This window comes from Gallinula chloropus (assembly GCF_964237585.1).
Source record: "Gallinula chloropus genome assembly, chromosome: 3".
NCBI lineage: Eukaryota > Metazoa > Chordata > Aves > Gruiformes > Rallidae > Gallinula > Gallinula chloropus.
This window is the reverse complement of record NC_140087.1, coordinates 51,506,883-51,577,938: the sequence shown is the minus strand read 5'-3', so window position 1 is coordinate 51,577,938 and position 71,056 is coordinate 51,506,883. Positions and strand designations below refer to the sequence as shown.

At 50.0% G+C, this 71,056-nt stretch overlaps 1 protein-coding gene across 4 annotated transcripts; it reads right to left on the bottom strand.

The window, feature by feature from the left end:
* Positions 1 to 23,557: 23,557 nt before the first annotated feature.
* VEGFA (vascular endothelial growth factor A) lies at positions 23,558 to 47,154 on the bottom strand. Of its 4 annotated transcripts, XM_084262616.1 has the most exons (8): positions 46,114 to 47,149; positions 40,086 to 40,137; positions 34,712 to 34,908; positions 32,862 to 32,938; positions 32,415 to 32,447; positions 29,642 to 29,713; positions 28,388 to 28,519; positions 23,558 to 26,118 (listed from the first exon to the last, which is right to left on the bottom strand). In XM_084262616.1, the coding sequence occupies exons 1-8, from the start codon at positions 46,177 to 46,179 to the stop codon at positions 26,097 to 26,099; spliced, it is 651 nt and encodes a 216-aa protein (XP_084118742.1). In that variant the 5' UTR covers positions 46,180 to 47,149; the 3' UTR covers positions 23,558 to 26,096. The 4 variants fall into 4 exon arrangements, with proteins under 4 accessions (XP_084118742.1, XP_084118744.1, XP_084118743.1 ...); XM_084262618.1 differs by lacking the exon at positions 28,388 to 28,519 and having other exon boundaries at positions 46,114 to 47,154; XM_084262617.1 differs by lacking the exon at positions 29,642 to 29,713 and having other exon boundaries at positions 46,114 to 47,154.
* Between the last annotated feature and the right edge of the window lie 23,902 nt (positions 47,155 to 71,056).

Here is a 71,056-nt window from a genome sequence, read left to right as displayed (position 1 = left end):
TTGGCCCCGGTCGTATTTTCAAACAGTGAACACCACAGGTTACATACTGCGTAACACAATGTGTTCCTTTATTAGTATTTCAGGTGCAGTATTTTAAGTCATGAGCTTTTTCTTTCTCATTCTGGTATTTTAACAAAGGATAAATAGCAGGGTCTCATGTGCCTTCTCCCTGTCATTGTTCTTTTCATTCCCACGGCACATCCCTCTCACTAAATTAACAGTCCTAATCTTTTCTTTGTGAAATCCTTCTAGGCCTTCCAATAATTTGCATCAGCTATCTTTAGATCCCTTCTATTTCTGATATGTCTTTCAGAAAAGTGACAAAATCTGAGCACATCCTTTCAAATGTAGACATAATTTCAATTCATGGGAAAGTATTATAATACAACCCTTTTCAGTGCTAGCTAGCTATTGTCATCACTATTGCTCAAGGAGCCTGAAAAGGACCTTGATGTTTTCCTGAGTAAGAAATAATTGATTTAGGGCCTGTCGTGTTACATAAGTAGTTTAAATTGATCTTTCCATGTTCTATTACCTTGTACCTACCCATGCTGAAATTAAACTGCCAGCTGCCTACTCTGGAGATCCTCACGCTCATCCTTTTTGAGCCCTGTAAGCCACACGCCCAGCCCTGGAGCCCAGGGCCCACATGCAGTCTTGCAAGAGCAATACACAGGGCCCAGAGAAGCGCAGCAGGTGATGCAAAGCCCCCCAGCACTCTGGTGATGAAGCGCAGTGGGTAACACGGAGCCCATCCTCCACCCACTGCTAGGGAGACGCCTGCCAGGTTGCTACTGCTACACCGTGACCAGGCCTCTGGGTCAGGTGATGGGAGCGCACAAACAACGTCTGCCATCTGAGAGGCCTAGTCCTTACCTCTGCTTGCCCACAGGGATCCTCAGGCACTTTTAGTTCAGCTTTCTGCTCAAAGCCTGCCTCTGTACCAGCCATGGCATTTCTGCCAGTCCTCTCTTCCTCAAGTCTCAGTGGTTGCTGAGCAAGACAAAGTGTATCTCTCAGAAATTCAGCCAAGCTCAGCTTGAGACCTTGGTGATCCCTTTCCATTGCTATAAATTTCTCCATAGTTCAAGCTAGGATTTACCACAAGAACCTAGCTGCAGGTTCAAGAACTGCAGCCGTTTATGGGACTGTTCATCTCTAGGTTTGCTCTTTGTTTTTAATTGTGATTGGTGACTCAGCACAGGCTGGAAGGGGTTGCATCAGCAAAGCCAACAGAAGTGGAAAGTGAGCTGGCTGAACCTGGATCATGAAAGCTCCACATGCTCTTTACAGTCACAAGAAAGAGCAGAGTTTGGAAGACAGTTGGCAGAAACTTACAGCTCACTGAGATTTATCTGTTGGTGTTAATTCTTGTTGCCTTGAAGGGGGCTTAATTAGGGTTGTTTATATAGGCTGGGCCAAATCCTCAGTAGTTATAAATCAGCATAGTACCAATTAATTCAATTAAACTATCAATTGACACCAGATAAACATCTAACTTGTAGTACATTTTTTTAATCCAACCAGATCGCCTCCTTTTCATAAATACCTGGCTGCCAGTTTTCCCTCCAGGATCCCTGCAGACCTTTCCTTCTTGAATCCAGCAGACTCCATGTTCTCGCTGTCTTGCAAGAATGAAGTAACATCTGAGTGTTAGTGCCATTAGAAAAAGAAAAAAAAAAAAAAGAAGCACACATGGGTTGTGGCTTTGGGTTTTTTTTTTTTACAACAGAGAACTATTAGCAAGTCAAAGCAACAGCTTGGAATAGTGGAGGCACAAACGTAAGGAATCTGTGGTATTTGTAAGAAATGCAGATAGCAGAGGATTTTACTTATTTCAAAATACTATGACAACTGTTCCTTTTAATGCACAGGGCTCTGCTCAGCCTATTGCGTTACCTACACCAGCAGAGTGTTTATGGATGGCCAGAGGCAAATACAGAAACCTCCTCAAAAGAAGTTCTTGCCCCATAAGGTACAGGGATAATCATTGTTCCTCCAAATCACCTTTCACCAGCAGATTTCTGGGCACTTTGCAGACTGCGACTTCAGCATGAGGGAAACCCTCTGTGAGGCAATTAATAGGTGTTGCTGTATGAAGGCTGATTCAGTAGATTGCTGTAGGACAGTGAGAAAGGCAGGAATTAAACTCCGCTTACCCACTTTTCACTTTCAGGCTACAGTCCATCAATTCCTAAGCCCAGAACTAGAAGCCAAAATCCTGAGTCACATCACCATCTGCAATCTCTAGACTACTTCTCTTTTTATTGGCAGAATAACAGTTACATCTCTCAGTCCTCTAGTCCACACACTGTAAACTGTACGTTGTTTCTAGAAAGTCACCCAGAATGACTCCATCATTTGCTTTGACATTTTATAAAGCCAAGGTTCCCCATGTCCTATGTCACATTGTAGAGAGCAGCACTTGATTTGCTTTGGAAGTCTTCAGGGGAGACTCTGGAGGAGAGGAATAAGCCCAAGTTCTCAGTGAGAGACCACTCAGCTATCACTTTTGGGCAAAAGTTGGGTAAATTAATTGCAGTTCAACCTGCATCCCTGCTGGCCTTCTGGTGAGGAAGTTTCAACTTAGTTCCTTATTTAAAACTAGTGATTCGCAGTCAAGGTAACTTTGCCTGCTTTTGCATTCTCTATATCACATAGATATTTTTGCTGGTTTTATCCATCCTTATCTTACCTTTTCCCATTTTCTTTCTAATTCTTTCTTTAAGTTCAGTCTCTGAATGACATATAAATGCTCTTGCCTGACTTCAGGGTATCTGGATATTTTTTCTTTTATCTCCCCTGATGCTGTTTGCTGCTTCTTTCCTCCACATTCCTGTTCAAAGCTCCAGGTGCCATCAGCCATGTCTGTTGTATGAGGGATAGGAGTGTTTTCAACTTTACCTGGCCACATTCTGGTTTCCTGGTAGGGCAAAACCTTCATATACTTGATTCTCAGTCTCTCACCATTGTACCCCATGCCTTAATATCCACAGGAATAAAGCCAAGTTGCCCAGGTAGGAAGACACACCCCAGCCATGTCTCTGGTCTGGACACAATATCCTACATGCAGCCCAACCGTAAAATAGTTTTTCCTGACTGTACCTGAACAACACCACAAAACCTCCACCTATTCAAATATCTATACTATATATCTTCTCACAATAACTTCAGCCAGAAATTGCATGTGAGAAGTGCTCATCATCTCTAAACTTAAGATCAGATAGTTGCTGAGCCAAGCATAGCTACAAAGATGGAGCCTATAATCACAGAGCAGGTCAATGTTAGATTAGGTGTAGCACCAGGTTTCCTGATTGTCCCCACTGGTGCCCTCACCACAGACTATATGACATTTCTCTCTCTCCTCAATTCCTTCTCATCCCTCTCTCCATTTCCCCCCACACTCCCCAAAGCCACTCCCCTCCTTTTATTTTAAGAGCTGACTTTGCCATTTCCCATCTATAAGGTGACATATGAAAACTTTCTTAGAAAACAGTCATAAAAAGAAGAAGAAAATGAAAAAGAAAGACCCAATGGAGAGCAGAAAATTACAGTGTCTGGGCCGTATTTACAATAATTATAATTATTATAAAGCACAATAGGGTGTAGAAACCCGTAATTCTCCTGGTACTTTCTGATTTTTAGATCTATGTTTAGAAAGCACACGCCAGAGAAACAGTCAGAAAAGGAATGCCATGAAGTCACTTTCCTCTCCGCGTTGTAAAAGCATTGGGGGGAATATTTGTGTCTGCAGGAACCCAGGAAGGACCAGCTTCAGAAATGAGTCCATCATTGCCCATCCCAGAGTGACGTTCCACCTGCTAAAGTAAAGAAACGAAGCCCTCTCCTGACACCACTTCGCAAGAAGAGGGGCCGCAGTCTCTACCCACTACCCACGTGTCATGTTTATAGGACCAGACATTTCTCCCTCTTCTGATGCTTTGCTGACTCTCACCCAAATGTCAGACTCCATGCCAGCAGCCTTGGCCCCCAGCCCACAGTAACACAAGCTTGGAACTGGTCCCTTCCTTACATGAACACATCCTGGTGGTATCTCAAGACCTCCTAGTAGCATCTGAGGCGGTCTGACCAACACCTGCCCTAACTTCTGTCCTATGGGACCCCTTCTTTCCTCGTTCCTCTCTCACAGGCAGAAGTACACATGCAATGCAAGTGGTTTATTTTGCTCACTGGGTATCAGAGCTAGAGAAAGCAGCTTTTAACAAGTGCCCACATGTAAGACAGAATGTATGAAGACTTCTGATGGTCTCATGAAGATTGTTATCTTGCCCACCAGAAAGCTCTCTTCCCTGCCCAGAGGAGCTTTCTCCATTTGGCATCAAATTCTACTGCTAATTTCTACAGTTTTGCTCTTAAATCCCACACAATCTCTTCAAGGAAAGGGGCTGAGGTCTTCAATTCTAGTCAGAGGACTTTCATAAGGATAAAAACTCATATTCCTACCTAATTCTGAATGGCTACCCACCTGGGAGCCAAGTCATTTCATTCTGATCTCCCACTCAGGGTGATGGTATGAGACTTGTGCATCCTAACAGAATGACGTCTCTCCGCATGGTTCAGTTATGTCCACGGTAGTCCATGTTGTTGGACCTTTAGTGCTTCAGCATCCAGTACAAGAAGGATTAGTTTACCTCCACAGATGTCCCTACTCTTTCCTGCCTGGGTTTAGACTCTGTGTTCCATGCCCTGACTCTCCAGCTCTGTGCTTCTGTCCTAAGCAGCACATATGCCAGCTGTTACAATACACACCAACTTCTGCGAGGCCACTTCATAGCCAGCAGCAAAAGTGATGTCTGAAATGCCATGGAAGTGCCTACATCTACTACTCAGAGAGCCTGGGGCACCTTCTTAGGATGTTTGGGCCATAACACAGCCAATTGCTGTCCCAAGAAGCTTCTAACCTGCTCTGGAAAAGGGTTTATTTCTTAAAACATGCACTAAATTGTCTTTATTAATACATACCTGGGTGATAATAGCATCTGAATGTGAAAACTCACATTTGTGACCAGGAAACATGCCTGAGCAGCAGTGCAATCCTTAGTGACACCTGGGTAAGGAGGTAGGAAATCATCGGGAACCGGCTCTGAGGGAAGAGATGGTCTGTGGTTTTGGAGAGGAGTAAATAAACCCTGTGCTCAAGCATCGGTTGTGTCTGGGGCTGTGTGTGGGGATCAGTTCTGTGCATTGCCCAGGTATGTATGTACCTACAGGTATGCTTGCGATTGTGTGGGGGGTTCTGGCAGTGTTACACATTTTTGCCCAGATAAGGGGGGTGGGACTGCAGCTTAAACATTCATACCCAGAAGAGAATAACTCTTGTAATATTTATGTCCATCTGCAAAAACCCTCCCAACCCCATAGTACATGCCAAGCTCAGGCTCAGGTAACAAGTCATAGGATTACCCCAAAAGTTGGGTGTTTTACACACCTTCCACAGGCATTCCCTTTCCTCTGGTGCAGACCCAGTACAGTTGCAGTGGAAAAGGATGGAGAAGTACAGAGGCACTTAGAGGAGGGCTTCTCCTCAGCCCTTGTTGTTTCCTAAGGGGCAGGAGGAGGGTTTTGCATGGTGCTCTCAGCAGCTAAGATGAGCTTTCTCCCTCGGAGGTAGTGATGTTGCCAAACCAAACAGGTTTTCCCTAAGGAGGGCTGAGAGTCACACCTGGCCAGGTGTTCTTTCTCTCTCATGAGACTGACCTCCACCGCACCTCAAATTAGACAGCCTGAAGTGGGGAGAAAGGGTGATCAGATAGATGCACATACAGGTATCTCAGATATGCACCTGCCACTCAGCCAGCGCCAGGGAGACGCCGGGGAGACAAGGAAATATTTACTTTCTCTGACATTTTTAGTGTGGATAACAAGAGTTCAAGCAGACCAGAGGAGCCCAGCAATAATGGCTTCTGTTGCCTTCAGCTAAGCTGCTTAATTGCATGGGACTGGTTCATCTAATCAGGGAGAAAGGTGAAACACCTCATTGCTTGACCAATCTGACTTTCCTCAATGAAATGATGTTGGTGATCCCCAACATTGGAAATAGCTGAATGGTGCAAAACCAGTCCCACTATGGTAATCCCATGGGCAATAATGTGTGAAGATGGATGCACTGAAACTGCTTGCAGACCAGGCTGAGCCTGAAGCCCAGTAATCATGGTCCTCCAAGTTCACTGGAAGTACATCATTCCTAACTTACCTCCTCTCCCATTCATGCTTCAGAGCTCCACGGAGCCACAAACAGCTCTCAAGTGGTTGTTGGTGTCTAGAGAAAACTTTGTCTGCTGAAACAGCTGAAATAAAGATCTTCCACTCTGTGTCACACAGCTTGGGGCCATTTTCTTTCACCCCTGCCCTTCACCTCCTTTGCAAGACCTTGGCTTGTTGTCTAAAGAAGTTGCAATCACCATAAGATATAAAGTGTTCTGCCAGGATGCATAACTAAAGATTTTGATGTACCCCGAGTAATCATGGGTAGCAGAAAAAACAGCTCAGCAAGAATGACCCTAGCCTAGGCTGGTCTCTTTGTGTGTCCTATCACTCAAACCACTCAGGTGTGCAGCAAAAATAGATGATACAGGTAGAGCTCTGGTTGGTGTGCAATCAGGGCAGGGCTGAGGGGTCTTGTTCACCTGGAAGGATGTCCCCCACAGCCTACAGAAAAGTATAGGTAGGACATCTGTTTTAATTTTACTTTGGAGCTGCACTCAAGGCAAGGCAAGTATCAGGAGGGTGGTTTTCATGCCAGTCTGGCCCCCTTGCCCCATGGCAAATTCCACATTACTTGGGGACAGATGATGATGGGGCCAGTGCCCCATGCAGAGTCCAACCTGTGGCCTTCTCTCTCTGGTGACTGATGCAATATCAGACATGACATCCTCAGAGAGGTAGCCCTGGGCTTAGTGGTTGGTGCCATGGTCTCTCAGGGCAAGGGAACCCACCTGCCAGTACACAGGAATGGCACAACGTATTGCTCCCATGGATGTGCATGTCTATCACTGGCACCAGCCACGACACCTGCCTGCCCCGGCTCCAGGACCACACACCCCTCATTCACCTGGCTATCACCACCCATTGCAGACAGTGCCCCAAACCCTCTGTCTGCTCTCAGGAACTGCTAGCTACCCAGTGCTCGCCTCCCCGTCCTCCCACCTGTACCCCCAGGCAGACCAGTCTTTCCCTGCCGAGCTATGGTCTATGGCAGGAGAGTGTCCTCCTGCAGCCTGGGGGCAAAGAGGGAGGGTGGGCTGGAGGGTGCCCAGCACCAGAATGGTTCCAGTACCATGCTGTGACAGAGCCCTGCCATGGAGGCAACATGTACCCATGGTACCAGCACCACAAGACCTGGCTTCACGTCCCACTACTGCGACTCACCCAACACGTGGCCCTGGCCAAGCCATTTTGCCACTTCCTTCTTTCTGCCTCCCTCCCTATCTGCCTTGTCTAATTAGGTAAAAGCTTTCCGGGGTAGAGATCACCTCTCCCTGGTGAGTGACACAGGGTGGCTGGGAGCGCTCCTAGACACAATTAACACCCAAGCAGAACAGACCCGCAGGATATGATGGTGTTAGGAGGAGAAAGCGTCCCCGACACAAACTTTTATCTTGTCTCAATTAGCAGGCAGGGAAATCTCAGACTTTCTGTGGTTTGGTCAGAAAGCCAAGACTCCCCTCTGGAGAACCAGTCCTCAGTCAGAGCAGCTCCGTGGCCTCCACGTGCCAAGCAAAGTGTGGCTTTCAAAGGAGCTGTGGGATCCGTCTTCCCTCCAAAAAGCCTTGTGGGCTTGCCTCAAGCGTAGAGCAGAGAGGCTTTCTCAAGCCTTGGTGCCACTAAAGGAAAGGCTTTGCCTGTTGGCTGAAGATAGCTGGATGAATCCTGGAGCTCAGCCTATCTCACAGGTAGAAGCACACAGGCACTGGGGAGAGAGTGACCCTGGCATGGTTATTACGAGGGCTGCTTGCCTGCGTCATGGTGGAGATAACATCAGCCTACAGAAGACAGCCTCAGAGCAGCCTAATTGCTGCTGCAGAAGGAAAACGTGGGCCCCAGGAGCTGCTCTGGTTCTCAGCTAATTGCTGGGCATTTGCACTGCAGGCACCCTGTATCTCAGAGGAAAGGCTGCTGAGGAGGGACACCGTGGGCAGCCAGCATGGAGACAACCTCTATGTAAAGGTCATGAGGGATGGGTGGATGGAGCAGTGCAGAAAGGAGGCTCAATTCTCCGTTATTCCATTCCTCCCTGGGGAGATGGCTGCAGGTTGGGGTGCTACACCAAGGACGATGGTCACCTTCTCAGAAAAAAAGGGCAAGGCGAGCCAAAGAAGAGTAGAGTGGAGGGATGCAACAGCTGCCAGGAGTTTAAGCAGGGGCACTGCCAGGGATAGAAACGCACACATAGCCTGTCGCTTACCTGCCTTATTATTTCACTGCTGTTTGCCAGTAGATTTGAGGACATTAAGAAGAGAATGTCATGAGACTAGCACAGCTACAGACATCGCTAACCTCAAACGCAACCACCACAGGCAGCACTGCAGAAGGGCAAACCCGAGGTGTGTGGACATACCAAACCCAGACTCTCCTCACTAAAAATCCACATGCTCAGGATGTTTCCGACACGGCTTATAAATAACACATTGGCCTTAAATATTCGGAAACCCACAGTTATGTCCTCTAGGACTCAGGCCAAATGAAATAAGTGAACATTTTGAGACGATATAGGTCTATACGTTTGAGAGCTGTGTGCTAAAAGTAGTAGTGGCTACAAATGTAGTGTTCTTCATCTGCCCAGTGGACATGCAAGCAGTAAAGTTGAGTGTCAGATAGCATCCCTGCTAAGACTAAAACCGGAGCTGGCTTGAACACACAGGTTCTGGTCATCCTCCCTTCCTCTCCTCCCCTGTGTGGAGTCTTCTTCTCCCTGCCCTGAACAGCCCAACAGCTTGGCTCATGACCCTGGCAAGAAGCACAACAGGACCTATCTACATGGGCCAGGACCCATCTACACTGCCCAGGACCCACACGGTCCTGCCAAGTGCAGGACATGGCACTGAGCTTTGTGGAGCTTGCAGGGCAGCAAGAACTCAAGCAGTCTTCCCAGCAAGCCCCTGAGCTCATTCACAAAACAGGAGCTCAGATCCCCGCGAACCCACATGCTTACCAAAAGGAGCCTGGAAATGATCTGAGGGAGAGCACAGATGGAAATCATTGTCATCGGGGAGGCCAAGAGCTTTGCAGGAAGCACGAAAGGATCAGATGTTTCAATGGATAAAAAAGAACATCCAGGGCTACATGAGATAGAATGAAAAAGCAGGAGATCTAAGCCCTCCTGCTCCAGGATACAAGCCAGCCCTGAGTGATGGGATTAAGACAAAATGACACATCTGAGCAGGTAGTCTCATAATTACCTGCAGCCGCATTTCCTGCCACCTTCCCTGCAGTGTCTGGAACTGGCCCCATCCCAGATGCAACTCTGAATTAGACCACTGGGAAACTGGCAGGAGTGGAAGGAGGCTCTGTGGAGGGGAGGCGAGGAGACAAACTGAGAAACCTCAACTGTGGTAGAGCGTACTCGTCCCCCTCTTGATCTCCCCCTTAGCCCCACCTTCTCCCCCACCACTTCAGCTGAGGAAGGATCTTCCCTAAGCAGAACTCTGATGACAGAACATCCTGCTTTGGATATTTAGGTAGGCAAGGGAAAAAAATTAATTTTCAGACCATCTGTCCTGTCCAAAGAAGAGCAATCTTTCCCAAATGGAGCTAACTCCATGCAATGGCAACAGTAAGCAACACGATATTAAACAATAATAAATCAAAGCTGACATCATTTGGAGCCTGTCTGGACCCTCCCCTGTGGGGGTATCAGTCTTCTGTGTGTCAACAGAGGGAAGAGAAAAGCAGAAGGAAACCTAATCCCATTCAGATATAAGACAGCGGGCCTAGGATGGTGTTTCTGAGAGGGAAGACCTCTCCTAAAGACTTGCAGGAGAGAGGGGCTCAGGGAGGAAGGATGGGGCAGGTTCACCTGTCTTCTTCGTAGCACATAATTGTCTAGAACAGCAAAGCCACCCTTGACACAGAAGGCTGGGGCCATCCATTCCCACTGCAGCACGCAGCACACTTTCCAGAGCCTCTGCCTTTGCAGAGACATCCCTTCTTCCAAACTGCAAGAGAGCTACCCATGCCTTGGTCCAAACCAGCAAGCCCAAGAGTTCAGAAATGTATGGGGAGCAGCAGGGCAGAATGAGAGCACTTGTGGTGGCTTTGGGCTGGGGAATGAGGTGGGAGTTTGACAGTGATGTAAAGTGCCAAAACAGCAGTCCAGAATCATGAGGGTGGATTGGGCCTGCTTTGATCTAGATGAGTAGAGCATGAGCAGCAGCAGACAGCCAAGCTTGGCCTAGGAGGGGTCCACAGTCCAGATATTTCGGTGACACACTGCAGGGTACCCATGCTAAAAAGCAGAAAACTAGGTTAAAATTCAAATTAAAACCCAAGCTCATTAGGGTGTGTTTACCAAGCTGCGATCCCACCTCTGGAATGCAAGGAAGACATACTCAAGGGATGACTGGATTTAGCTATCTCCTTGTAAAACACTAATGGAGAAGTGACTTAAGGGAGTTTTACTCCAAGGTCAGTCCTAGAGCTGTATGCTAAGCTCTTTAAGGGTAAACCTATGGTTTGGCATCTGTAATGGGAATGGAAAAATGAAGCCATTCTCCCAGTGATGTACCAGCCAGGGACACCAGTGTCAGGGAGGTGTGCTGCAAATGCACTTTCTGCTTGTGTGTCTCTACTCTGCGCACTCCAGGCCAGGATATTCATACCTAGACATGTAGAACTGCCCCTCTCTCTGGTTTTGGTGCTATCTTCAAGGGCACGTCCAAGAAACCAGCCAGCAGGCAAGGGAAAGTTAACATGTGGATGGTATTCAGAGAGCACAGCTTTACCCTAAAACCTGAGGGCATCTCCCAGGTGCAGATCTACAACTGTGCTACTGACACTGTCTGCCCAGCGCAGGGCTGTGCACAGCATGCAAGAGCTACTTTGGCTCCTTCAGCCTTTTTAAGAGGTTGCAGACATGAGGGTGGATGGTTCTGAAGAAACAGGAGTCCAAGGCAGTGGGTGAAAAATGAGCTTTGGATCACATCACTGACAAGCCCATCAGACTTGGAGGGAACTTGTTGGGGGGCTGGGGCTGGGCTGACAGGAGCCATAGGGGAGGAGAGGGGGGTAGGGGCAGAGCCAGAGGGCCTAGGGGAGGCTTGTAGAGAATTTACAGGGGATTCAAGTGACAGGGCAAGGAATTACCTCCATGACTGTTCTCCCACCTCCCTTTCTCCTGGCAGTGTGCACACCACCATGATGGAAGCTGAAGGCTCTTCAGGCCAGGGTCAAACTCACCAGAAATGCTGTGCAGCCCCCAGAACCAGGGATTATGATGCCCAGTGCTCCTCTCTCTGCTGCAGACACTGAGATGTGCACGTGGGAAAAGAGACACAAACCAGGTGCTTTACAGCACAGAGAAGAAACCAGGTGCCCGAGCTTCTTCCTTTCAGTTTTAATGGGCTTCTGGTAGGCGTGCCACCGCTAATGAGCACTGAGTCATGGTGGCCAGCCTTGCACAGCCTCCTGCACAGCCTCTCCCCGCCTCCCTGGGCTGCTCCGTGTCTGCCCTCTGATAGTGCCATACCTGTGACCAGGGCAAGCACCCCTGCCAGCAGCAGCTTTTACACAGCGTTTGCTTGAGCTTTACCAGAACGGGACCCGATTGTTTCCCTTCAGCGACCTGTTTGCTCGGCCAGCTCACTGTTTACTTAGTCCAATCTTCCCCCCTCCTCTCCCCACCCCTCCAAAACCCTCCAAAGCCACCCTTGCCAGGCTCACAGCAGCAAAGGGTGAAGCACCCCTGGGGTGCAGCCCCAGCCAGTCCAGCAGCCCAGCGTGCACCACAGTAGCAGCAGGGCCACGCTGCTCCCCTCTGACATCACCGGCACCCCACCCCAGCTCACCAGCGCCCACAGCCCCACTCCCTGCCCCTGAGCACAGGAGGAGCCACCCACCTGCCACCCCAGATGCACTTACAGGGACAAAAGCAAAGGCTGCAGGTGAAACCTGCTCTTTCCCACCGCCCCGGACCCTCTGCATCATGGATCCCTTCACAGCATCACACCAGCCCACTCTGGCCCTGCCTGGTCATAGGCAAACCCCAGCAGAGAACACACCAGCTTGATGCAGGGATGGCTCACACCCCAGCCGGGTGGAAGCAGCCAGGAGCTTCCGTACAACATGACCAGCTCAGCTCCCATTTATGATTCCTTTTTCTTCCTATTTCCCTTCCAGGCTGTTGGCAGAAGAGTCACACACAGCGGGCAGGATCCAGGCGCTGATCCCACCAGGACTTTCTCAGTGACCTCTGTGCATGGGGGAGCATGTCTCTGCCTGGTGCTGAAAACCTCCTGTATCAGGAGTGTGAGTCCAAAGACACTTGTGTAAGTAGGCAGCCTTCCCTTGCTGATTCAGCTAAACGTACTGGAACATCACGGGGAAAAAGCAGAAGTATTTTCACTGACTCACACGGGTCCAGAGATCCTGTTAGATCTATCCCAGGCTACGAGAGCGGGTAGAGCCTGTCTCTGAGTCTCCGTGGCTCAGGATTGCACTGGGCAGGAAAAGGAAATCCCCACAGGGAGGAACTTGGAGCCTGCCTGATACACCAAGGGGAGCAGACACCTTCCACCTTGCAGGCCGCGCAGGCTGCAGGGCCGCGCGATGCAGCGCCTTAGGCCCGTTTAGATTCGCCTCTGAATCCGGCCTTCAGTCTCTGAGTGGCTCTGCATGCCAGGGCACAGTGTCCCGGCATTAAAAATACCAAGGCTGACAGATAGTGTTTATTAATAGCACGAGTGGTGTTTATTGCTGAGCAACAGTCAGCAGCTCGGAGGTTACTGCTGTTACAAGCCAAGGTCTGCGAGTGTTGCCACATTGCTTCATTCTCCGGGGAGAGAGGCTCCATCTTTGGAGGCAGAAGCTGTGGGGATGAGGGGGTGAGGGGAGGTGCCCGGCTGCCTCAGGGACCTGCTGTGCACAGGGGAGGGGGCTACAAGCAGAGCTCCCCGGGGTGACCCATGCAACACACGGTGCAGCTTGTGCGAAGGGGTGGAGAGCAGACACGCCAGCGCTGTGCATCTGCCTTCTGCCCATGGCCTGCACTCAGCTGCACCGCAGGGACCGTCCCCTGTCCGTGAAGAGCCCAGGTGCTCTGGGGTCTTGCTCAGGCCTTACATATGGTACCCCCCACCCCCAGCTCTGCCCCTGCTCCCTCGCTCCTGCCAGCCTCTGAGCACCAAGCTGCTGGTTAGGAGGATGGTGTTTCAAATATTCCTGTTTCACAGAGAAGGATACTGAGGCACAGAGGGGAAATTACCCACTAAGTGTGATCTATCTGCCTGTGCCCTAGAAATTATCACAGATCAGGCAACTACTCTTGGTGGTCCAGAAGAAGTGATGCAATGGGGCATTTTGCTGGATGTTCTGCAGAGACCTTTGCCTCTGACTTCTCAGAAGAGCTCGGAAGCACCCCTGAAAGAGGGGCAGGGGTTCAGAGACTGAAAAAAAGTTGAAACCCAATAAGCAGCTGCCCCACCAGTTCCTACTATGAAGGTAGAGGCCAAATCCAGCTCTCAGCAGACATTTCTTTCCAGTCCTTGATCTTACCATCCCAGCAGGTTTTGTGTGATGCTTTGCACCCTCCAGGTTTCTCTCCTCCAGAACTGTGCTCAACAGCTTTGACTAGTTTATGGTTAAAACACCACAGCACTAGTATGCTACAACCAACATCCCACTGTGTTCTTTTTCTCTCCCTTTCCCTCGCCCCCCCTTTCCTCTGTCATCACATGCAACGTGTTGGGGTCTCCCAGAGGACGTCCCTCCTGCATTATCTCATTACATATCGCTTCAGGGGAACACAGTTGCATCTGGGAAGCAACTCCATCCTGCCCACACAGGCTGTTGCACACCTGGAAGTAACATTACGTGACTGATGAGCGCTTGTCTTAATTAAAGGTGTGACTTTCCTTTGGGGCCACGCAGAGAGGACCAAAGGCTTGGGGACAGCCTGCAATGTAAGTAGAAGTCCTGCTTTGCACAGCATGCAGAACTGCTGCTGTCCTCTGGCTGCTGCTACCGTGGGATCTCTGAGCACCCAATTAATCTGTCTTTAACTTCTCGCCATTAATTCACTCGCAGATCATCCCCTGGGGTAGCTCAGCCCTGCTATCATCACAGTACTGTTATCACCACTAATAGATGAGGAAACTGAGGCAGAGACCGGAGTAGTGATTGACACTACCCTAATTAGCGAGCTAGGCATGGGGCTGGGAAGAGGACCCAGGAGTCGCAGCTCTGGCACAGCACCAGGTACAGGATCACCTGTACTGCACAACCCCATAACTTTTAGCCAGCTTCTTTTACGCCAAGCCAATCCATGGGGTTTGGCAGACAATCTTCCACAGAGGCCACAGTTTTCGTTTGTCTTGACTAGCTAAATGACCCTCTCCAAAACTCCCTTCGATCTCTGCAGTAGCCTCCAAGCAGGTTCCCTGTCATTACCCTGCCCTCCATCTTTTATCGACAGCCCCACACCCTCAGCGAGTTAGTGACCAGTCATCCAGCTGGATTCAAAGGATCCATGCTTTCCTGGTGCCAGGCTCGGGCTGCCTGGATTTGGAGAGCCAAAGACCTGGTTCAGAACTACCCACAGGCCGATTTTTGTCGCTAACTTGTCCCACACACTTATTGTTTGGACGAGAAAATGAAGAGCCTCTGGATGCATCAGTCTGTGCATGCAGGCAGGTCTGTGTGGAGATGCTGAACAATCACACAGACCTCTTGTCTTCCCAGCAGAGCACAAATGAGGTACCTGACTCCTCTTGTATCCTCGAGGACCCCAATGTGGGTCAGGGATCCGGGCCCTGGATGTTTAGTCTGGAACAGTCTGCAGGACACGATTTGGTGGTGTTCCCGTGATATTTCGCACAATAAGCTTAGAGAGGACAATGCAGTTGCTTTGTGAGACGTGGTGATGCTGTGTCTTGTGACACAGCCTATTAGCAGATTGGCTAATGCTGGGTGTGCAGCTGCTTTCTGTCACGGGAAAGGCTGAAAGCAGCCAGAATATACCTGTGAATCCTGCCCCTAATTACTTAGAGCAAAAAACACAGTGCTGCCAGTTTTGCCGTACCCGAGTACCTTGCAGACACATGCAGAATAACAGTCAATAACCAGAACAAAAATCCCCTTTTAGGCCTTAATAAAATCCCGCTCGGCAAACAAGATTATACTTGAAACAGGCTGTGGTAGAGATAGAAGGAAAGAGACAGATGCCCACATTTCTTTTCATTAAGACAACTTGCTAAACAGCTGAATGGATCTTGCTACCTCTGCCTCACCCCAGCTGCGCTTACACCCCCTATTTAAAGCGTTTTGCCTCTTTACAGGGTCTGTCTGGCAGCCCTCCATCACTGCCTAATTTTGCCTGGGCAGGATGCGAAACAGCCCCATGAGGGAACATAATGTTTTTTCCCCTTAATTTCACCAAGGCAAAGATTTCCCCTTCTTGCTGAGGGTGGTTTGGTGGTAACAAGGATCCTGGCAGTGAACTTCCCGTGAACTGATGGAGATGGCCCTTCTTCCAGAGCAAGGAGACAATATCCAAGGGCTATGGGTGGAAAAGTGAGGTAGTCAGCTAATAAATAAAATTAAGCCAGTGGACATGATTTGCCCACATTCTCCAGAGCTGGATTTCTTTTATACAGCTTGCCGGAGAAAGATCTTAAGGATAACCACTAATCCCTGGATAAGGGTCAAAGTTCTTGCTGGGCATTAAAACTTGGTGATGTGATTAAAGAAAAAGTGAAAACTCCCTGCTCAGAGCAGAGCTTCCAACGAGGAAGCCGCAGGGTGCCGGTTCTCTGGATGGTCCGCTGAATGATCCCAGGACACCCGAGGATGAGGAGCTAATCATTTTGGCTCATGGTGCACATGGTGTCTGAGGAGCCTGAAAGGGATGTAAAGATACTTTGGAGTGAAGCAGTGCAACAGCCCTCGGAAACAGCCCCTGGATAGGTGCAAGGTGACGTACCCTGGCACAGAAGAGCCAAAACTTCACCTCTTCACCAATGGGTCTTAAAGGTCCCCTCTGGAAAAAAATATTTAGCAGTTGCTGTGGATACCTCCAATTGGATGCCTGGAGTTTATGTGTATCTGCAACCCAAAAGGCAAGAACGGGGCTCAAGTGACTTAAAGCCGAGAGAGAGATGGTAAAAAATACTCATGGTGAGGAGTGATTATATATTCACGTATATACAGCCCTCTTCCAGGCTTAGGAAAGGACTGAGATTGACAACACCAGAAGACGAGGAGTGCATTAAAAATAGGGTGGAACCTGGACGTAAAGGGATATGGCAAGAGCCTGGAGAGCAGTCTCTGAAGCGTGCCTGAGGGGACTCGCTGGCAGGATTTAAGGCTAGGAAGGAAAGTCATTGCTGGAAAATCATCTCTCCAGCAGAACCCCACTAACACAATCTGGGCACGTTTGCCTTCTGAACTTTTGGAGTATATTTCAGTCATGCAGGCATGTTGGATTTTATTTTTTCACAGCTTTTTGGTTTGGCTAGAAGTATATAGCCTTGCACACTACTTGGCTCTTGTGCTGGTCTAAGGACCACAGGATTCTCCGCGCTGGCCACCCTGGGCTCTAGCGGGTGCCTCTTCACATGCATGGTCACCCCACAGAGAGGGGGGACTTGAGGGAGTCAATAGCCATGGAAGTATCCCTGCAGCACCTCCCCACCGCCCTTTCTGCAGCAGCACTGTCCATGGGGAGGCCAAGGGGCTGCCCAGAGAAGACTCCTCAGCTGCTGCCCAACCTGGCAGCTCAAGCACTCCTCCAAACCCTAACCATGAGTTTTCCAGTAGGCAAAGCAATTCGCACTAGCAAGAGGTAGAGTGTCCATGGGAGTGCAGGAGGTTTCGTAACTGGGAGGATTCCCTGCACCCAGGGCTGCCAGATAATCTCGGGACTGCCCCACCCCACTCCTGAGACACAGTCAGACTATTCCTCCTCATCCTCCCACCTCACAGGGAATCCTAACCTTCTGTCCTCATTGGCCTTACACTGTCCCCCACCTCTTCCAGTCAGAAAATCCCCCCTGAGCTGTGCCTTGCTGTTTCCTCTACACTCCCTGTGCCCCATATGCTCCTGTCCCCTTCCCAAAGAGCAAATGGAAGGTGCTATCGGTACCAAAATACCTGTTGAGAGTCTCTCTCAAATGGTGGGGAGGAGCAGGGAGACATGAACTGCAGCTGGGACTGGATGGTGAGGGGACAATGGCTGTTGGGGAAAGTACACAGAGGTCCCTAATGATTTCAGCAAGACGGGAAGCCTTCTGCTAACTGGCAATGCAAAAATAAGCAGTGAAGGGCACTTGATTGTCTGTCAGGGGTTCCAACAAGGAAGATGGGATTTGTCTTGTGCATGGAGAAATCAAAGTAGGGAGGGAAGGCAGCCCAGCTGGAACTGACCCCAGGTCCCTCACTTCCCACACCTCTGCTCTGCCTCACAGACAACGGCCCCCTGACTCCCACAGGCCTTCAGCAGCACTAGCCAATTCCTGCCTGACGGCAAGGGGGGAATACAGCTCACCAGGCGACTGAACACAGCTAAGTGCAGGGACACACCTGCACCCACGCTGCTGGGCACCCCCACCCTGTCACTGGGAACCCCAGCACCCTCCTGACTCAGCAGCACCAAGAAGGTTCCCCCGTGAACTCCTGGAGCTGGCACCTCCAGCAGAAGTGACTGCAAATTCCAGAGCAAACTGAGAAATCCTCCAGAAAGGATTTAGAGAGATTAGAAATGAGCAGGAAACAAAATGAGATTTAACTTGGGAAAAGATAAGCTAATGTATCTGGGGCAAAGCGGCTTTGAGATGGGAGGGGACACCCTGGAAAGCAGAAACTGCTAGAAGAGGTTAAGAAAGAGCAACCATGGAGAGATGCATCCAGACAGGGACGCAGAGCTGTATGTTCAGATCCTGCTGCCTGTTTCCTCTCCTGGGGTTCTGGAGTGAGCCACTTCTGAAAGGTGTCAGGAGATGAGGAACAGGAATGATGGAGGGCAGAGCTCGATGAGCTGATGAACAAAAGCTGATGAGGCTTTGAAAAAACATTTTAGGTCACTGGCCATGAAACGTCCACGGAGGGGATGTGATGAGACTCCACAAGCTTCTGAGGGGTCTACATCAGAGAGGAAAGGGACACATTTACTGACCAATCTGCAAATCTAGAGCAACAGGGTGAAATTAAGGCAGAGAAAACAGAAGGTACGGAGCAGGACGGAGTCCAGGCAGAGCAAAATTTAGGCTGTGGGGTACTACAAAGGTAGACATGCTTAGAACAGCAGCACATTTGTAGCTGCCTGACAAGACAACCTAAACCCAGAAATTCTTCCTCTTTGGATGTCCCCGAGTCCGTGACTGGTTCCAACAATTCAGCAGGGGTGTGGATCACACTCAGTCCCACAAAGTGACTCACGAATGTCACAGCCTCTTGCACTGTACATCCAGCCACCTCAGTGGGGTACTGGTGCAGAGGGCAGTGCCACTCCCTGACTCATCAGCATCACCTCCGGCAGCTCAGCCAGTTCTCCTAGGTGCTGTGTATTGACTTAGGTCTACACTGCACGTTCACGACATGGAGCTCCAGCAAGCCAATACTGCAAGCAAGGAATTGGCCCTAAGCCTGAAGGCCAGCCTCAGATTAGTCACTGAGCGACTCAGTATGATCCTGTGACTCATGATTTATGGTGCATATGAAGACTGGAAACAATCAGATCCAGAACTGTTGACCCTCCATCCGCTGTACATCCAGTGGAGAGATAAATTAAAATAAGTAGGAGTTGGCTCCTTCTTCTCTAGGAACAACATCCCTTTAGATGAAAGAGTCTCAGGAGTCTCCAGGCTGCTTCTCCTGGAAGTGAAGTGTGTGCAATGCCAAAAAAAAAGGCGGCACAAACATTCCAGCAGGCTGTCCAGCACAGGGAAGGGGACTTGACAGAGGCATGAGCTGATTCAAGCTGCAAAAAAACAACAGTGGAGGTGATTGACAGGAAGTTGCTCTTCCAGAAGATAGTACTTCCACTGGCCTCTGAGCAGTCAGGTGAGTGGTTTCCTTGAAACAAATGAATCCATCATAAAGCTCTGCTGGGGCTTTTGCTTCTGGACTCGTGGACTCAGAGCCGAGCACAGGCAGGACGTACAGGGAGAGGTGCCAGTGGGACCCCAGCTTCTGGAAGAGAGGCAGATGACACAAGCACATAGTCCCCAGGTATCAATACGTTCATGGCACAGGCTGACTCCAGTGCCAGCAGGTTCCCTGGGTGAGAAGGCCAGGAAGGCCAGGCAGTGAGATGGCAGCTTGGATGCCTTTTTGAAGTGTAGACCACAGCTCAGGTAGGAGTTACGGGCAAGACGAAGGAGAATGTCTCTGGTCAGTTCAGGCAGGTCACACTTCCAGCCTTAAAATCTCTCAAGAGGTGATGGAACTGGATTATTTGATTAAGATGCTAATTGTAATCATTTTGTGCCATCTTCCCTGAGCTGCCCATAGCATTTGCAGCTAAGGGGTTAGGTCTATCCCCCTCTTGCCAAGAAAATGCTCCCATTGAACTGGGTTGCCCATGAAAGGCCCAAGGGCTTGCATGAGACACGCTGTTCCTTCAACCAAGACTCAGAGGTATTGCCACCTGCAGCCAATATTTCTCACCTCCAAAGCACCACAAAGGTTGGGAGCAAGACATCCTGACCTGCATCCCAGATTATTTTGGGATTATACGGGCCTCCCTGGGGAGTGATTGGTGGGAATTGCCTCTCATTGGCAGTCCTGGCAGGGTGCTCAGCAGAGCCAGATGCCTTTCCCAGCCCAGGTCCCACCACATGACACGCTCCGAGCACGGAGCACACCAACAGTTCCCAGAATAGCTGGCAAAGGAGGTGTCGATGTAACCCCAGAGCTGAACCCTCGCTGCGTTAGTATCAGGCTTGCACCTCCGTGCCTTTCCCAGGCTGTGTGCACCGGGCTTGGCCAGGAGACAGGCCTCACAGGGTGAGCAGCAGAGGTACCTGGGTGCTAAAGGCACATAGGAGCCTACAGCAGAGGTTACAGAAGGCAGCCCCAATGCCTAAGGAGACTCTTGGGCGCTCACAGGTTAGGGATGCATTGGACTTTTTCTTTCACCCCCCAAAAAAGCATCTGGGGCATTCAAAAGAGTGAGGTAAAAATAAAAAGTGTGAACCAGCAAGACCAGCCCCGCATGACATCATACAGATACAGCAGAGTTCTTTCCTAATGCGTCCCTCATCCCACAAGCTGTGGCTCAGGCAGCACGTTGACAGAAATCCTTATGGGAAGGCTTTTTTGGCGGCCGGAGGCCAGCCTTGGACAGGTCAATAGGTGGCACGTGCCCAAGCAGCCCATTGCCAAGTCTGCCTGTATAAGCCTGTAACCTCTTCACAGGAACAGTGAGCTGCACCAAGATACCTTGGGATCACCTCCCTGAGCCTTGACCCTCATACCCTCCATGGTACAAAGCCACCAGGGTCCTCCCAGCTGTCCAAACCAAAGGGAAAGCCTTCCCCAAAGCTGTGGTCAGGCACTCTTCACATTCCTCTTGCACCCTCCTTCACTCCGGATGGAGGGGCTGTCACTTCCTGACTCTTATCCACAACTCACCACCTCCTACAAGATAGGGGGGACTTGCCTGGAGGCCAGCAGCTGCCCATGGGTGGCATGGTGCTGCCAGGGCCGTGCTGGCCCAGTCCCAAGCAGGGTGCTGGGAGCAAGCATAGTGCCTGTACAGACCGGTACGGCAGACCTTGTGCTACACGATCAGGATTAGCCTTAAATTTTAGGCATCCCAAGCATAGAGAAACTACCCACATGCTCATGGTCTGGGATAAAAATACACATCTCTCACTATCAAAGCTCCCGCTGGCAGGCAGTGGAGGACGTGGCCTGTGAGAAGGATTTCTTTCAAGCTTCCAAGGTGTTCCACAGGACCACAGTGGAGGACAGAAGCCTTACAGGCATTTCTAACAGAGGTGCTGTGGGTGTTGGTGGAGCCCAAGCAGCTCCTGGCTGACTCACAGACCCAGTCAGCAGCATAACACGTTATCAGCAAGGAGTTAAACCAGCTAGCAGGTGCCAAATAGGAAAGATGGAAGGGGTTTCAAACCAGTAGCACCCTTTTCCCACTGCTGGTGGGGATTTTTGTTGTGCCTGCCCTGGGCAACCTCTTCTTCATCTTGAGGTGCCTCCACTCTGAATGCCACGGAGTAATGAAGCAGGCACGAGGGAAACACTAGCCAGCTGCCCAGAGACTATGTTTTAATTAGCCAGCCACCCAAACGTGTCTGTGACCAAGAAGCCTTTAAGGGAGAGTTTCCAAGCACAGGGTGAAAGCACAGGGTGCAGTGCCAGCCAGCAAACAGCCTCACTCCACACATGACTGCTTCACCTCGGGACAGGGCACATGTGAGGCAGGTGTGAGGCACGGGCTCAGACTGGACCGTGAGGGGCAGCCATGCTCCAGGGTCCCAGCCTTTCCAGAAGCTGAGTCCTCACCTGCATTCAGCCTCCCCGGTGAGGTTGAGCTTCCCTCCAGCATCAAGCTGCAAATCACTGACATCACAAGAGGTGACAGCCCAGCTATATCCATACTGGAGGATAAAGATGAGCTGGACTGTTTCCAGGTAACTCAATTCAGAGCAGATTGGGCAGGTTCAAGTTCCAGTGGTTTGAGGCAGGTGTCTCGGCTCCGCTGCAGCCACGTGCAAATGAATCCCTTGAGCGGGTAGAGTCGTCCCAGCTGAAATGTGCCACCCAGACAGGCACAGCTGCTGCCTTCTATGAGTAGGCGACTACCAGGGCACCTGGCTGTGCAGATGTCCTGCTTCTCCTGAGCCCTCAGAGGTAGGAAAAGAGAGGAGTGCAGCATGCTCTTTTACTCCAGGCACTGGGAGCAGCCAGCCCAGCTCACCATCGGCAGGCAGTGCTCGATGTCTTGCAACTGGCCCATCCATCTGGGAGAGCTGGGTTCCTCCATGCTGAGGTTTCTCATCCAAAGAGGTCTTTGCGGCTCAGCCTGTGGGAGCAGCACTGACCTGCCCGTTTCAGTCTTTTCCATTTGATGACTTGTAAACATTTCCCAGGTCACATAGAGACAATGCAGGTCGACTAAGGATCGGCTTGCTGCTTTCGTCACCTTGCACGGCCATCTGTGAAACAGCCCATAGATCCTCACAAACCAAAAGTCGGTGGTGAGTAAGGTAAGCAACTCCTTGGGTTCCTCACAGAGCAGCATCCACAGACAGCCCCTGCTCACCTTCTCACCTCACCACTGCACTCCACAAGATGTTATTAAGATGAAGCCTCCTCAAGTACCCGTCCTCTTTTCTCCACTCTGCCTCCTGCAGAGGCTGTGACTGCAGATCCACTTGTTGAGCCACACAAGTCCGCCCTAAATAAAAGCCAGGTCCTTTACCTTCACAAGAGCAGCTGTGAACCCAGCGGTCTGTATTGACCTGGTTGAGTTGCCTCCCAGACATCCAGGAACATCCTGTATGCTCCCTTCTAGCGTGGCCAGATGACTGACATGTGGTACACTCACCTCCACGGCTGATGAGGAAAAAACAGCGCTTCCAAAGAGCTCTTCCCCCCAAAGCACATCACAAAAGCTTAAAAGGTACCAAGTTCCCTTATGAAATAATGAGCAGAGTCTGAGCTGAACAGTTCCTTGCCCAGCATCAACCAGTATGGCGAGGGAGGCCTTGCTGAGCCATCACTGGCAGTGGGTTACATATGCACGGCTCCAACTGCAAAGGCTGAGTCCGTAACCAGTGAAGGGCAGGCTCAGAGCATCACTTTCACCTCAGATTGCAAGCTCCACCGAGACCATGTCTACTCGTGCCAGCACAGGGGGCTCAACTCCTGACAGGGTAAGATCACTGACAGGGTTGGGACCATCACCGAGCTCCTTGGCATCAGAAGCTAGGGAGGAACCCAGGAGTCCTGTCCCCTCATTCCTGCCCATCAAACCACCCTCTTCTCACCAAGCGGGGAACTCGGGCTGAGCTCCGCACGAGTTATTTTGGTGCCTACCTCCCATTCACCTCAACAGGCTTTAGGTGCCTAGATGCTTTTGGAGGCTCTGGGCCCAAATCCAAGAGTCCAACCGGCAGGTTGCTGGTGCCCTGTAGCCTCCAGAGGCAATGCTGGGGGGCCTGCTACACAACGGAAGAAAACCAAGATGCAAGGCAGAAGGAGAAGGCAAAGGAAATCAAGATCAGAATTAAATTCTTTAATACAAAAAAAAGTTTGTCTGTCGTCGTCGTCGTCGTCGTTTTTTTTTTTAAGATATATCTGTAATTTGTTTAAAAATAAATATGTACTAAGGAATATCTTGAAAAAATTCACTAGACACAATATGTAGTGTTAATATCTTTTTTCCCCGCAATTATTACAGATAAACAGTAGCACCAATAAATAAAATGATAACAAATATTAAAATTAAAAAGGAGAGAGATTCAAGATGTAGAATTTTCTATTTTTCCTGTTTCCTCTTTTTACATATATAAAAAAATCGTAGTGTCTATTTAATCCGAATCACACATATACATAAACATATATATATATATACAAACACATAGCCAAATATATATATAGTATGTAGATGTATATCTAACCCTTGTCTCAATAGGAATGTGTAGGGGTAGGTGTTAGAGAAATTAATTAAATAACTGCCCATAACATGCTACTGACTCTGCCAACAATTGGGGAGAGATGGGATGGGACAACAGAAAGGTTAAACTTATACACAACCAGTACAAAAAAAAAAAAAAAAAAAAAAAAAAAAAAAAGAGGTACGGCTTATAAATAGTTTGAAATTAAATATTAACAAAGAATACTGAAAAATCCCTACTCTTTAATTAAATTATCTGTTTAATTTCTAATTTAAAAAGGGATATTAAATAAGTATATAAAACACTTTCTTTCCCCTCCCTCTCCCCCCCCTCCCCCCCCCATCGGAAGCCTCTGTCTTGCGCACGATGTTGCGGCATGAGTATCATACATTGCAGATGCGAGCACCCACCCGTGTTTCTCCTCCTCCTGAAAGCCGCCAGCCGGGTGGGGAGTTCCTAGTGGTTAGTAGTCGCTTGTTGTGAGTCTGGTTTTAGACTTGCCTCGTCTTTTTGGAAGCTTTCCGTGTTGTACATTATCAGGCGTTGAAAACTCAATTGCAGATGATGTTTGGCAGCATTCTGACACAGACCGAGTACCTTTTTTGATTATTATTATTATTAATAATAATTTTAATCACAGAACTAGATTATATATATCCACATAGATGTACAGACACGCTTTCAGGGGTGTGTGTGGGTGTGTGTGTGCGCGCCTGTGTAGGGTGGGTTTCACATACACCGCAGCGTATATTGTGGATACACGCGTAGCCAAGATTCTCAGACACGGCTTAGGGATTCCGGCTGCTTTCACATCTGATTCCCCAGCCCAAGGCGTGGAAAAGGGGCCTGACAGTTACAGTATGTCATTAAAAAAAAAAAAAAAAAAAAAAGTAAAAAATAAAAATCTTGACGTTCTTAAGGGTCGTTCACACGGGGCACGCAAACCGAAGGCAGCAAAAGTCGCTTTCTCTTTCCCTCCCTTCAATCTTGGCGTACATATATATATATTATTTTTTTATATATATATAAAAATAAATATATATATATATATAAAAAAAGAAGAGAGAAAACCACATACACACATACACACAGGCACATACACACACACCCCCACACACCCCTACTGTGTATATACTTTTGATTAATATCCCTTTCCAGAAATGTTCCGTTAAGCATCTTGGATGCTCTCGAGTGGCAGCTCTGTGCATGAAGAAAGCAGACAGTGCTGAACAACTGTGTGGCTATGCACCGGTCCCCATTCTCGCTTCAGCACACTGTAGGCCTGGCGTCCTTTTGCAGCCACCAAGGGCGGGAAATCTAGACTCCTGTGATACTTCCTTGAATGGAAAGTTAGTGCGCATCAGCTGCCCACCATCCTTAAGAGAAGCCAGCACGTCTCTCTGGCAAAGTTTCTATAGCGAATAAAGTCAACGCACAATGTACACTGACATCCCATGTCCCAGCAAGGCAGGCAGGTTATGAGACGAGTAAGGGCGAAGGTTGGGGGAAGAGAGGGGGAGGAGGAATCCTTGATCACGCAGACGGCCATTTCCTTGGCCTTTGACCCATTGCACCCTAGGATGCCGCTCTTTGGAACTCCCTGCCCGTCCTCTCTGTCACCTCTCCTCCCTGTCCCAGGCAAGGAGAAGGTGGTTTGTGGTACAGCACGCTCTACAGAGAAACAGCGGAGGCCGCACAAGTCAGAGTTAAGAAGTTTACACCCAGCGCTTCTACTCAAGTCCAGTCTTAGCTTGTTTCTTATGCCCCAAGTAGCCCGCTTGTGTCCACAGCAGTCGAGTATTATCCAGTGAAGACACCAATAACATTAGCAATGTTAAAAAAAATAATCAGTATATATATATATATAAAATATATATATGTGTGTGTGTTGCGTGGTTAAGATATACATATATGTATATATAGATGTGGTTAAAATATATATACATATATATATATGTATATACATGTATACACACATATATATGTATGCGTGGGAAAACCCATCAAATACACCCCTATAGTCTTCCTGGCTCTGTTATTTAGCAGCATGAAAAGAAAAATAAAATAAAACAGTTCAAAACCCAAAGGTGAATTCTGTGCGGCGGGTGCCTTGGGGAATGTTCCTTCCGGAGTCCATCGTCCGTACTGAAAGTGCTGTGCTCTACCGATCCTTCATTTTTAGGGTTCATTTGGATTAGTGTTTTGTTTTGTTTTTGTTTTTTTTTTTCTGTCCAGGCGAGAAATCAGGCTCCAGAAACAGGGCTGTTCCCCCTTCTTTTCCGCTGCTCACCGTCTCGGTTTTTCACATCTGCCAGAGAGGAGAGGGAAGGAAAAGAAGAGAGGAGGGGGTTAATGTTTGTGGTGGGGGTGCCAGTAGGACAGGGAAGGGAATGAAGGGAGCTGGCTAATGTGTTTAAGAGCACATGGTGTTGTTAAGACATGGCGTGACGTCACTGGTGGGGTGAAGCGCTGTGCAGATGGGGCAGAACCGCCGGGAATCTCCACCCGTGAGTGGGTCAATGGATTCTGTTCCCCCAGGCGCACCTTGATGGGGCAGCAGGGGGGATTCTAGTACAGGGGGAAATTTAGGAGCAGAATCGGAGGCTTCCTCACAGATGAGCTGAGTTCTTGTTTGTGCCCTCTCACACCATGCACACACGGAAACACACGAACACGCAGAAAAACAGGGCTAAGCAGTGCATGCAGAAAGACACACTCCCTCAGCTCTCCACCTCGCCTGGTGCTCAGGGTGGAAGCAGTGCAGACAACAAAGCCTCATGCAGTCAAGAAGGTGAAAAAAAAGTGCCTCTCATTCCACTAGCTTCCACAAGCAGGGGTTAGCACCGGAGGACAGCAGCAGCAGCCTGAAGAAGCAGCAGGAGAAATGAGAATTCACCCTCCCCTGTAGGGCCCAATTCTAATTCTAATACGAAAAAGACCATGTGGAACTTCAGCTTAACTGGTCTTTGTATCTGGAAACAGGTATGCTACCCACTCCTATGACTCCTTCCTATCTTCCTGGCCAACACACCAGCTCTAGAAACCTCCCTTAGTGCCAGTTATCCTACCACAGAGAGGAACTAGTAAAAGAAACTAGTGAACTAGTAATGATATATTTGAGGTACTGCTTGGTTTTTCTTTGTATTTGTGATTATTTCTCAAGATTCAAACTCTGTAAGGTAATTTCCAATTAATCTGGGGTTTGGGAACATGAGCAGGGGGAACAGGCCAAAGTTAGGTCTGGTCCCATGCTCCAGAAGCTATGCTCGCTGTGAGACGTTTAACTCCAGAAGCTGCTGTATTCTGGCCCCTCCAACAATTGCTTGTCCACAGAAATTACCGCACCCCGGAAAATTGCTCTGTATACAGAGCGGTTCCCACCACACTGGCAGTGCCAATGCCTCTCTGGTGTGGGCACAAAGCATTTTCACACCTAAAGGAAGCACTCACTACTTGCAGCAGCCTTAGTGACCTAGCCAGTTCCAGGCAGGCAAATGGAGGCTAAAGGATGCCTCCTCTGTCAGGACGCAGCCATAGAGGACCCTGGAGCTCTTTCTCTTACTCTCTCCCATCCAGCCACTGTGCTACTCTTGACAAGAGGAATCTCCCAGATCTCTAAGAAAGGGGCCTGAGTTTAGAGTCACAGTCAAAGGCTCGTTAGCAGCCCCATTCCCATGTCTCTCTCTGGGTAAGTAGGATGATCCCACACCAGAGATGCACACGCAGCTGGCGCGAGCCAAGAGACCCCACTGAGTTCACCAAAGCACTCAGGTGGGAACCAGGATCAGTTTCTGCACGTCTGTGCCACAGATGGTGCATGACAGAGAGCGCTCAGATGACACATGCACGGCATGGAAGTCTGAACAAACACTAACCACATCGTGCCTTTGCATCTCCCACCTCACATCTGAAATACTCTGCCTGCCTTCACCTAGAGAAAGCCGTGTCACAGCCCTGAGTGAAGCCCCTCATACCACAACTCTGGCCAAGACGTGGACAGGGAACTGTTACCACAGTGCAAGAGGTCAGGGTGCTCTCGCTGGCTTTTAAGAACAAAGAGGCAACGGAGAATGTGGGGACCGCCTTGAGGGAGGCTCCCGGCCTGGCTTTCCTCACTCTGCACACAGCAGAGCGTCCACAAGCCACGTTAAAAGGGCTTGGAAGACAGGGGTGGTCAAATCCTAGCCAGCTAAGGACTAGTCTTTGTCCAACAGTACGCTCAAGAGCTGCATACATGTAATAATGTATAGAGGGCTGCAGACCCTTCCCCATGGCTACCTCAGCTAGACGAACTCCCTTATCTTGTTTTGCAGGAAAGGTACAGTAAGACACCCTGTTCCTGGGAGCCAGCCCCATCCAAGTCCTGACAGCACACCTGAAACACACAGCCACCCTTTGACATGGGGAAACTCTGTCCTCATCTCAGTTACCCCTCTACCCTCTGGCCCACGTAGGACAGAGAAAAGAAGGAATCAAATAGCACTGGTGCCAGAAGTGATCAGGAAGCAAGCTCCCCCTCTTTCTCTTTCTCTCTCTTTCTCTTTGTGTGTTTCTCTTTCATCCTTCAGGACACAAACCTGCAAGTGCGCTCGTTTAACTCAAGCTGCCTCGACTTGCAACGTGAGTCTGTGAATTTGCAGGAACATTTACAGGTCTGGGGATCTTGTACAAACAAGTGCTTTCTCCTCTCTGAGCAAGGCTCACAGTGACTGCAAAAAGGCAAAAGGAAAGATGTCTAAGCTACAGCGCTTCAGCAGAAAGAAAATACACATGCAACACCCTAAACATCAAAGCAATCCCCTTGCCCCCTCCCGCAGCCCCCATGCTGCCCACTGGAGCGTCGCAGGCTGATGGATTTTCCAGCCGCACCCCGGCAGCCCCAGGCCAGCACCCCCTTGCATTAGCATAAAGACAGAGAAAACAGGCTCTGCACAGTATTCACAAATGCTGCATTGGACCCACTGGCACAGGCCAGGGGGAGGAAGAAGGGAAAAACAAGGATGGGAAGGCAAGAGGTCCCAACCAGCTACTTGGGTGTCGGTGAAAGGAGTTCTCTGAAGCGGGCTATTTGAGTAGAAAGAGGCCAGTGGTTAAACAAGTTAAATACACAGGGGCTCTGCTGGGCTCCAGCACCACATGCTTGCCCCTGCAGCCCGCACTGCCCTCCTTTCAGTAAGCCCCATCCCAACCTTGCCACCTAGGAGTCTCCTATGGAGGGGCCATGAATTTGCAATGCAGAATTCTGTGAACCACCGTGACAGAGGCAGAGCAAAAGAGACAGAGACAAGGGAGAATCCAGTAGAGAAAGAGCGGAAAAAAAAAGAGAGAGCGAGCCCACCTCCCCGCCCAGTCCCCCAGCACCCCCTCTCCAGCTTCCCACCGTCCCGCCTCTCCTCTCCACCTGTGACTCCACCAGACACGCACGCACACGTGCGCACACACGCACACACACACATGCACGGCAGGTGCCAGCCTGCCTGTCGTCAGTCATCATAGCAGCGAGGGCACAGGACGAGTGGGGGAAAGCAGATGCCAAGAGTCACAACCAGAAGGCTGAGAACAGAGGTGCAGGGTGCTCGCCCACCCACCCGCGCTCTTGTGCCTTGGGAAGATGGTCGCCGCCGATGATTAGAGAGAGCCAAGCAAGCTGAAGCCACCTTCCCTGAGACACCCTTAGTGCCAGAGGGTAACACCACCAGTGCTGCCCCTGCAGGACCTGCAGCCCACCAGTGACTGGGAGGGGAGGGTGAGATTTGAGTGAGCAGCAAGCAGGCGGATTGGTTTGGGGAGAGGGAGGGAAGAGAGTCTACAAGCAAAGGACACAAACGTACAAGCTGGGTGGTTTGTACCGGCCTTTCTTGCGCTTTCTCTTTTGACCCTTCCCCTTTCCTCGCTTTGATTTTCTGGAAGAAAAACAAAAAAAAAACAGAGAAAGAGAGAGAGAGAAGGAAAGAAAAGGGGGAGAGAGAGAAAACGGAAGAAAAGACAAGGAAGAAGAGGAGAAAAAAAATACAGCCATGTGCCTTGCTGGGAGGGGGGAAGCACATGAGGCAGGACTGGAAGGCAAGTCCCGGGGCCGAAGCACAGATCTCCACCTCGCACACACATTCACCGGCCCTCCTGTGCTCCTGCCAGCACCACAACCAGCCTGGCCACAGTCAAGCCAACATCGGGGAACCCAGCAGAGCCCACCTCCAGCAGGGCTGCTGCCAGCAGAGGCAGATCAGAGGGGCACCATCCCTTTCAGAGAGGAGCAGTGGGAAAGGGTCAGGGAGTGAGAGGGGAGGGACAGAAAGCTTCGTGAAAGCGTGGCGCAACTGTGGTGGGTGCAAACAACCATTCCAGGAGACAAGCGCCGGCGCACGCTGACTGACAAGAGCTAACCTGGGCGGAGGGGCTCTCCCCAGGGAACAGGAATCCACTCTGACCTGATGCTCTGCCAGGTACCAGGACTAGGAGGGGGCAGCTTTGGGATGGGAGCAAAGGGAGCGGGGCCTCAGGACCCCACGGACAAGGTGAGAGACCTGGTCTATGCAGCAGTGCCGTGTGGGAGAGGGCTGTATAGCTCCAAGGCTCTGTTCACCCACCCCACCTCTTGTCTGTGGTTCGAGGAGGTCAGGAGACCTTGCTGGATGTCTGTTAACATCCCCTCTGGCAGTCTCCACCCTCAGTACTGATGGGGAAAGAGTGTGGCCTGACCTAGTTATGATACCCAGGAGGTAACTAGCAAGCAGCTGTCAGATCTTCCCTCCTTACCCTGTCTCTACTCTCGCCTTCCACATGGATGTGCCAGACAGATGAGGGGATGGAGCCAAGGCACTAGTTCTCTTCTAAAAAATTCACCAGTTGCTCCTGACTCTTGGGCAGGAGCTGGGACAGGCAGGGGTTTAGGATGTACAGGCTCAGACATTAACCATGGATCCATACAGGCCAGTGAGAGCACGGGGAGGGAGGGAGGCTGGAGCTTGCGCTGCTCCTCGAGCCAGGGTAGCACAGGACCAAGGGAGAGACATGCAAGGATAGGCCCTAGGCAAAGCACCAGGGCCAGTCAGGCAAGTGAGCTCCAGCACTGTGGCAGTTCAGCAAAGGCTCCCTCGTTCCCTGGCACAGCCCACCTCGGGAGGGAGCTGTCGAGGGGACATGGGGAGACAGAAGGGAAAGCACCACAGGCCCTGTTCAAGTCATCTCACTGGAACAAGTGTCAGAGCATCAGCTCACTCCCAGCCTCTGCCCTACATGTCAGGAGTCACGGGGAGGCGGTGAGGGGAGGAAAATCGACCTGAAGGGAGGAGAGGGGCACCAATATAACAGGACTTTCAATCCAGCACAAATCAAAGCACACCAATCTCTCCCATCCCTTCCCTTCCTTCCCAGAGGAGTGCAGAACCAGCAAAGAGCAGGCAAGGTGCTGTTAAAAGGAGAAAGGGAATGCAATGCAGTCCGTGCTGGCTGCTTCACCCACACCCCATCCTCACCAGAGTTCACACAGACCCAACTCTCACACATCTTCAAACCACAGAGCCACACAGACCGACCGTCCCCGACACGGCCCTGCACAGAGAGGAGTGTCAGCTGCACACAGCCCGATGCAGCCAGGAGCAGATCTGCAGGGGGAGGAGGAGAGGCTGGAAGGCAGCTAGAAATATACAACAACCAGGAGAGGGGTGAAAGAAGTTCTCTCACTCTCCTGTTTGCTCTCTCTGTCTTCTGCTTCAGCCTCATCTCCCAGTATTCACCCCCATCCTCTCCAACTCCACACCTCTAAATGGCAGAGTCACTATCCCAGCCATGCACAGTCCAGTTGACCCTCTCTCCCAGAGAGGTCACTCTTTCTTTTCCATATTCTTCCACAGTTTTGGACTGTCTCTGCAACTACTGCAGGACGAGAGCTTATTTCTCTACTTTCTACAACCTTTTTACTTTGGAGAGGAAGGAAAGGGAAGGTTGTGCCTTAACCTCCTCCAGGCAACCACAGCAAATCCACCAGATTGAAAAAAAAACTCTTATGAAAGCCTCCACCAAAACCTGGCTAGGATGTGCACCTGCCTTCGCATCCTCCTGGGCCCCCACCCAACCAAAACCAGCATCACATCCTGCATGGCATCAATCCTGCCTCCACCAGGCCTCTATGCCACCTCTCCTTGTAGCCAGCAGAGTTCCTACCCAAGCTGCTGTGAAAGAAGCCAGCAAGTACTCACTCAAGCAGCAAGAAAAAAATTAATAATAAAGAAAGGCAGCGATTTGCAGTAACCAGAAACACCCCAGGAAGAGGGAAGGGAGAATGGAGGCTGCACCTTGAATCCATTCTGGTAGGACACACACGACGGGACTTCCCTGACTCGGGATAAAGCATTAGGAATGACTGCCATGGCCGTGGGTCATGCAAGCTCCAGGTCTGGGGTATGAAGGAAGGACCATCAGATCTGGGTTTCTGTGCCCACCTGGAACGGATTCAGAGTGTCGCCCCATGCACTACCATATGCCATTTCCAAAAACACCTTCTCACAGTGAGTATCTCCAACCAAAGAAAAGGGCAAGGGGCAGTGGGGAGAGGAAATGCCAACCAACCACCAAAAGAGAAAGGAGGAAAGGCTTTTCACTTACTTTTCTTGTTTGTTTTTGACATCTTTCTTTGGTCTGTGGGAGAAAAGAGAACAAAGGCCTCATTAGAAGGCAGCTTACCACATACGCTTCCTGTATTATCCCCAGTTCCCACCAAGTCCAAGGAAGGACATATAGAGCTGGCATTGCAGGATGCCCATGGCACAGGTTAAGTGGTCCTTCTCAAAGTGTTTGCTCTCCTGTTGCACCTCGCTGGCAGTCAATGCCAAAAGACCCCAGGTTGCAGGCTAGCATTGTCCACCTGTGATACCTAGAGATGGAGGAGCCTCACCAGCAAAGGACTTCTTTTCCCAGGCTCAGCCATCCCACTGTAAATCAACTGAGGAGACTGCAGAAGCCTCTGGACAACAGTCCCAACCCAATGGCAGGAAAAAGGAAAGGCTCAGAATCAGTTTATTGCAAGAGGAACCAGTGCTGCTCCATTCTCACCTGCAGTCACATTTACTGTGCTGTAAGAAGCTCATGTGCGCTATGTGCTGACTCTGATGGGGTTTAATTCTCATGATCTGGAATGAAAGAAACAGAGAGGGTCACTGCCCATTCACTATTTATACTCACAGCTCCAAATCAGCCCGCTGCGCGGCAAAGCATTTGCACCCCAGGTGCTCCTGGGAAGAGCATGGCAGTTCGAGCTGGCCTTGAGGCCCCGCTCTCCCAGTCAGGGAAGGCCTTTGATCACAGGCGAGCGGTGACACCAGGCTCGTGCCAAAGCTCTGTTTGCTCATGCGTGCAAGGTGCCAGCACTGGTGGACTGCCTTGGAGACAGGCAATGGGAGAGGGCGTAACACCACGGCAAGGTTTCTCACTGAGCCATCCCTGATGGAAGCTAGAGAGAGGTAACAGAGCACCCAGACTGCTCGCACGTAGGGATGTGCCTCAGTCTAAGGCAAAGGCCCAAAGCAAAAGCTCCTTCTCCCTAAGCCACCACCTCTTTCCCCAGCTGACACCTCACTTCCCCAGTGACTCGACACACAATAGAAATCTGGTGATCTGTTCTTAGGAACAGCTCTGCAGAGCCAGACGTTGCCCATCCCCCAGCTCCATGTACCTCCAGGGAGGTCACACTGGAAGCTGTGCACTCGCTGTCCGTCTCTCAACCCAGAGCCTGGCTGGACCACTAGCTCTAACATTCGCCCCAGAGACCCACTCGAGTGCCTCTGACCCTTGACAGGCATGTGGCCATACCAGCCAAAAACTGCAATCTGTTGAGGAATGGTAGGAAGAAAACCACCCCCAGCTACAGCACACTAGTAGGCTCTGGCCCAGGCTGGAGCCTGCAAGTGGAAAAGCAGTGTGGGGAACTGCAGAAGGGCACAGACAGGATCTCCATCAGAGTTCAAAGACAGCTCAAATGACAACTAAAAAGAGTTTGCTGGCAATCACATAGTCCTGCTCGTCTTTCAACCATATCAAAAAGCAATGGCAGTATTTACAGTGGCCATTCAAAAGGCAGAGGGACAAAAGTAGGTGAGGGAGCTATGGGGTAAGGGCAGTGGGCACCATCACCATTGTGGACATAAGCTAGGATCCAGGCTGGCAGAGAAGGGTAGTGACAAAGTTCTCTAAAGCAGTCTGCATCTTCCCCAGGTACCTGGCCTTTGCTATCAGGGCCATCTCTGTCTCTTCCAAGGAATGAATTCAGCAGCCTCCAAACAAAGGAGGAGGATACCCAGAGGCAGAAAGGCTTTTCCACTTGACACTGAAACAGTGTTTCTTAGAGCCCCTTTCCACCCCTGCTGTGCCAATGTAGCTAATGACCCAAATCCCCTGCTCTGTTGGTAAAGGCTGACCTCACATGCCCTCTGGGGTAGCCTACTGACAGGCTTTTCCCTCCAACTCCTCAGCTGCCTCCAGAGCAACAGCTGTGTGGGCCCAACACGGAGTTAAGGTGGAGCAAGGGCACAAGGAGTATCTTCTTTGGGGCCTCAAAGAAAACAGCCTCAGAAACGCTCCTCTGCATTCTCTAAGCATGAGGAGCTCCTTTGCAGAAATGCCCCTTCGCCAGCTCCTGACCGCTGTGTTTGGGCACTTGTGAGGTCAGAGCCAAAAATCCAGATTCTCCTCTTAGCCTTAACAGATATGGGCAACTCCCCTTTTAACCCTGCACGGTGTAATGCTGGGCACAAGGGCCAGGAGATTGGTGAGCCCTCTCAGTATGACAGTCTTCAGCGCCCTGGGGTAGGCTGCCCTTCCTCCGAAGCAGCTGGGCCTTGGAGCGGCTGTGGTGACTGACTTGCTTCCTCCACCCAAGCATGCCAGTTTGCAAGCTGGGCCCTCACCTCCATCGTGACGTTGTACACATCCACAGGGACACATTCTAGGCCCTCATCGCCGCAGCAACCCGCACATCTCATCAGAGGCACACAGGATGGCTTGAATATGTACTCCACCTCATCAGGGTACTCCTGGAAAATGTCCACCAGGGTCTCAATTGTCCTGCAGAAGCTGCGCTCGTAGACTTCCAGAAATTTGATAACTAAAACAAAGAATGGAGGGAATAAGTTAATGCAAACTTAGCTCAAGAACATCTAGTGCTTTGCCCCTTAAACCAAGCCAGGCAATTGCAACACATCTACCCTATGCTCTTCACCGAGAGCCGGGCAGGCCTAAGTCCTTCGTCTCTGCCCTACACACACGCACACACAGATCAAGCGGGAAGAGAAAGAGACAATCTCTTCTGACCACTGCTTTGGGGCACAGGCAAGACAGTCAAGAGAACCTCACTGTATGCCTCCCTGACATCATGATGCCCACAGGTTCCACTTCCAAACCCCTTCCCTACTAGCCCTCATTCTCTTGGCTATGTTGCCACTAAGCGTGTTAGCTCAGCCAAAAAACACCTGAGGCTACTGATGATGATCTGTGCCCTGGATTAAGGCCCTTCAACTGGTTTGCCTTTTACCCCCTTTCAAAACAGCTAATGGATGCCCCAGTGGGTTTTAGAAGGCAAGGGGGATAAGCCAGAAGCATCCTTTCTATGGACTTAGGCGCAGAGACACTTCTGAGAACAAGCAGATAGTTCTGGACATGCATCCCAGGATCTTCACCTCTTTTGCCAAAGCAGCACATCCACCTCGAAAGGCCACCTCAGAACCACGACAGCACCTGCTGCAAGTCACGGCCTCTGTGTCTGCACAGTGACCACTTTCCCAGACCACGGAATCAAGCCACCCCACTGAAAGATTCAAAGCAAGCCCACAGCACCCCCAGGATTAAGTAGAGCATATACTTAGCTACTGAACCACAATGAGGTAGTGTGGGAGGGGGAACAGGGTGGATCTGCCATTATCCCCTGCCTTCTCTCTGAATGAAGCAAACACTAACTGCTTGTGATCTGCACTGATTTCACAAGCGTTTCTCAATGTTTCCCAGTCTCTTGCCAAAGCTTCATTTTGCTGCTTGGTCAAGGGTTGGAGAGATGTAAAGAGATGAGAGATAGGATAGGTCAGTTCACCTGCACAAAACCCAGCTGCTAGTACAGTTCTGCAAACAGTGAGTACCTGGAGCCCTCCAGGCCTCCAAGCTCTACCAGCATGCAGGCAGAGGAGGATGTCTGAAGTGGAGCAGAGGATAAGAGTATGCACAAGGAGATAGTACCTGCCTCATGCTGTTAGGCACTATAATGATCCACCTGTATAGTATAAAAAGTCCTACAGCACCAAGGTTGATAAGTGTGAGTGATAAGCACAAACTGCTTGCATCATGGAAAAAAATGGGATCCAGTAAGCGTTTCCAAGTGCCTTGCACTTGTGACAAACTGGCATAAAGGTTACTTTGCCACAAAAAAACGCAAAAGCTGCAGGGCTTGGAGCTCACAGCCCGCAGTTAATTGTTGAAAGTTAATTCTAGGTCATGCAGAGCTGACAGTGCCTCAGTGCTGCGAGCGCGCGCAAGGTGGGAGGAGCTTCCATCCAGGGAGTCTGAAGTGTCAGAGAGCGTGAGCAGCTATTAAAAGAGAAAGTGGCTTGTGAAAGGGAAATGTAGCCTGGCAGGCATGGACTGCTTGTTGGTATTCCTCATATAGACGGCAGCGTGTTTCTGTCCCTCGTCCCTTCCCTTCCTCTCCCCCTCCTCCCCTAACTGCAGTGTACCTGCTGTCTGCTCTCCTATCCTGCCTGCAGCACCCTCCTCCTCCTCGTTCCCCTCTGGGGTGACCTTAGTCACCACCTATGTTCCAACAGGTTGAAGACTTTAACACGTGGGAAATTCTGCAGGCGGACTGAGAGCCACTGGACTGCACTGCTGATTATCCACACTGTGCCAGCACAGACTCTGGCAGTAAAGGTACAGTCCTGGGTAAAATCCCTCGCAGACCTACGTCAAGGGGCGGGAGCGAAGAAAGGACGGGAGGGAAAGTGGCAGTTACCTGTGCAGATCAAATGCTGCTCACCAGAGCAGACTGGGGCACAGACAGAGCAGAAGACTGAAGTGAAAGTGACCCACGTTTGCCACGCTTTCTACGTTTGCACCGCGAAAGCAGACGGATTACACCAGAGGACCCGGACTACAGGTTGGCCACAGAACAGCGCATTCAACTTCTTCTGCAGAGCCTTTACTTTCACAGCTGTTCCCTGATGACTGTGCTCAAGATGTGGGAGATCTGACTGGAAACCCCATTTTCCTTTGCAAAAAGACCGGGAATTTTTGCCTTAACTTTAACGTATGATGATTTTTCCAAAGTCTGAATCAGCCTCCGAGAAGGAAAGAGGGACTCTTTCTCCAGCCACCAGCCAGAACACCCTGCCACAGCAGGCACGTTGCCTGGATTTCACTGGACATGGAGCAATCACACCGAGGCTGTGCAGTGCTCCACAGTTCATCTGCACAGTTAGCACCCAAAACAGGGGTGCATGACTGTGCCACAGTCATCCTCAGAGCAAAGCCCTACCCCTGCTACGGCACCTACACTTACTCCGACACACTAAGAGGCATATTCTGCACTTTGCTGGGCTGATTCAGTCTGTGCTTCTTTTCCACTGATCCCGTCAGGGACGGAAGGAGGTCCGTCTTTCATGGGGAAACCTAGGAAGGTCACTGAAGGACTAACACCATTTGGCCTGCTCCCTTCCTGCAATTTGGGCTTCAGCCCACGTTAAAAGTTAATCCCACATTTAACCCACACCCCTACCCTGCAAAACACCTCCAGATTTGAGTCAGAGGTTCTTCTTTGTGAATGGAGGGGGGAAGTAAGGTTAAAACCCAGTCAGGGCCCACGTCAACTCGTCAGGGCACACACAGCCACAGCAGGTGGGATTAAGTCCAAATTTGGAGCAGTCAAGTGGGAACATGCTAGACTAGAAAAAGGAGCAGGTCTATGATAATTTTTCCTTCCCCCCACCCCCCGTCAATGGCTTAGCAGCAATACAGACACGCTGTTCTTTTAAAAATAAAAGTGCAGCCACAAGTACTAGCGGTTTCCTTTATTTATACCAAAAAAAATCTTTTCTCGTGGAACAAACAAAGAGTGTTTGTCTGACTCCCCTACAACTTCCCATGCCACAAAACATGTGGAAGGCTCTCTTGAGCACAAAAGGCTAGGGGCTGAAGCTAAAATTACAGTCTCCAACCAGAGCAAGTCCATCTCAAATAAAAACCTGTCGCAGCTCAACATCACAAAGCAAGCACAAAATGGCCAAAGACGCAAAATCACCTTTCACCCCAAGCCCAAAGACACCCAAGAGCTTCAGTGGAAGGAACCACAGGGCTGTTCTTGCCAGAAGCATTTCATTGTCTCCTCTTCACAGAGGAGAAACTGAGGTACTGAGAGAGGATCTCAAAGGTCATACAGCAGGACAGAATTAGAGCCAGGAAGGTAATGCCAAGAGTCCTGATTTCTAGCTCACTGGTGTATTTGCATCGCAGAACCAGAAATAGCACCAAGGCAATAGCACCAAAGTCTCACAACTCACACTGCCAAACCAGCTTCTCCAGCGATCCCATCAGCCTTCTCATGATTGGGAATTAAATTCTCTTTGATTCTTCCCCTCCCTAGGTAGGTAGCCGGAAACAACAAAGGGCACAGAGGAGGACACTAGCTCTTTTCTACCAACAGCAGAGGACTGGTTACCAAAATAAGCCTCACAGCAGGCTCCATCTTGATCCCTCTGGAGTCACTGAACCTTCTCCTGTTGACTTCAGCAGGAGCAAGGGTCAAGCGCAGCAGGCAGCAACCCGCCAGCAAATCAGAAATTTTGCCCATGCAAAATGGACACCTATCCCAAAGGCAGCCATGTGCCCCAAAGACACACATGCAGACTGTCACATCATTGAAGTTACAGAAGCTGAACTGAGTACAACAACAACAAAAAAGAGCTAATCTGGGCCCACACTGCTAGAGCCCTCTTCTGACCTCCAGCTGGAATAACGCTGGAGGTCACAACCCACGGGGACCCCGCGAGACCCTCATCAGACCCTGCCACACAGCGAGTGGTCTGTTCTGCTATGAAGGTATGGGGAAAAGATGGCCAGGATGGTCTCAAAGCAGCTGATGATCACCTCAGCCCAAAGGCTCCAAAGTCCAGAGCCCTTTCACCTCGCTTCTAAACTGAGGCCTGCAGAGAGCCAACCAGCTGCAATGCACAGGGCTCCACCAGAGCGGGTGCTTGCAGGAGGTGTCTCTGGCTAACCTGAGGACTGACAGCTCTTCTGGTGACACAAACCAGCCAGGCAGAGGACACTGCCACAGCCTGGCCTTTGGGCAGCCGGAGCCACAAACAAACATAATGGCTGCAGAGGCACCACCACGATCCCTCACCAAGCAATGGTAGTGTGTGTACTGGACCACCAGCAGTGATCAATCAGATCATGCTGCCGTTCCCCTGAACCCTCTATGCCTGTTGCTCAAACTGGAGCAAAGGGGTGTATTTTTCAAGCCTGGCTCTGTACAGTGCGTAGCAATATCCTGACTTGGGGCGGGGGGCAGGGGGGGAGGTACTACACCCGCAGCTGTCAGAAAGCACCACTCTGGAGAATCATCCTTGGGCTGTCCTTTTTTCCTCCCCCCCCCCCCCCACCTCGGGAGAGCTGCCGGCTGGCCCTCTGGGGCGAGTCGGGGCACTGTTTTCAGCCTTTGTTCGGGGATCAGCCCCGGCCACCCAACTGGGCACCGCCAGTGCCGCTGGGGAAGAGGCAGGCGGCGAGGATGACAAATCCCTTCCTACGGCTCTGTGGCGAATCCCTAGCAAACTGTTCGCTGCTACTCAGCTCTTTGTGTGCGCGCACGTGTGTGTGGGTATATATATATATATATATATATATATATATAAATGAGCGTGCGTATGTGCACGAGCGCACGCACGCAGTTTCCCTCAGAGTTGTGGGAAGCCAGCGGCGGGCTGGCCCGGCCCTGCTGCACACCCCGGCTCCGCGGCCGCCCTGGGGCCCGGCCCCGGCTGCCCTGGCAGGGACTCGGCCCCGCGGCCACCACGGCCCGGCCCCACCGTCGCCCCAGGCCCGCAGAGGGGGCGCGAAGGGCGACGCCGCCGCCGCGAAGGGGTTAATGGCGGCGGCGCCTCCCGCCGGCAGCCCCCCGCTCCCGCCGCCGCCGCTCCCCGGGAGGTGGCGGTGTTGGCCGCCGGCGGCTCCCAGGCTCGGGCCTCCTTTCCCCGAGCCCCTTGGCCGCCCCCACCCGCCGAGAAGCCGCCCAGCGCTTACCTTCATTGGGTTTCCGCTCCCCATCCCCCAGGGCAGGAGCTGCCTTCGACAACTGCAAAGATAACAGAAAATCGGTCACAACGCGGAGCCGTTAAGGCGGTCCCGGGTCGAGGGAGGGCTCCCGAGCCCGCCGCCGGCGCCCCGCGGGGCAAGGGGCGGGGGGAGCCCCCGGCGGGAGAGGGCGCCCCCCGAGGCAGAGCCGTTCCCTTCCAGCCGGCCTGGCGGGCACAGAGGGACCTTTTGTTCCCCCCGTCCCCCGGGGAGCCGGGAGGGACACGGGCAGAGCGGGCGGGACAGCCCCGGGCAGGCGTGAGGGAGGCGGCCGGGCCTCCAGCGCAGCGGGCCAGAGAGGCCCCAAAGGGAGGAACGTGTCCCCCTCGGGAGGTGCTTTCAAAAAACCGAGAGCAAATCTGGGCCCGGGGAAGACAAATAACAGGGGTGACCTTCTGCTGCTGACATGACCGGCAGGGCTGGGCACTGTTCTTGCCCCCTGGGCCTCCATTTCCCCCCCCTGTGAACGTGAATCGGACCGGGGAGGGCGGAGGAGGGAGAAGGGCAGCCAGGCGTGAAAGGGCATCGCTCCCCTCTCAATGTCACCGATGTCTGTCAGTAGCCACGGAGGTGTCGCTATCTGGCCGGGCGTCAGGGCGATTAACTGTGACAGCACCGCTTTGCCGACGAATGCCGCCAAACCACCCGGGTTTCCCTCCTCTGAGAGGGAGGGCGACGCACACCTTCACCCAATGGGCTGGGTCCCCAGCCCCTGCGTGGCCCAGCAGTCAGCGTAGCTCCCGTCTCTGCGCTCCCCGCAGCCTCTCCGGGGCAAACCCCAAAAAAGGCCCCAAGCTCTGCCTCTGTTCCTGCTGTCCTGTTGGGAGCAGGGGCATTTCCTGACACAGGCAGGAGCGGTGACAGGTAACCCATCCCGTGACCAGGATGGAGAAGCATTGCACCACTTTACTAAGGAAGTCCTTTTAATTCCAGGTGAAACAAAAACTCCACTCTTCCTGCTCTGCGTGAAGGTTTAAGCTCTGACGTAACTTTCCAGACAAGTCAGGTTTCCCCCTGCTGTTCTGAACCAAAGCTGAAAAATGCTCGGCTTTCTTCACTTCTCTGAGGTATGTTACCACCTGCGTGATACCATCCACCCCAGAACCTGCTGCCTTTCCACAGAGGCCCAAAAAAGAGCGTGGCAATACATACACACAAAATACCGTTTCATCAGCAATATGCTGCATTTAGGCTTAGAAAAGGCCCTCCAATCTCATAGCCAGAGATGGGACTGAACTGAGCAGGCAAAGTCCACCTCAGGCTTACAACAGCAATCCGCTAGCTACAATCTTCCAGGCAGCCTCATGCACAGGGCAGCACCTTCCAAGCAGCCCAAAGTGTGAGCTTTTAAAAGGAGGGGGGCAAGGGAGCTGGCAAAGCCCTAGAAGCCCCTCTCCCAGCCACTCCTTTGTGTCTGTGCAGTTCCCTTTGTCTAAGGTCCCCTGAACCTTTCTGTACCTGGGCATAACTCACCAGCCCCAGACCCAAGCCACCCAATGCGTGGATCTGTGTCTTCTCTGGGGGAGTAGAGGGCTGTATGCCCAAACTCAGTGCTGTGCCAACAGTTTAAACAGCAGGTTCCTAGAAATAGTTTCATTCCTGAAGTGTGAAGGTCACTGCAACAGCACAAACAAAATGGAGGCAGCGGAGTTTGCAGCGGCCTTCCAAAGCCACTCACCGCCTGACAATCTATGGGTCAAAAGAAAACTGCATCAAGGGCAGAAAAGCCTCAATCTGTGTCATAGCACAGGAAGAGGATCACGAGCCAAGTCAGTTTATCCAAGTCACAATGCCCCCAAGACCTTTTGCAGAGGGATTTTTGGTTCACACATACAGAATGACCGTGACGGACTGAGCAAAATTAGCTCGGAGACACCTTGAGGGTCATACTGCCCATTCCCTGTGTGAGGCTGTCCAGCCAGCTGCCAAGCCCACCGCCTCCTCACATACAAGCACACATTGTGCACAGGTGATAGGAAGCAGAAGCAAGCCACACAATTTCACCGCTCACCTGCGCCCGGCCAGCACCTCACCCTGCCCCTGCCACACTGGACCAGGAGCCACAACACCCTCTGAGTGCCCACCTAAACCTGGCTTGCTATCCCACCCAGAGGACAGGAAACCAGACCGGTATGAGCACTCCCAGGGGACCTCTCCACAGGAACCTGAAAAATTCCCTGGAACTACCAGTAACATGTTCTCTGCTCGCTATACCAAGAAACTTCTCTGCCCTTTCGGCAGTGCTTTTCACCTGTGGCTGGTGTCCTCACAGCCTGCCCACTAGAACAGCAAGCAAGGCAGAGCTTTTGCCTCCCTTTAAACCAGGCTTCTACATATCGGACAGGGCAATGGGGAGCCAAAAGCCTCCCAAAGGGACAAGCAGGCCCAGTGTGCCCTTCGGTGGGAGCCTGAAGGTCATGCTCTCCTCTGCTGGCTTTTGGCATTATCCAACAGCTCTGTATCACAATTTCTTTCCAATAGATTTTCAGCATTTGGCAGAGGTGTGGGATCAACCCCTGAGCTTGACAGCCAGTTAAACAACCCCAGGAAGCTCCTTTCTGTGCCCTTTCCAGGTCACAGCAAATGCACGTCCCGCAGTGGAGTACGACCCTCCCTAATAACTAAACCCACCTCACACCACCCACGTATCTGCACCTTCCCTGTTCCCCTTCTCCCTGTCCAAAGCAAGTCATTCTCTGAAGGGAGAGAAAAGGTTAATCAAGTCATTCCTCTCTAACCATGGCCCCCCTCACCACCACCACCAGTACTCTTTCTCTCCCTTCCCCTCCCCCTAATCTGTGCAGCCTCATTAAAAGAGCTTTGTAACTGTTTAGGACTGGAACAAACAATCCATCCACTTTGAGAGGGACTCTGGGACAGGAGTTAAGGCACTTTTCGTCTTAGGCGCTAGAAATTCTTCTCAGCGGTTTCTACTTAAGGGGGGCAGACGGGGGGGGGACACACAACAGGACTCACTGCACTCCTCCACTGTACATACAGACAAGAGGGTCAGTAATCCCACAAACTGCCAGCACAGCCCAGGCACCTCTGTCACGGAGCTGGACGGACAGGAGAGCAGATTTGGGGTTGCTCAGGAATCAATGAGCCCCTGAGAGGTCAACAAGGGCTTCCCATTCCCCAGCTCCCAAAGGAGGGCTCCTCCTCCCAGCCTGTCCTGGGATCACGGGCCGCAGCAACTCAGGGGAAGGTGACCGGGACCTGCTACATCCCAGCTGCCTACAGGCTGGGGAAGCAGGTTCTGGTGGCTCCCCATCGTGGCCTGGCGCAGAGGCACACCAAAGGCTGGGAGCCTGGTGGGTGTGCGATCATTAGCAGTCTAGTCACAAGCTCGCTCTCCCTACCTCGGTGTCTGATCGCTGTCTGTTCCCTATGGCAATACAGCTGCTGTATCTGGGTCCCTCTGCAGCTCAGGGTGGGAAGGGAAGAGTGCCCAGACCCTCCGCAGGGGTGACCAGCCACCGGGCTGCCACCAAGACCCTCGGACAAAGGAAGATGGGCAATGACCTGCCGTCTCCCGTTCTCTAGGAGAGGGAGGGCTGGGAGGGGGACAACACCGCAACCTCTCTGACCCAGTGCGGTGTGAAAACTGCGCACCGCAGCTCAGCACAGGCAAACACCTGGGAAGGTGGCACTGCACAGCCACCTTTTCCTCCCGCTCCTGCACAGAAAGGCTACTGCCACCAGTAGAGGCTGACACCTGTGGCATCAATGCCGCCCTGCCCACAACACGACACGATTTCCTACCGACCCAGCCTCGCTGCAGGACCAGCCACAATGAGTCCTCCAGTAAGGAGGCATCCCCCTGCCACCTTCACCAGCGGAGCACCGTGATTCCCGCGTCCCTCTTCCTTTGCCTTCAAGAAAGCTGCCTGACATGCACTGGACGCCGCTCCCCCAACTCAGCCTCCGCCAGGGCTTCTATTAAATGCTCTCTAACGCGCCTGGCTAGCTAGATAGGTTTTATTCAGCATGACAGTACAGATAAATATTATCATCAAAGCACAAAACCCTAGTCCCAGCGTGAAGAGTCATGCCTTCTGCCATGCCCAGAGTCATCGTCAAGCTGCCTACGTGAGATCTGCTGGTATTTCTAACGTTCCCATCACCGTGGTGCCCGGGTGATCAACAGACAAATAAGGACAGAACCGAAGGGCAGATCTCACCGTCGATCTGCCTGAGCACTTATATGGCCCGCATCACCCAACTATCTGATCATCTCGCAATCTCTCGTGTATCCGTCCCCACAACATTTCCCCCAAACTCCACCGACACCCCACAATTCTTCCCTACTTCCTCTCCCACCGCTATCCTCTTTCTTTTCCAATCGGCACCATCCTCCTGCCTAGGAGAAAAGGCAGCACAGGGCTTTTTACGCGTCTCCTAAGGACAGACCTGGACTCTACCTGATCCGCCGTTTCATTTCCTCCTCTGGGGAAGAGGAAGGGGAGGAGAGAAAGAGCAAGGGGAGGGTTAAAGGATATTATCACTAGACACCAATACAGAGTTGTCTAACCTACAGCCGGGCAGCAGGCACTACCTCTGCACATCTACCAAGGAGCTGGGAGGCAAAGAAACCCCCTTTTAGGTGACGGTGGAAAAACTCTTGGAGAGCGGAAAGAATTGTCCCAGGAGCCAAATCTGGCAGGCAGGCAGGCAGGCAGCACGGAGCTGCTCAGTGCCACACTCAAGTGAGAGCGGCGCCTTGGTTCCCATCGAGCCCAGCCTAATGTGCGGCTGTCACTGGAGAAAGTAGAGATATAACAGGCTAGAAACAAAGCGTGCAGTGCCTGCATGACTTCGGTTACAGCCGAAATGGCTCCTAATTGGGGAGTTACCTTCCAGCATCGGTGCTGAACAAACAATGTGAATAACTGATTAGCTTGCAAGCGACGCTTATTTTCACGACTGTGGGAGATGATCCAGCCCGCTTTCTCTCCCAGTGTCGAGGAGAAATGGCAGGAGAGAACTAACCTGTTATAGCCTTTAAAGCATAATCCATGCCTGCCTAGCACATAGCCACTTTTCACGTGGGCACTCTGTCTAAACCCCTTAGTATCTCTTGGCAACACAGCCCTCTTGACTCCTTAGAAAACAGAGAGATTTATAGGACAGGTTTGTACCGAAAGCTGCCTTTTTTCTTGGGAAAAAAAAAAAAGGAAAGAAAGAAAGAAAAGGAGGAAGAGTTGGGTTTTAATCCCACGGGAATGACAATGAAGCAGAAGTAAAAGTGACTGAGGAGGAAGAGAAGAGGGGGAAAAAGCGCGGTTTTGTAATCTTGCTGCAGGAGATATGTATTTTGGAAAAAAAAAATCAATTTGGAAGAAATTCAGGATCCATTTTGTCCTCTTTGATCTCTATTTGTTTTTCCAGCAGGTATTTTGAACTCCAGTCGGCGGCACGAACCCGAGCTGGGACCCAAGGCAAATACCGCCGAAACACCCTTTTGCAATGTCAGGAGACCCGAGGACGGGAGGCTGATGCAAGAAGCCAACGCGCTGCCTCCCTGCCCCGCGCAGCGCTTCGGGCCCGACCCCGGCCCTGGCCCCGGCGGGACCCCCCGGCTCCGCCGCCCCGGGAGCCCCACGCCGGGGGACGCGCAATGCACGCACATGAGCGCGGACGCTCCGCACGGCGATGCCGGCTGCGTCGGGGGCCTGTGAAGCGCCTGGCACCGCTTTCCCCCTCAGCCGCCCCCCCTTCCCACCCGCTGCAGCACTGCACACACGTGTGTGTGTGTGCGCTGCGGGCACCCACCCATACCCGATGCCAGCAGCGCGGCGGCACCGCACCGAGCAGGTGGGAAGCCGGGGGGGGGGGGGATGGGGTGGAGGAAAAGAAAAAGGGGTGTGTATGGGGTGGAAGTCTTTTCCGCCGCCCTCCCTCCCGCCCTCCCTCCCCCCCCCTTCGCGGGGCACAAAGCCCCCGTCCCGCCGCAGCGTCCGTCCCCGCTGCTTACCTCCGCGCTCTGCAGATAGAGCAGCGCCGCCAGCCCCCAGTGGATCCAAGTGAGCAGAAAGTTCATGGTTGCCGGCGCACGCCGCGGAGCGGGGCCCGCCGCGCTCCGCCTCGCCGCCGCCCCGCTGCCGCCGCTCCGCCGCGCTCTCGCCCGCGCCTCCTCCGTGCCCGCCGCCGCCGCCTCCTGGGGTGCCGCCGGCCGGACGCTGCGAGGGGCTCCGGGGGAAGGGGAGTTCCTCTTCGGGGTCTCCGGTTTCACCCCTCCATAAGCCCGGCTCTCCGCCGGCCCCCGCGGGTGATTTCGATGGGCGCTCCGACGGGCCGAGCGCAGGCTTCGCGGCCGCCCCGCCGCCGCCCGGCCCCCGCCGCCGGGCAGTCTGAGCTCCACAGCGGCGCCCGTCCGCGGCCGCTCTCCCCGCGCCGGGGCAGGCAGGCACCCGCGCCTCGCTCGCTCGCTCGGTTTCACGCACTCACGCCGAAGTTTGCGCGTAAAGTTTCAATGCATTTCTCTTCCTGCGCCCCCTCTTCGCGGCGGCTGCCTCCAGCGGCTCCCCGAGCCGGGGTCGCCTCCCCGGGGGGCGGGGGGGGAAATGGGCTGATCCCGCCGCTGCTCGGCCCGACCCCTCTCCGCAAGTCGAGGTGGTTGGTGGTGGTGGCGGAGGGGACGAACAGAGCGCTTTCCTCCTGCACTCTCTGTTTCTCTCCCCGCTCTGTCCACCGCTTTTTTTTTAAAAAGAAAAAAAAATAATAAAACTCAGAATAGTATTATTTAAAAAAAAAGGAAAAAATAAAAGAAAAAAATCCAAACTGGCTAGAGAGGGAGGGCACTGGGGCGGGGGACGCTCTGCGAGAAAGGGAGGAAAAAAAAAAAATCCCAGCGGATCAAAGTATAGGTGGGGGAAAAATAAATTAAACGAGAGGATAAAGCAAGGCGGCAAGCCAACAGCAGGTCCCGGTGCCCGGGGAGGGCTGCTCCCGCGGCGCGCTGTCCCCCGCCGGCGCGGCGGCAACCGCGCTCCGCGCACTCCAGCGGCGGCTCCGCGCAGCGCCCGCTCCCCTCGCAGCGCCCGCCCCACCGCCCGTTCGCCGGCGCTCTGCAACTGCTCGGCTCGGCCGCGGGGAGAGACGCTCCAGCGAAGTCCCACCCTCCCAAGCGATTCCCCTCCCTCCTCCCCTCCCATTCCTTGCCTCGCTGGGCGAAAAGGCCACGGAGGATGCAGGGGTGAGAGCGCGGCCGCTCCGCAGCCGCCGCTCCCCCCAGCCCCCCCCCACCCCCCCATTCGGGACCGCAGACCCCCGTGGCTCCCACGTTACATCCCCAACCTCTCTGCCCTGCCTTGTCTGACGTGGGGCGGACCGCACTTCCTCCACCCTTTCTGCTCCGGCGATGGATGCACGTTCGGGTCAAAATTCACCTTGCCCGTGGGAATTGCTCCAAAGTCCAGCCGAGCCATTTGGGGGGAGGGGGCAGCGGGGGACAAATCGAGATCACGGTCATCGTCGGCCACCCCCTCAGCGCTCCCCCCCCCCCCCCCCCCCCCCCCGGCTCCCAAGCCTTCGCTTTTCAGATACAGTGATTTCTTAGCACCTATGTGCTAAAGGGGTGGAGGGAGAGGTTGTCCTCGGATGGATTTTATTCCTTTCTCCGGTGCCAACGCCCCTTGGCTCGGCGGGGCCTGTCTGCACCAGCCGAGCGATGCCCCAGTGTGCAGAAGGGTGCCCTACCAAAGGGGCACCCTTGCCAGACAAACCCCACCCCTGCTTTTCTGGGGAGGTATTCCAAAGGCAAAAAGGCATCTTTGCCTCAGCGTGGTTACCGCAGGCATTCCCCAACCGAGCCCCTTTGCTTGTGTCACACACAGAATTTCCTCATATGGGATATGTAGTAACAGTACGCCTGTGTCAACGCGTAAAAACCTCTCTCCTGCCACCGTCCAAGGACCTCGGCTAGCGGACAGAATGGACGTCCAGGCTGGCAGGTTCCTGGGGCTCACCACCAGCTGACAGAATGGGAAGGGGGAAAAAAGACACGGAAGAAAGGGAAAGGCCCTATTATCATCGGAAGGCAGGTATTCCAGCGCTCTGCCACAGGCTCCCACTGAAACAGGCGAAGCGTTGGCTCTATAGAGGCACCTGCTGGCTGAGGGAAACACACGAAACAAGCAAAATATCTTGGCTTTCCACAGATCTTAGATCTGCTCTTCCCTTTGTTTTTTTTTTAAAGGATTTTGTGTCACCCCTCGGTGCAGTGTGCGGGGATGTCACTCGGGTCACACTGATCCCCAGGAAGGCTGAGAGATGAGTGACAGGTTTGTCTGAGCAAGGAGCAACTCCAGCCCGTCCACAGCTCCGGCTGTGGGGTCGCATCTCACACTCCCAGGGCCCACAGCCTGCCTTCTGGGCGAGGGAAGAAATTCATCCCAGTCAAAAGCCTGGAGCAGAATATAATCCCTTTCCCCTCAGGGATCACGTTTCTACAGAGGAGCTCTGGGTGTTGTTCAAACATTGCAAAATAATCCTCTTTTTTTTTTTTTTTTTTTTCCTGCTCTCCACTATGGTTTTTTTTTAGCTAATTGTTGCAGAGGGTTTCTGAAGAAACAAATATCCATCCAAAATAACTGAAGTTTCCCGTATTCAGAATGCAATTGCCAAAAACATCCTCCAAGAGATAAGGAGACTTCAAGCCCCCTCTGGGGAAAAGAGGGGATATTTCACTAACTGAAGGTAAAGCCAAATTGGAGCTCCCAGAGGCAGGAACCGTTTCTGCCCCTGTTCATGGTGAGCAGCTCCCACCTCATGGCAGGCCTTTGCACTTCAGATCTTCAGCAAGCAGATAGCTCGCTCAGTAGGTTTTTTTCTTTATTTGGTCGAAGTTCCTAGGTGCCTCTTCCCCTCCTGCGAGGTGAGTGTTTTGTGAATGAACACAGCTCTTAGCACAAGCAACCTCTAATTTTAACGCTCCTCGGGATGGATGAAATCCCTCTGGCTGCTGCCCTGCTGAAAATGCCCCACAGAAATTTCACAGGAAAGACTAAATCCACGAGGTAAGGCAAGGGGTAGCCTTATCCCCTTCAAGCTACAATGTACTGTAAATAATGTACAGAACCCAGCTTCTAAAATTACCACTACAGGGTTGCTCATCCCATCTAACATTTCATCTGGATCCTGTGATCTTCCCCATCTGCCAAAATCCAGTTACAAGGAGACCAACGTATGTGAGATTTGTGCAAATGGTCATGCTTGCCTGAATTCTGGCGCCAGCGGGGATATTCATTCGTGTGCTTTCCCTGTTAACTTTACACCGTAACAAACACTGACATTGCTACAGAATCCGCGGTGTTCGTGCCTAGCACCGCTCCCCGAAAAAGCAAACCAATGCGTGTCCTGGCTATGCTTCTTTACTAGCCTCGTTATCTTTCCCCTCTCAGTGGCTCCTGAGACAGAAAGAAGGACAGTATCGCCAGGCGGGATTTTAAATATGGAATCCCGAAAAGCACGAGCTCCATGTTTAGGCACTTAAGGGAAGACGTGTGATTTGCAAAGAGGCAGAGTGATGACTTATTTGGAGCCGTGAGACGCTGAGAACTTTCAAGAGCCTCCCCATTAATTTAGGACTTCATCTTGCAGATTGAATTCAGTGGAAGCTTTGGCATTGACTTCAAAGGGCACAAGATCAAGCCCCTATTTAGGGTCTCAAAATACAAAATTAGGAGCCTAAGCTTAGGCATCCATTTTTTAATACCTCGACCCACGTTAGTAATACCCTCCATCTAATCCCTCTATTTGACCTGGAAAGAGCGGAATGTCAGTAACTCTTCACCAACTCAGCTAAAAAGAACATTCGCCTGACTAGGGGGAAACCCAAGAAACATTCCCCACATTCTGTTTATTTTTCCTCCCTTCTCCAGATCCCTGAAATAACAGCCAGAGCAATGTTAGCAGAGGAGCTCAGGCCTACTTTGAAATTGGAACAGGAAGTGTAAGAAATGTGCATGATAACAAATAAGTAAAGAAAAACAATAATTTCTTAGAATTCCATTTTGTGGGCTGGTCTGGTGGGAATATGGATTTGGATAATTAGGAGAGAAGTCAGGGAAACAAAGAGTAATTTTTAGACTTGTTAGTGCCAGAGCTATTTCTTAACACACAGCTCACGCTCTGATTTCAGATACAGTCCCTCAGCGCTGGGCCAGGAGAACAGCGCGAGGAAAATCAACGTCTTGACCCGGCCTCCTAACAGTCCTGGAGAAAAAGGCCAGAACAGAGCTGGTTCTTGAGAGAAGCAGCCAGGTGAATGGATCCTAAACGTCCTGAGGTATTTCAGGTGCCTACTTCCCCGTAAGCAATCCCGGCGACGCGAGTTGCAGTCTCCGGGCTATGGAGGTGTCGGCTGCAGCACGGTCACAAGGCAGCGAGTCGATCAACCGCACGATCCTTATTACCGTGGTTATTTCTGTGTCGGTTGCACTGACAGGGAAGAGAGCAGCCGCAGGTGTAACAAAAGGTTGCTCCTCTGAGATGCTTTGCCAACGCTCCCTCTGCTGTGGTATAAATAGAATACACGCAGCGGGCACGGGCAGCGCGCGAGGCTTGGATTTGCAGGCATTAGAGATGCCCATGCACCACCCACAGGCAGTTTCACTTGCCTCTGTCACTCAGGAGTTTGTCCCACGATCTTCAGCTCCTGGAAAGAGAGAAAAATGCTCCTGTGCCCCCAGCACCATTGCTCCCTCTTTCCATCGGGGTTGATTTTGTTCCCTGGTCTTTCTCCCATAGCCAGTGATTAGAGTAGGCGATGAGGCGTTGCTTCCCTGTCCTTCTCCCCACCTGTGTTCTCCTGTCTCTCACTGGATCTTTGTACAATCCTTTTGGAGCAAGCAGCAGAGACTGTGGTGAGTGAGTGGAGGTAACGGGGCAGGTCCCTGGTGCTCAGCAGGGTTGTTTTAATACCTACTGAGAGATTGGGAGGCTGAAATGGCTTTCTTCCCTGCCGAAACTACATTAATGTCAGCCTAAGGGTACAGACATCTTCACCTTGACTTATATGTCCCCAGCTAATAGAGCTGGTAGGAATATACACACACAGTTACTGTGATAGTACTTCACCTTACGCTTACATCACAGTCCCTGGAGAAGCATCTGATGGGGCAGCCTTACATATTAAATAATTTCCTGGAGGGGAGAATTAATTTGGGCTCATTTATTATCATTTGTCCCAGAGCTCATATTTTGCACTCTGAGCATTGGGAGTGGGTGTTATTCATGGCTATGGGTATCAGAACCGAAGGCTGATTTCAGACAAGTCGTTCTGTTGTATTTGTCCCAGGTGCTGGACACATGTTGCTTGCTGAAGGAAGTACGACTTGGTCTCAAATTTCAGCATTTTGGTAACTACCAAACAAAAATAAAATCAACCTCAAGCATGCCTATCCCTCCCCTGCAAATCAAATGGCCATTAACAATACTGACTTGAACAATAAATAAAACTATACAGCAGTCAAATCAGAATCACATCGATGACACATCAAATGAGTGCCATAAGAGAGGCACGTGGAAGTTGGACAGTCAGCACACAAAGTCCTCTGCAAAGACAAGCAGATGGGACTTCAGTCCAGAGGAACCCACAGAGCATCTATCCTGTGTGCCATGGACAACAGAGTTCCTCTCAGCAACCTACTCCACACTTCAGAGCTGTAGCTAAGGCCAAATAATACAAACATAACGTGCCACAGACGAGCTCTCTCCAAGCCCCAGCAGTGGGAAGCTATGGTTTGCACTGGTGCCACCACACAACTATCAGAAGTTGTCAGTGCCAAAGAGGGAGGCAGAAAACCCAAACCGGTGGTGTCTATCTAATCAACGAAGATCTCCCTCCTGTCCACAGATGTGGCAGGTTAAGCACTGGGGACACAGGGACAGGATAACAGATACACCTTGTCACAAATCATGTCTTTTCTCTGGCCACTTCTTCACCAGCACTCCCCTAGAAAGAAAACGCAGAAACAGAAATGCAGAAGCCTCTTCTTCCTCCTTCAAAGGCAGGAGAAACCCTTCCTACATCCCTTCAGGAAGAGTAGGATTATGCCACATAGGCTTGGTGCCATCAAACACTGACCCAACCTCCTCTCAGATCTGCTTGGTGAGACTCAAAAGCCCCTGTATAATGAAAGGAGGAGATTTGGGAGCTATAGGTTCCTTAGGGTGAAAAGCTAGGGAGCATCTACCAGCCAGCCACTCGTGGTTCCCCATCCCAGGGTACCAGCAGGGCATGAAAGGTATATACACCAAAGCAATCCCTGTGTCTCTTCCCCAGCAATTAGGGTCAGAGGTAGGGAACCTCCCCATCCCCAAACACCACTTCCCCACAGGTGACTCTAGACCTCTTGGCACCATTTTCTCCTCCCACCCTCTTACCCACAAGTAACTCATGATCATCCCAGTCTCACCTCCACAAATTACCTGGGGCCTGGTTCCTTCAGGAAACTCTGCCCACTCAACTGTGCAGGCTATAAACCCCAACCAAAGGATGCTCCAACCAAAACTGCAAGTAGGTGCCAGTTAAATATTTTCATACTTATTCTAGATTGTTGTCTGTGTGAACCACAAACCATTTTACAATTGTAAAGCTTCCCTCTCAGAGGCACATTAATGCCTCGCTCTACACTCCAAAAACATGCAATTTTTTAAAATAACAGACTTCAACAAATTGTTTTAGATAAATGGAAATTTGATAGCTCTTCTGAACCGCTTTACACAAGATAGTATTTCCCTTTTGTCACGGAGCATACTGGGTACACTTCAGTGAGCAATGTCATGAGAGCACGTCGCGTTGCTCAAAGCAGGGAACGTTTCTGAAATTCCTTCTGTTTCTGGACTTTACAGATGCCCACATACCTTGGTGGCTGTCTGCCCAGAGGCACACCTTCACACCCAAAAAAAGGCTGGGCAATACTCCAAAGAATAAAAAAAATGAAAACAAAGGCAAACAGGCTGTAAGGAGGTTCCTTAATTCTCCAGCTCTACGTCTCCTGAGGAAGTACTCAGCTCTGGAACTGACATGCAGCCCATACAGCAGTTCTCGAGAGGGGTCTTCCTCATCCTTGGCCAAGCCCATCAGCTTCCTCCTTGCTAATTATGATTTTCCAAATTCCTTTTTCCTCTCAGCATTTCGAAACTGAGCTCTTAGGGCAAATCTTGGAGGAAGGAACTTTGGTCCAAACAGCTTCAGCTTGAGGCAACGCTAGTGACTTCACTAGTGTCAGTTCTGGGAAAACTTCATTTACACGAGTAGGACGAAACATACCCAAGGCTGAAGATGCCTAAGATGCCAGAAATGCCCTCTTTCTTACAAGTATGACATTCATAAATAAAACTTTTGAAGAAGATTGGCAAAATCTGAATTGGGTAATAGGTTTTCCGATGTCACCAATTCACAGAAAGGTCAATATGAAAAGCCCAGATGATTTAAAAGAGAAATTGTGGGAGCAGCTACTCATACAACTGCCAGGCATCAACAGAATTAAAGTTCAAACATATGATCAGTTTCTTCATTTCCAGCTTATTTTCTGCTCTCTGAAAATGAAGTATTTTTTCTGGAACTAAGGTACAGGTCAAAGATCTCAGCTTCTGACATCTATAGTTTGATAGAGAAGCTGCTTTCCAATATTGTCTGTGTGTCCCATATATGTTATTCTTCTCCCCAAGGGACAATATTAACTCTTCCAAAGAATGATGGACCAAAGACTGTCCAGGGATGCAAGTTAGCACATCATCAGTGAATGCAACATTATCTCTACCCTGGCACAAAAAATATAGTGCAGGCTTCTGGCCCCATCCCCTTCCAGGCCCCTTCACGAGAGCTACAGTGAGGGTGCATTAGCATCTTACCCACTCACATCTTACCCATCTGTTCTTTGTTGCAGGGCAGCACAGGACCATTGGGGCAGCGCTCCAAACCTGCACAGGGCAATGCTCTCTTACCAGTACAATGCAGGGTGGCAGCGCTCAGGAAGAGCAAGCTGCTCTCCTACCAAAGGAAAACACACAGTCCTTGCTCCAAAAGAACTTACTATGAAGAACCTAGCAGTTTGTTTCCCCTGAAAGTGAGCCATAAAACAAATCTGACAGCAATGCATTTATCTCTGGATAGCCCACATCCAGAGTCAACTGGTTTGCAAACAAAAGAGAAGCAGGCTGAGTTGGAATAAAGGTTCTCTCACGCTTTAGAAACAACATCATGACATTAATTTCCACCTTCTTTTTAAATTTGCCCCCAGAAAGTTTAAAAAGCCCAAAATACCCACTCCAGCCTGGACTAAATGATTAAGCCACTTTCACAGCCCTGAAGCTTAGGTGACACAAAAGCTTCTCCTTCCCATTTAAAATATCTTTATGCCACAGCTGGAGCTTTGTGCCATCGGTTTTTGGGGGTTGTCTCCCAGCTGCCATGCACAGCGCTGTGCTGGGGCCCCGGGACATGCCGGACATCGGGGCAAGACAACAGCTCTCTGATGTACTGAGTACCGGTCACTGGGCTGTCAGCAAAACAGCTTTTGCTTCACTCACCATCAGCCGTTAGGCGAAATAACGTGAGCTGAATCCCTTTTTCAAAGAAAATGATTGCACAACCCAGAACTATCTGTGAAAACAAACAATTAAGCAAACGAAGCCAGGCAGCAAACTCACGGCAAGAATGGTGTTTCATGCAGCACTGTACCTCGATAGCTAGCCCTGCTCTGGAGACCAGCAGTTCTCACATCTGACAGTTCTCACTGTGGCCCTGGCAGATTGACACAGCAATTTCACTAGGGGAGTTTGCTTCGATCCTTTATGGTACTCAGCAGAGGGACTTTGTGACAGTTAATGGCTCCAGCTGCAGAGCTCTGCTGAAGCGTCGTGTGCGCCTGTACTTTAGTTGGCTTCTTCTGTCTGAAAGGGAGGTGGCTTTGCAGTCTTTAAAGGGAAGAGGTGGCTTCCAGAACAGAAACACCTTACTCGTTTTGTACTTGAGCTCTTTGACTGATGTACACCCCTGCTGTGCGTGTACCTATGCTCCTGCCCTACCTCAGACTGGGGAGAGATTTGGGCCCACAAGGCTGGACTGGGCAGAGGGTGCACGGAAAGGAGATGATGCAGATGCTGCTAGAAGAGGTGCTGGTGGAAGGTCTGTAGCTCTTCACTCGACGGATCATGCCTGGAGAGGATGCCATGGAAGAGGACAACCCGTCAATTCACGATGTAACAGCACACCTCCGACACACTAGAGACATCGAGAAGCCCAAGGGATTCTACCTCTGAGAATGAAGCAGTTGCCAAGGGAGTTGTCTTCTTTAATAACATACACCCTTGACCCAGGTGCAGACCATGTGCAGACTGGCCTCCCTGCTGGACAGCATCCTATGGTGCAGAAAGCTGAGGTCAGTGGCTGGGAGTTCTTGCCAGGTTTCGGTCGAAAGCGCTTGCCTTTCACTTTGCTCTGGACCGAGCATTGGGAATGGAGGAGCTGCTCCAGCCTCTGACGATTTCATCTGGCTGAGTGTTTGGTGTACTAGGATGAGTCAAGACTCATTAAGCAGCTGCTGAAGCTGCCTGAGCTGCCTGAGTCTTTCTCCAACAGCATGCATGTGTGCTTCAGAGAGCGGCAGACAGGTTGGCTACATGCTCTCCCAGGTCTGTGTCTCATCCTGGCAGGGGGACGACTGCTGGATCCTGCTGGGACTTCTGTCCTGGGATCTCACCTGTATGTATCCAGCTAGACGGAAGAATGAAAGTCTCCAGTGGGGTCACCACTGGGGCAGGCCCCCAGTGTAGAAGTAAACTCCTCACCAGACATGGCCAGGTAACAGAAACCAAACCAGAATCAGGACATGGGCAACGTGGAGGTGCCTGCACGCTGATGGATGATAGTTAGCTGGAGGCACCCAGGCACACAGCTGGAGCCAGCCAAGACAAGAAACTCTGTGCTACCTTACAGGAGATGGCCTGCATTCCGTCATTGCAGACACCCTGGGCACAGTCACCTGCTGGCAAACGGGAAAAAATTATCCAGGGTGGTCGATTGCTGGCTGCTCCTGTCCTGAAGGCCCCAAAGCATGTCTGGCTGCAAAGTGCTGCAGGATCAAGGGCAAAACAGCCACTTGTGTCCCAGGACATTCCTGGCTCTTACCAGCACTGGTTGCGCCTAGGCTACCCTGGAGGGTGATCTCACAGCAGAGAGCACACATCAGCAGGCAGAACAGAGGCACAGTGGCATTGGTGGGGTCAGGGTGGACCTCCCAAAACACTTCCCTTTGGAGAAACTCATTCCCTATTGGTATTCCACGCTAGAGTAAGACGGCTAAGTACAGAACTAAAAATGAATTATTGATTAGTTAAGAGTCAAATGAGCATGACTCAATGTGATTTGTTATGGGCAAACAGAATAAAGTCCAAACTGCTAATGTATAAACCTGGAGTTTTAAAAGGGCCAGTTTGCAAAGCTGGAAACAATTCAGCTTTCAGCTCAACGAGCTAGGAGGGAAATGCAAATGGAAGAAATGGAATAGTTAGGAAACTGGGTATTTTTATCGGCACTGAAATATCACCACTGCAATAGAAGGGAGGGAAAATAAAGCAGTGGCAATAATTAAATATGTAGATGTTGGTCTCTCTGTAGGGATTTATGTTCATGTAGATATGACAGGGAGAAGAGGGAAGCTGGTAGCAATAACGAATGTGACTTATAATTTAATTTATTGCAACTGTAGAAAATTGATAGGGGGAGCAAAAGGACAGGAAGATATTTGTGGACAGGCAATTTAAGGGCAGTGAGACAGCTCTTTTAAGCAGAGTAAAACCAAAGGATATCATACAGCAATTCTAGTCCATTTCTATGTGGAAATGGTAGTGAAATAATCACCCAATAATGATACAGACAACAGTTGTAGCCAACAAATATGAGTCTTGTAGTTTCTGGACAGTGATGACACTTACTTCATTCCCAATAGGGACTATAGAGTTTTTTTAAAAATTTAACTGAAGAAACCTGAAGGCAGCACTTCAGGCTGAACACACCAAAAAGCCCTTCAAAGCATTAAAAAAGCTGGCAGAAAAAGACTCCGAGGTGCTCCGATGAGTTTTGGGAAACAGGTTTCATAGGCCTAGAAACAAGGTGGTGTTGTACCGGTATTCCAACGAGTAAGTAAAGAAGGTTGTGTGGCACTGCAACAAGATACCCAGAGAGCTGGTGGAGCCTCCATTCCTGAACTTTTCCATTAGGAAGAATGAATTAAAGGGGACAGTATAATTCCTATCAATGAGCCTAGACACGTAGAAACTGGGTCTATTTAGAGTAATGACACCTTTTGTTGGTGAGGTCACGAGTTTGCTTGACAGAAGTAACAAGGTTCATACAACTTCAATGGACTTCTTCAGACCGGTTTAGTTCATGCCCTAGGATGATAAAAAATAACCATGGATCTTATCAAATGGATTAAAAAGTGGCTAGCTAGTAGGCTAGTAGGTACGTGACGCTGTAAGTGAAGAGTCACCATTTGGCACTTTTGGGCCAGCTCCTTCAAATCCAGCTCAGGAAGATATATGAAATTGTACTTATTGCAGTATGAATTGCACGAAGACGGAACTATTATGCAATGAAGAGGTCACGTCTTTGGTGCAGATTGCCTGGACTCATGCAAACTCGATGCATTTTAATGTAGAGAATTGTATGATTCACCACTATGGAAAAAAACAGGAGACTTCCTACCAAATAGGGATTTCTACCCAAGCAAGCCAGAAATGTGTGGCGGACTTGGAGGTCATGGAAATATCTGTCAGGGTGAAATACAATGTCAAGGGTAACAAGATCCTGGGCTGCAAAACAGGAAATATTAAACAGAAAGAGGGAGGTTGCATTATCCCAGCCTTTAGTACCAAGACAACTGCTTCTGGGATCGCTGCATGGGCAGGGAGGAGTTGGGAGGGTGCTGAGAAGAGCCAAAGGATGACTGCAGCGCTGGAAAAGATGCCATGTAATAGAGCTGCCAGGACGCAGCCTGTTCGCTGGATGAAAGAGAAGGTCATGGGTGATTTGGTCACAGCATATGAGAGTCTTACACTGGAGATAACAATGCAATAAGAAACAGTTCTCTTTGGTTTAGCAGTTACAAATATTAAAAGACCCAATGGAGGGAAATGATGTAATGCAATCTTGGAGATTAGAAATGAGGTGAAAATACAACTGTGGAAAAATACGGATTTTTTGAAAACTGGAAATCTTTTGGTCCTTTATTTTCTAGAAAAGAGCTTTAATATTTCTTCTTGTCCAAACAGGCATAAACTCAGCAAGATTCTTTGGCAGGTGTTATACAGACCAGGCGGGATGGTCACCAGAGTCCCTTCTGCCCTATGTTTCTGAATCTGTTATAGAAGTTGACGGATTCTGTGTGTGTGTGTGTGTGTGTTTGTTGCTTGATCTCATTGCAACAGGGATTCATACCTTCCCACTGGTCAGTCAGTGCTGTTTCTCCTCATCTATTCAGCAGCAATTCCCTTCCTGATGGCCTCTTTTCCTTCATCTCTGCAGCCAGAAGCAGCAGTCTGCTTCATTAGCTCCCCTCCTGCTCTTCACAAGGTGCAAACTCTCACAGCCCACTCCTGGCTTCCCTCAGCTTCACTCCTGTCCCAGTGTGCCCAAGACTCCATGCTCTTCCAGTCCTGCTCATACTGCTAAGTCCCAAGCGATGCCTCTGGAGAAAGACCCTACATACGCCCTGGAAGATGCCCATGCCCCTTCCTTCAGCTACAGAGAGCATCTATGCAACTGCCTCAGGCTTGAGTCAGAGGCAAATTTTTGGGCAGCTTTTGAGCAGGTAAGGCAACTCCCGTGACGAACAGCTTGCCCATGTCACTCTCCAGGTTTGTGGCAGGGCAGGAATGGGGACGCAGAGAGGACTCCCATCGCCCCACACCAGCATTAGACCATGTTTGGTCGGTCGGTTGTTTTTCCCTGAAGAGCGTAGGGACTAAATTTTCGTGTTGGCCACACTCCCCCCTGCTGGTCACACGGGCCCTGGCTGAGGCTGGCCCACTTCTGGCTCTGTGAAACACAGTGTTCTGCCTGCTTCAAGTTCTGGGGGTGAAATTCAGGAGAAAAGATCACAGTGACACCTGATCCCATGCCTGGAGGTACATGGGATTAAATATCTCTCATCCACGTGTTCCGGCAGGGCATGGATTTCGGCCTGGCTGAGGGAGCAGTGAGAACCACCTCCTCGTGTGGCTGATGCTAGCGAGGAAACAAAAGCCGGTGTAGGCGCAGTCACCCAAGCCAAGGAAGCCTTTGCCTGCAAACACCACTGCAGGAAAGGCTCGACAGCATCAAAGAGCTCCAGAGGGCCACCGGGCGGGCCTGCGAGCAGGAATGTCATTAGCTCGGATGTTACCTCACGCTTCGCGTGACTCATAGCTGGAAGTGGAAGCGCCGTCCCATTACCTGTGCCCTCTGACAGTATGGTCATAACCCCAGCAGAAATAGATTGCTAAAAATTAACTTGCTTATTAGTATTGTTATTGTTGTTGTTACTAAGAAGCCCGATACGGGAGTAGTAGTAGCTCAAAGGAATGGCCTGTCCCCTCCTGTCAGCCACCCCTCCAAAGACAGGACTTTTCTGCTGAAGATAGGAATTAAGGAGAAAAATGAGTGAAGATTTCCGCTTCTGAGATAGCTGGTAATAATTAACATGCAGCTAATGGAGGGGCACGTTAGCTGGGCTTTCCAGGGAATGTATTCTAGCTGCTAGAAGATGGAAAAATTCCAGAGTGAAATGCAACTGGTATTGCACCTCATATTTCTTGTGCTCCCCAGATCCCACCAGGCCATTAGAAGGCCTGACCCTGAGCACACTGAAGCTACTCTGAGCATTTCCTTTGTGTGTAGAGGACTTCGGGGTGAGGCTGCTAAACCCACAAGAAGAAAACCAGGATTATACTCCTGCTGGAGAGAGCTGAGGCTCAAGAAGTCTGTGGAATACCTCCACCTCTCTGGCAATATCTTTCTGACAAAACAGTCCTGTCATCTCTTGCTGAAGCTCCCCCTCCAACCCAACCAACTCCCTCTTTCAGAAGAAGCTCAAGCACTGGGAAAAATATGGTTTAGGCTTTTGTACAGAAGGATTCTGATATACCTACCAAAACAGCAGACCAGCGTGTGGTCTGGTCTGTGGGCTGCACACCGCCACCAAAACACTTTGAATAAAGCAATAAGGGAGCACAGACCTTGCTGTAACAGGGACAGCACAGCCCCAGTAGTGATAAGCTAAATTTTTAGTGTATCTTTGGTATATCTGGTAAGGAATCTAGCACTGATTTCCTGTGTGGTAGGACACTTCTTACACCATCAGCCCACAGAACACTACCAGTTTTCAAGCAAGGAAGCAACGAGCAACTTCTCCGCACAACTGGGATTAGACACATTTATATACAAAGAGTAAAAACACCATCAGTTTGTGCTATCATTGTTTACTATTGCATATGCAGCAGGAATAGCTCAAGATAGTGTAAGAAAAATAGTTGTAGTCATACAAACATATAGATTCTGGGGTATTTATGGGACAAGATAGCAGAGTGAGGAAGGACAGATAAGGTGGTTTAGGAAGAAAGGAATAGGGGAAATTTTGCATGAGGCAGTTTAGAGAGTGAGGAAGACACACTTTTGAATGAGAAAGTTTTAAATATCAGATGTCCTCCAAAGAGTATTTGTTGCTTTCCTCTTCTTCATAAACACAGAAGCAGCATAAACAGGGAGAGGGGGTAAAAACCCCACACTGAAGTCTTAATTCACATTAGCAGCGTATAAAATGAAAGTCTCACTCCATGCAATTTCTTATAGCTCTATACAGGCAAGGACTAATATGGGAAAAGGGAAGGAAGGAGCATTAGTAATCACAAAACCCAATCTCTTGTGATTATCATCCAACCTTTAAACAAAAAGTCTTCATAATTTGCCAACCGTAACCGTAATTCTATTGTCTTTGCTCCCAGGTCCCTTGGCTCACAGTTACAAGACCACTCATGCAGAACGCCAGGTTATAATTCGGATAGCTGGTGGAGACAAAGAGAAAGTCCATCAGGGAAAGATAAATATTGTTCTATAAAGATCACCAACCAAATCTACTCAAATTCCAGAAGATAAGAATCGTTAATAATTTCCTGCTCAAAGTGGTCAGCCCTGGCCTCTCCTGCAACCTCTTGTTCCCATGAAGATAACATTTTTGAATAATAATTTTTTAAAAAAAAGAAATTACCCCAAACTAAAGCAGTTTTCCCTTGAGTAAAATTTCTGTCCCTAATTTAGCAAATGTTGGCTTTATGCCATCACACTTCTTTCTTCTCTAGTGGGGTGTATGGTGCATTTGGAGAAATGCAGCTATATCTGAAATGCTCAAGCACTTTATTTTAAGCAAAAGGCAGTTTATATCCGACTCCAAAAGAGTTCTAGTAAGTAAAAGCTACCCGTCCATCTTACCAGATCACAAACCCCTTCAGCTGTCCCCAAAGAACAAAATAACACTAAGTAAATTTTGAAGTAAATTCTATCTTTTAAGGGCTGATGCAAAACTTTGACTGCAGCTATGCAGAATCATTCTCTGGAATTGTTATCTACCAGTGGACTCCAGTGTGTTCAGACTCTTTCACACACTCCAATAGCTGAAAGTTTATAACCCTGGTGTTATTTGCAAGCTTTTCCAAGACCGTTTTTGGTTTGGTGATGCATTCTCCTCAGTTAGCGAAAACATTTTGCAGGACCTGCTCTCTGACTGTTCTGGCTCTGAAACATCTCCACAGAGGAGCAGCTGCAGAAGTGATTTGCCTCCTAAGAAGAACTGTAAACTGCCTGCATCCCAGGAAAGGGAAAACAGGACCAATCGTGACTAGAACTGCATCGTATCATGGCCTGCAAAGTATCTGTAGCCGTGGCCGCTCCTCACGGCAGAGCTGAGCTTCCCATGCCTGCCTTGAGCTGCTTACTCTCCCAAGACTCCCACCCAGGGCTTTCCCCTCTGTGCTAGTCCCACATGAGCCACCCAGCTATGAGAGAAAAAACTGATTCAGCTCACCAGAAACCTGGCATTTTGCGTATGGCCATGGCCCAGCCAGAACTGCTTCTGGGAGCCAGACCCACGAGCGGGCTGGCACGGTGGGCACTGGAGGTCAGTGAAGTTATCGCTGTATTTGTAAACATGAGAAAACTTCATCTGGAGTCAATAGAAACAGGGAGTCCCCTGGGGCCATTTTCCCCGAGTCCAAAGCAATAAATTCAAAGAGCTCATCCTTACAGAGAAGGGAAATTGGCAACGAACAGCAGCATAATAACATGTTACATTGTATATCTACAGGCCCTTTGATCCCTGGATATTTACAAATATTAGTGAGTCATGCTTCTCAAGCACCTTTTTGGAAGGTATCATTAGACCATTTTCCAGATGGGGAAACCCACAGGAGAGAGAAGTGATCCTACCATAGCCACCCAGAGCGTCTGTGACAGAGCTGAAAGCAGAAACCAGATATTCTTGCTTCCAGCCCTTTGTTTTTAATTATAGCAACATTCTTCCTCTCACATTTTACGTTGTATTTTATAACAAGTCATGTACGAGTGCACCTATGTAGGGCATTTCTCACTGGTTTACTTTCCACCAGTCACACTGACATTTTACTCCTTACACTAAATTCAGTTTAACTGACTCCACTACAGCCGAAAACTCGGTAATAAATACACACTGCAGTCACACGGAGCATGTTCCTCACTCAAAAATAGTAATTGCCTTTACAAGCAAGCAACAGGACACTGAATATTTAAGAACAGATGCATCTTTAATGTTTGAGAGGGAAATTTTCACATAAGAAGAAGAAAAATGCTTCTATACATGTGAGTGAATGCCAGATCATGTTGTGTTGTGCTGCCTCGGTCAAGCTCAGTGACTCTCCAGCGACAATATCTTAAGGGACCAAATGTAAAGTGAGAGAACTCAGTGTCTGTTGGTTTGATGGAAGGGCAGGGGTAGAAAAGAAAGAAATGAAAAAATCATCAAGTACTATCAACTATGTGAGAAGGCATCTGCCTGTAGGCTCCTTTGTTCTGGGAGAGCTGATAAAAGAAGCAGTCCTCATTGGTGACACAACACCTAGCACTGCTTTTTTGCTTATGTTGTGGATAAGGAGGACAGTTGTCACTGGATGACCTAACCCACAGTGGCTCTGCTTTCCTCTAGAACACCATGGGAGTTTCTTTTTCTTTCTTTTTTTTCCTTTTACCTTTTTTCTTTTCCTTTGCTTATAACAGCTCCTGCTTTAAAGCCAGAACATTATCACAGAGCTTACACTAATGGCATAGCTTCATTTACATACAGGGCCAGTATTTATTAGTTTATTTCTACAGACCATATAAAAACATTCAGATCCTCCTGTCTCCTCCCTCTGAAATCTATAAATTCTTCCCACCAAATCCATAGATAAGGGGGTTAGCCAGGGCTCTGCACCAATTCTGTCCCTTACTGGCCCTGAAGTGGTGTGGGAATTCAATGGCTTTATCATTTTCACCATGGCTTTCTCTTCTTCCTCACTCTCCTCTGCTCTCACCCTTGATTTAGCTGTTTGTCCTTTCACAAGAACAAAGTAATTGCTCTGGATTTTACCAGGGGACGTTTTGCTGGTGGGATAAACCTGTCCAGATGTTGGCATTTACATCAGAGCTAGACGTCTAGACTTACTTTAACAGTCAGCAGAGAGAAACAGGCATTCTGGGGCATGGGTAATCTCATTTTCAGGTAGATGTTGAAAAGTGCTTGGATGAACCAAGTCCTGGAAGTGCCTATCTCTCTCCACTGGCTATAAAGATTGCCTGGAGCATAAGCTCAAGCATAAACATCAAAAGTTAGGTGAGATGAAAGTGTATGGTCCTCAAAGTGCCTAATACAAAGGCACTTCAGTGGCCTTTTGTAGTGCATGAAGTAATATCTACGCCTGTGCCTTCCATGATGTGATCAAATAGTAGTAGAAAATAAGGAAGAGGATTTTCTACAAAGGAATCAGAGCCCTACACCTCTTGTTTGGGAGTGGTATCTGCTCACATGCCTGAAGACAGGTAGGCTTAAGCCTCAGCCTCAAACCCAACAGCTTCAGATCAAGCAGTTCTGCTGCTATTGGGGGAATCAGATTGTCCTGTCTCAGCCAGAGGAAGAATGGTTCCACAGCAAACTCCATTCAAGGGAAGAGCTGCTTGTCTGGTGTCACTGAGCAGATGCCAAAAAGCTGCAGTCTTGCACAATGCTAAATCGTGTTTCCCTAAAGTAAGGTGAGGCAAAATACTTCATCGTCTCTAAGTTTATACCAAGAGGGTGTGCTAACTCAGTTGCCTTCATTGGCACAGTATGCAGCTTGCCACCAGTCACCACCTCATCTTGTCCACTTCATGGCAGGAGGCCACACTCAGAACCCCTCCAGATCACATGAAGAGTAGACACTGCAATTACTATCCCCACTGGTGATGCAGCCAAAGACAGTCCAGCAGTCCTAGATAGCAGGCTTTTAATCAAGCCTGTAATCAGAAAATACTCTTATATTTAGACACTGGAGTAATTGTAATGCCAGTATTAAGACAGACAGTAGAACAAAATATGAAAGCCTTGCCACTCCCCCCACACACCCCCAACCAACCATTTCTTCATGTTCTTTACACTAGAAGACAACAGAACCACTTGTGCAGAATCCTGGTTTTTCCTCTCTTTAATCTAGCTACATTTGCACCATGTCAGCATCTCAACAAGATTATTAAAGACACCAGTATCACCCATTACTGAAATACCTGGTTTGTTCCAAAGGTTCTCATTCCCCCAAAGCAAATTCTCCAAAGATATCTGAGGAAAGAGAGAGGGGTCTTGTGAGCTTGCTCTAAACTACCTTCCTCATCATGTGGAATTGTCTGGGAGGTTTTGCACCCTGAATGTTCTTCTACTATCTGCTCTTCCAGTATTCAACATTGGCTTGGTTTAGCTCGAACCAAAGGCCTAGCTGAGTCCCGAAAGCTATCCACAATCCCAGTTGTTCTTCCTTTCAGTAATTTCCAAGCCCTCCCTCTTTGCATTATCAACTACGATTGTTTTTCTCAGTTTTCTTTTTCTTGTTCTCTAGGAACGCTTATTGGCAGTAGTGTCTTTGTTTCTTAGAAGTTCATCAGCTCTCGCCATCTGTTTCTCCCATGATGTCACCACTCTTACTTTTGCCTCACCACTATTTCCACAGCAATCAATCAGAATCGGATGCCTCAAATGTCTGACCTCCAGGAGGAATTAAAAAAACAGAACAGAAAGGATATGAAGAAAAAAAGAGGATAATGGGAATGAAAACCAGGGAAAAACGACTGCTGAAAGTCTCTGACTGCCTCTAAATGTGATTATTCTTCTAAATGTCTATACTGTGGCATCATCTTTTGAGAATGTTTTAAAATTGAGCTCCAGAGAAAACCTGTTTGAATGCACAGACTTTAAGAGGTAGATGTTTTCATAGTGTTTTTAAAAAACGTGATTTCTCTTCACTCTCATATTCAGCCTCCTATGACCAGATTATCAAGAGATGTCATGAGAACTCCTGACAGTTCTTATAAGAAAAAGAGAATAGCACATAGGTGTTTTAAGTTGAAGGATTCATTTCTTTTTCTTAATGTTGGTGCCTAATACACCTAGGAAAACAGTATCTTTGTTAAAAATCACGTTGTGAATTTAGACACGGGACATCTGTTGGTTCTGAAACATACATCAAAATCAAGGAAGACCCAAATGCAAAGACTTTGTTGCTTCTAGCTGAGAAATAAGCAAACCATTCCCTCTTCCCATTTTTCTTTCTTGTCCTGATCACACTATGTCAATAAACAAACAAGGCCATAAACCCAGTTTGTATTTAACTTGGTGGGGCACCTGTAGCATGTGCTCGCTCTTACACAAAACAGAGCTTTTTAGCTGGTTTTTATTGCTCTCTCTGGTATTGAGGTGCCCACAACATTCCAGCCAGGAGCTCTCAGCTGCTTCTGGGGCTGTAACGATGCCAGAAATACCACTGCAAAAAGGAACTCTTCCTTTCCATACCCCAGAAATAATATTTTCCACAGATCCCCAGCTTGCACAGGTTAGTGTGACCACAGGCTTCTTCCTCAGCCCCCCCGTAGAGTCTACCAGGATGAAAGCCTTTGAAAGAGCTTTGTACACTAAACTTCCTGGAAGCAACGGGAGGGCTCAGTGTGGCGTTTTGCAATCTGAGCATCCATCTAAGCGGCCGTGTTCCCGGTGAAGTCCCAGCGCTGCGTACGCTGCATACATGCGCTAGCAATTACTGCAAAGGGGTGCAGCTGAGCCTGATCTCAACACAGCTGAAGCTCAAGCGCTGCCAAGAACAGAGTGTGTTCAGCGCTGTTTTAAGAAGTATGGTTCATCTTCATAAGCAGGAGCTCTCCTTGTTCTCATTACTTGACTGCCAGGGCCTTTGAGGTAAGCGAGAGAGTCCTCTCCTTCCTTGCTCACAGTGAAAACTTCAGTTCAGAACCTCATCTATCTAGAAATTATCCCCTACAGATGTTTGTCTGTCGTATCTGGAGGATCTTGGTACATCCCAAAGCTTGTACCTGTATGTGTCCACCCATTAATCTCCAGGAGGAACACTTCCTCTTTATTTGATAAATGGAGACATGTCCCACTGTATCTCTGGTTTCATCTTCAGATTGTTTTGTGGGTCTTTGTCTTTATGTTTTCACCTCCCTAGAAGGAGCTGCCTTTTCTCTACCTCTCATGCTTGGGAACGGACAAGAATGAGCACAAAGCTTTTTACCTGGATTTTCTGTTGGTCTCTCTAGCAGCATACCTATCTCAGTGCATCAGGATGAAGAGGCTGTTCTGAACAGACCTCTATAGACAATTTCTTTTTTTTTTTTTAGTGGAAGAGACTGTGGTGTGACACCAATCTCTGTGTTTGGTGTTTGGCTAGTGTCAGCCAAGCAGAGGTAAAGGACTTGTGTTCCCCAGAAAATGGTGTCTGGGTTCATCCGAGAAACTAGACTGATGAAACAATGGTTGTAAACACCTGAAGGGATGGTTCATCTTCATAAGTATGGTTCATCTTCATAAGCAGGAGCTCTCCTTGTTCTCATTACTTGACTGCGTGTTACTCATTACTTGAGCTGTGTTACTCCATAGTCCTTGCAAAACCCCCCCACACATATCTGACCCTTCTCAGGAATCCCGTGTTCCCCTCGCATGGTTTTGAGCACGATGCCCATGAGTTGCTGCTGCCCTCTTCAAACACTACATGAGCATAACCAACCCTTTTCAGAAGCTATGGATGAACACACTGCTTCTGAAGGCTGAATCAGAGAGGCTCTCGCTAACCTCCAGTTGCACCACCTGCTTCCACATATGCACACTCAGATTCTCCTCTTCCACTTACCTCCATCCCTCATCGCTGGTTTTAGCTGCCCCTTCCCTTATTGGTTACCCTCCATTATCTCACTTTACCTGTGATAGTCTCCATCCATCTCCCACCATTCACCCTTAAATTCTCCTGCCCTACCAGACTTAAAAGCTTAGGGTGCACGTTTTTCCTTGTGCATGTGAACAACAGTGGGTGGGGTGGCTGCTGAAATCTGACTGGATCTGCAATATGGGCAGTGGGGTCTGTGTGCACTTACAAAGAAAATCTTGGGGGAAATCCTGAAGCCAAGCTAAGACGCCAGGATTTTGCTCAAAAGGCCAATAGATCTGTGGCTGAGAAAATGAACCTCTGGCACCAAACAAGAAAAGGAGATGTTGAAAGTTAGGCTGTTTGCCTGGAAGTCCTTCATACTAATCCCTGCCTCTGACTTTGAGGGTGACCTAAAGGGAGACTGTTAATTTACCACTAGATGAGGAGACAGCTTTGGGAGGAGGAGCAAGGAAGACCTTTAGCATCTCATTTCTCTGCCTCACCTTGCCTGGCAATGACCACTTCTCTCACAGCTGCACTGACCCACGTGCCCATCTCATCAAAAGAAACCAGTTCAGCTTCTATTCTGGGAAATACAGATGGGATTGAAGGGAAAGAGTGTGGAGACATGTTTCCATGGTTTCAAGCTCTTTCTTTCTTGATGTTGCTTCTCTCCTCTTCAGCAGTTAATTTCTCTAGTTTCGGGGCTCAGGCCCAGCCCTGCCTCCTCCCCAAGATATCCAGGTATCTTGTATAATGTCAGGGTCTTTTGCATCTTGGGAAGTCCTTTACTGAGGGACATGGCTGAGAAGCAAGCAGTCTGCTCCTGTTCACACCAGGGCAGGCTCTGCCACATGTGGAACCCTAGTTTTCATTGAGTTTTCAGGTTGCTGTGCTTCACATCAGCTTAATCCCTCTCTCCAAGTGGTCCCTCACACAAACAAGACACAGTTGCATCTCTGCCTTGGCTGCCCTGAACCATGGGGGATGTAATATCTCTGGGATAAGCCACAACCCTCCTATCTCCTTCATTCCCCAGGACAGGAGGCTCTTTACAGACTATTTTCCTCTCCTAGCTCCACAGAAATGATGTCCCAGTAGCCCCATCTTTTCAAGGACAGCAGCCCATCAGTCCAACTGCCTTAAAGGCTGCATCCATATAGGTTCTGTTGGTGGCACGTAGGGAGTACCCCTGCCAGCCTGTGGCAAATCCTCTTGGCACTCTCCTCCGAGGCGCTCCCTCGCTCTTTCCCCCAAACCCCTTCCCTAGAAGAGCCTCCCCACAGACCAGAGTCAGGTTTCCCCACCCCCACCTTGGAATCTCTGTAAAGGAAAAGAACCAGCTCAGAGAGTTCTTTTGTATCACCCTGAGCCCAGGCTGATTTTTCCTGGGAACACCTCCTGCCTGCTTTTTTCTAGGGACGAATGAATGTAGAGAAGCTTAGAGCTGGGCTCATGGCTACAAGTCTGAACACAAGAAAAGGGAAAGAGGGACTGAAAGCTAGCTACCCTATCATTAAAATATGAAAAGGATTAAGCTTATCTTCTTCTTAGGAAATAGAGGAGAAGTGGGAAGTGGCAGTGTAAGGGGCCTACAGTGGAACAAGCTTTGTTTGCGGGATAAGTGGCTTTTATTCCTGGTGAGGAGAACTAAGCCATGTTTACAAATAATGCTGATGGTCCAGCCCTGACTGGGCTCCAAAAATGCAGCATCTCTACTCCTGGATTGCCTCAGCACTGCATCCCCAGGGGCAGGGAGAAGCAATAAATCAGAGCAGCAATTCAAAACATGACACAACTTTTGAGCAATATTTTCTTGTGCCTTGTGGTACGTAGAGGGCTGCTGTCCCCACATCCCACTGGCAATTGCTCTGGTAACAAAAATATTATTGTCTACCCTGTGATGGACAATAAAAGACCCCTCAGGCTCATTGTTTTAGAGTTGGGATTTAGCCCAAGTATCCTTACCACGCCTCTGCCTCTAAATGCTGTGATTCAGTAATTTGGCTGTGGGCTGGAAAATCATTCCCTCCCATCTGCAGCATGGCTCGGCCCTGTAGGTGGGACAGAGGTGATGTGAGGGCCTCAGGCTAGACTGCAGGACAAGGGCAAGTGACACCCCTGCAGAAGATGGTGCATTAAAGCCCTTTGGGAGAAGAGTAGCTGAGATGTGACCAATGTGGCTCCTTTGCCCTCTTGCCTAACCTACAGCTGGGCTCCTGTGGACTTCATCCTACATCCATGAGTTTCCAGGTCCTGTGTCTTCTGAACCCTAGAGGGTACTAGAGAGCAATATTCAGCCTCCTGAGAAGCAGGCTACTTGCCTGAGGTCCCAGAGGTGTCTTTTTTGAAACTAGGAAGCAACCCTGTGTACCTTGAAGAAGCATTGGAGGCACCTGGGCCTGAGTGTCTCTCTCATTTGCCATTGCCTTCTGAAGGAATCCAATTAGACACCATTCAGCCTAAGGAACATCCTAGTAAAGATGTACTTGCCTCTGGAGTTTCAGTCTCTGGGCCCTAGGTGATGATAAGAGTGTTAACACATGCACCTGTCAGCACCACCCTGGCTTTAATAACCAGACATCCCTTTGTTATCACCTCCTCTGCTTTACAAGACATGTTGCTCAGATACTGTGGTGATGGAGACCATATAAGAACAATACACAAGTAGACTGGGCAACCTGTACTGCATTATTCTAGCCCTCTGAGCAGCCAACCCATGTATCCTGGCATAGAGGAGAGCATGCAGTGTGAGCACATACCCTGCCCTGCCTGGAGTCGTAATGCTGAATGGGATCATCCTGAACCCATCCCATCTAGGCACCCATCCAAATTTTTAATGTTCTGCGAGTTCAGACACAAGAGAAACATTTCTGCCCTTTCTGCTTTGCCCTGTGATGAGAGCAGCAGAGACTGGGTGGGAAGTAAAGTCAAGAGGGCCCCACCAAATGACCTTCTAGAAAATAATGACCAGTCTTGGTGACTTGTTTCTCCCTCCTGGACCATGGAGAGTCCTGATGTCAGAAAAGCCCTTCTGCTTCTGGAGAAAGAAACATCTCATCAGGGTGACAGATGCTGGCAGTGCTGTGGAGCATGCTGGCCATTTGCCAGCTTCTTGAGGTTGGCATGTTAATTACACCTGAACATACAGAAGATCTGAATCAGATCTAACTTCTCACAGTTGTAGCTTTCTATTTGAGAAGGAAAAGCACGCAGAATTTCAGAAAGCATGGGTTAAAACAAAAATATATTTCCAGGACAGCAGGAGAGTGCACCTAAAGAACATCCTAAAGAATTAAAGAGTGAAAAGATGTGCCCTACTTATTTCCTAGCCCATTTTAACTTGGTGGAACTAGCACACGTGCTGTGTTGCACAGCTGAACCTGCCCTGCAATCTCTTTTTGGCCATTGCTTCTCTAATGAAAAGATTTTCTTGTTCACAACCTCTCTCCCAGCCTTGTAGA

Excerpts from the sequence above, each read along its gene's own strand:
- VEGFA (XM_084262616.1), bottom strand. The coding sequence starts at position 46,179 with ATGAACTTTCTGCTCACTTGGATCCACTGGGGGCTGGCGGCGCTGCTC. Across the intron at positions 32,939-34,711 it reads TGTACAACGTCACGATGGAG|ATCATGAGAATTAAACCCCA; the intron begins GTGAGGGCCCAG and ends CTTTCATTCCAG. Across the intron at positions 29,714-32,414 it reads GTCAAAAACAAACAAGAAAA|AAAATCAAAGCGAGGAAAGG; the intron begins GTAAGTGAAAAG and ends TTTTTCTTCCAG.